Source organism: Anthonomus grandis, chromosome 5 (assembly GCF_022605725.1).
Source record: "Anthonomus grandis grandis chromosome 5, icAntGran1.3, whole genome shotgun sequence".
NCBI lineage: Eukaryota > Metazoa > Arthropoda > Insecta > Coleoptera > Curculionidae > Anthonomus > Anthonomus grandis.
The window spans coordinates 12,218,554-12,290,642 of record NC_065550.1 but is presented as its reverse complement, the minus strand read 5'-3'; the positions used below and the strand labels follow the sequence as shown (position 1 = coordinate 12,290,642).

The following is a 72,089-nucleotide window of genomic DNA, read 5'->3' as shown; positions in this document are numbered from 1 at the left end:
ATGTGTATTGAACTAGTGTTGCATTGTGTATTGAACTAGTGTAGGAAAACTTTCTTTTAATAATATTAGATGTTCAATTATGGTCAAATTAAAATGTTCTACTATACTGTTCGATTCGTAGTAATATGGAGTAGTGAAATGAATTTTAATTTTGTGCAGATTTAGGATTTCTGTTATCGTATCGTTTTTTAATTCTGATAAACAATTTATTGGAAAAGAATATTCAATTTGTGTATTACTTATTAGTAAATATTTACATGCTAATTCTCGTTAACATACACATAAGTATTTTGATAAAATCAGTGTGTTCATTTGATATGTTTTACATTGATTCCCTGTTAATAAAACAATTATGATAAAACACTTTTTTTTTGCCCCATGCAGTTTACTAAAGATAATATGTGTAATAAAACTATTAGACATACTTATAATAAATTGCCACATATAAATGGCCTCTTTATATCGCATTTAAACGGACAGTGACAGTTGTCACTAAAGTTAAAACTGATGTTGATTCGGTAGCAGGTGTCTAAATCTTTTTTGGGTTTTGGTCTGCACGGAACTATTTCATTTTTTATACATTTCCAAAGCTCTTTTGCTTATTAATTTGTCTCTAAATAATTTCAAGCTGTAACAATAAAAATACCACACACCTTGGAATGCACGGACAAAGGAGTCTGTTAGAGAGCACTGTTTATTCGATGTTCTTCGGATTTAGATCTCCACCCGTCACAATTCGAAGATCTAAAATGAAAAGTATAGGTAACCCCGTTAAAATTGGGCCCTAGAAAGATGTCTTGGTTCAGGACTAGGGAGTAGCGGATCACCATCTCCTTTTTTTAGTCTGCCCATTCTGGGACCCAATTCTTGAAGGCAATGCAATAGAACTATTAATACAGCATTCCTGGCGATCGATCCTTAACTCATTTCCTCGTGTCACATGGTACAGTCCGTATTGTCGACAAAAGCGGAGAGAGCGAATTTCAAAGGAAAGCGTAGCCGTGTTGCCAAACATTTTAGGTCGTGAGAGAGCTTTGTTTTTTAATACTGGAAATAATTGTATGCGCTGATTGGACTGCCGGCTATTTTCATTTAAAACTTTGTTTATTTGGTTTGGTTTTTTTTTTTTTTTGATTTTACATCTTTTGAACAAATGTGCAAAAAAGTAACCCCATTATAAGTAAACAGAAGGAAATTATGGTGGACTGCAATTCCAGATGGTCCCTGCAAGGAAGGGAAGCAGTGAAGAAAATAATAAATTAAGACAAAAATGTTATGAAATAACCAATAATATTAGGAACTATAGTTAATGTAAAAATTGGATTTGATTTAGATAGATTAAGCCCCAGCACTGAGTGTAAGCCCGGCATGCACTCATATGCCCTCATAATTACCATAATGTTTAACTTAGGACGAAACTGTAATGTTGCATTCATACAAAATTTGTTTAGTCGTAAGTGATAATCAAAATCATATACCAAGTTTATACGAGTTCTTTAAAATGTGTACGATCTTTTACCGTCTCACCGGCGCCGAATTTTTCTTGTTTAGCCGAATTGACAGAACGTGTTAATTTCGCGGAACGGAAAAGAACTGAACATTCTTTGTCGGTAACAGAATTGTATCAACATCAGCCTTTTTTAATGTAACCAACTTTTGTGTGTGCTGATGTAGGATCTTTTTTATATTTTATGACTCTCATAGTAGCGCTCATCGTCACAAGTTATGTAGATAACCGTCATAACATATACTTTAAATTTTTCCATTTCTTTTTTATTTATCTTTTAGTATAGTTGTGTTGTTTTAAAATATATTTACTTAAATTAAATCTTTTCGAGTTTTCTTTTCATAGCTTCTTTTTAAGAAGCTGTCGCGCACAAAATGGTCGTTTGAGCCGGATAATTTCCAAGAAAAAACACAACGTCTTATCGTATCGTCATCGAACTGTATCGCTACCATCAATGTGAATCGTCGCAAAATCCTAGTGCAAACACTGATTGATTTGGAAAAGTTTTACCGTTGAGCGTCATCGTTCCTGCAGTTAGCAGCTATCGTCGAGATTTCTGAGTCAGTTTGGTCTAGTTCATTATTTATTATTTGATTATCTGGTGGTTTTATCTGTATATCTGTACATCTGATAAAATTTTTATTTGTTTGCTTTCTGGGATTTGACGACTAGGGTTGGTTTCTGTTAACATTTTTATTTGTTGTGACTGGTAATTGATAAAGGGTAAAACTTTCTGCTATTTGTCGGAAGTACTCTAAGGTTTCTAATTTGTCTTCAAAATTCCTGGGTTGTTAATCATTAATTCATTTTCTGTTGTAATAATTTGTATCCTAGAAAAAGTGTATGCATTTTATTTAATTTACCTTACTTATATACAATATCGTATATCCAAAGGATTAATTTTGAATTTGGTTCCTTTAGTTTAGCTATCCATGCTAATGGTCGATGGTCAGTATATATTGTAAACTTTCTTCCGACTAAATACGGCCTAAAGTATTTACAAGCCCAAACTATCGCTAATAACTCTTTTTTAATCGTGCTGTATTTTGTCTCGCTTTCGTTCAGAGTTCTTGATGTGTAAACTATGTCTTTATCTGAGCCCACCTTGCGTTCCTTGCGATAAGATGGCGCCAATATCGACATTAGATGCGTCTGTTGTCAATATACATTTTTTCGTGAAATCAGGATATTAAGGAGAGAAAATGAAGATAGATATTAAAGGCAGAAATAAAAACTTTGATCGTGTATTACTTTGGATTCTTTCTTTAAGTAACGTGTTAAAGGTTTTGTTAAGTATGCGAAATTCTTTGATGAATTTGCGATAATAGCAAATTCGTAATTCTAGTACTAATACTATTTTGTAGAGTTCCGGTTACACCTCTATTGAAAGTTTTTAAAGTTTTATGCTGGCTTCCGTGATGTTTGTCTTCCACCAACGCTGATAATTGCAAACGCGTTCTCTGCTCTTCCCACAGCGATGCGTGTTCGCTTTGCCAAATTAACCGTAGAAACGGAAACTATTCGCCATTTTTGTCGAAGCGTTTTAGCAAATCCTACAGACTGCGCCAATTTTACGATCGAACGGGAAAAAAACGTTTTTAAGAACACAAACATTTACAAATTACCACTACTTTATTTCTACATGCACAAAGTAGTCAAGAGAAGTATAACTAATTGAAATCGGTTACAATAGTATTTGTTATCTTAATATGAATGCGCTTGCATATATTTTGTCTAATCGAGGGTTTCCACGGGAACTTATACATATGTAGGCGTAGTTCCCATAGTGGTAAGATTTGTGGGTGGTAGCATATAACTCGCTGGAGTCGCGTCGTAACGTGATGCCATCTTGTATACCTGGGATTATCTCATCTTATTTTACTTTCTCTATGTTCTAACCCTAATATATTTTGATGATTTTTTTAGGCATCAAGAAGAATTCTTCAGGAAAGCCAAAGAATATACAGAAAAGTATGCATCTTAAGCAATTTATTGGAAAAGAATATTCGATTTGTGTATTACTTATTTGTAAATATTTACATGGTAATTCTCATTAACATACACATAAGTATTTTGATAAAATCAGTGTATTAATTTTATATGTTTTACACCCTATTAATAAAAATTATGATAAACACTTTTTTTTTGCTTCAGTTTTTTTTTAGCGGTAATTGTATATGTACATACTGTATTTAGGTACCTGGAAATTTTAATCTAAGGTGACACGTACAGGCATTAAACAATGAACGACTATAATTATTGTCTGCATCCACTTCAAAGACGTTTTACTATGTAGTCCGGATCTGGTACTTAATACGCACAAGATTTTAAAGACGTAAAAAGGAACATGTGTGTGAAGCTAGCGTTCGATCGATATCCAGCAACCAAAGTCGAGAATGCAGCATATGCCGGCTGCCAGCGACCAATTTATAGTCCGCGCTTCCTGTTATTTAATCAATATAATGCCTGAAATGCTGTATGCTGTATCTCCTGAAATTCCCAAACGATTTTAATAATTTTTTGTCCAGATATTAACAATGAATACCTAAATCGACTGACGATGGTCTCAAGCCTCTACAAACTAAGGTTTTGTTGTGAAAATTAATTAAAAAGTCAAATGGTAAAAAAATGAAAAAGGCTCTAACTCCCAAAATTCCCCAAGGATTTGGGTAAAACTTTTTTCTATAAAAGATAATAAATATCTAAATTGATTTTAGATGGTTGCAAAGCTCTACAAACAAAAGCTTTTTGGTAAAAAATTATTGAATTTTTAGATGTACAAACAAAAATTAAAAACTGTAACTTCCAAAACTCTCAAAGGATTCGAATAAAACTTTTTTATGTAATTACTAATGAATATCTAAACCGATTTCAGATTGTTGCAAATCTCTACAAACGAAAGTTTTTTTGTAAAAAATTATTGAAATGTTAGATGTAATAAAATATAAACGACTATAACTCCCAAAGGATTCGAATGAAACTTTTTTGTGCAACTAATAATAAATAGCACAAAAAAGTTTCGTTCGGATCCTTTGGGAGTTTTGGAAGTTATAGTCGTTTATATTTTTCTACATCTAACATTTCAATAATTTTTTACCAAAAAACTTTCGTTTGTAGAGGTTTGCAACCATCTAAAATCGATTTAGATATTTATTATTAGTTGCACAAAAAAGTTTCATTCGAATCCTTTGGGAGTTTTGGGAGTTACAGCTTTTAATTTTTTTGTACATCTAAAAATTCAATAATTTTTTACAAAAAAATTTTCGTTTGTATAGGTTTGCAACCATCTAAAATCGATTTAGATATTTATTAGTAATTACATAAAAAAGTTTCATTCGAATCCTTTGGGAGTTTTGGAAGTTACAGCTTTTAATATTTTTTTTGTACATCTAAAAATTCAATAATTTTTTACCAAAAAGCTTTCGTTTGTAGAGGTTTGCAACCATCTAATATCAATTTAGATATTTATTATCTTTTATAGAAAAAAGTTTTAACCAAATCCTTTGGGAATTTTGGGAGTTAGAGCCTTTTTCATTTTTTTACCATTTGACTTTTTAATTAATTTTCACAACAAAACCTTAGTTTGTAGAGGCTTGAGACCATCGTCATTCGATTTAGGTATTCATTGTTAATATGTGGACAAAAAATTATTAACATCTATAGGGAATTTCAGGAGATACGGGCATTATATTGATTAAATAACAGGGAGTATAAATTGGTCGATGGCAACCGGCATATGCTGCGTTCTCGATTTTGGTTGCTGGATATCGATCGGACGCTAGCTTCACACACATAAAAGGAGCCACCTTGCACCGCAGCCATTTCACGGTCACTCATTCGGATTCTTAATACGCGTTAATTAACGCTTTAAGACGTTGTCTCTATCGGTAAAAAAATCCGATCATCGCCACCCGCACACGGGTTAGGGCGTTATAATTATTTGTACTATATCGCTTTTTGTGTTGTTCGTGATGGGAAAAAGAAAGAGATCCTCAGATCCCAGTACAAGTGATTAATTCGGAGGAATTGGATTTATTAACACCTTGCATGTAAGTTATTAAATCTTTATTTATTATTACAAAAAGGTACGGAACAATAGCAGCGATCTCGATTTCGTTAGGTAGGCATTTTTCCGTTTCCTATACGGCCAGCGCGATTGGTCGCGTAACCCAGCTAGGAAACGGAATCGATAATCTAGCACCGTTGATTGAATATTTGGGAAGATACGCAACCTTATGGGCTAAAGCGTGACCGCAAATATGCGTGAAAAATAGATGGCGATTCTCTCCAGTATGCGCGAAAATAATTTCGTCCGTCGCTGTCGCTTCTCATTAGTAATCGGCCGATCATCCCTGAGTCGTGAGAGTTTTTGCACAGGTTCGTGTTTGCCGTATTGCAATTTGGTAGTTGTTAAAAAATTTTCTTGGATATCATAATCACAAATAGATAGATATATGTAAATGTGTTTAGTTTGTGAGACAATGGCTCCTTTAGGCAAAATTAATCAGTGTGCGTATCGTGGGTGCAATAATATAAGAAAATGTAAAAACAATGTTCTCAGTTTTTTCAAATTTCCGATTTTAAAAGCAGTGTTGCTTAACCAGTGGACAGTAAATATAGGCAATGCGGAAACATATGTTATGGATGAAAATTTATTAATAAACAAAGTGGTTTGCGAGAAACATTTTGACAAAATATATATTGCAGTAAGTAATAAGCGAAAGAGACTTTTAAAATCAGCTGTACCAATTTCATGGAAAGGTATTATTTTTGATATTTTACTGTTTCCTTCCAAATTAGTGTTATAAATTTACTCTAAATTATAGAACCGGCCTCTAGAAACACAATTTCTTTGCCTGATACCTCATGTAACGCTCAAAGCCTTGAGAGTTTAGATGCAAAAGTTTCATCAATAAATTGGGAAAATGGTAAGTAAAGAATATTATAATATTACTTAAACTTGACACTTTATTTTTTATTGGCAGATTTTTTTAACTGTTGTATTAAAAGTACATGAGTGGGTATACTTTTAATGCTCATTCTCGTGCTCGCATTACTGAAAATATTTGCCCTTTTGCATATTTTTAAACCCTTTTGTTTGTGAGAAACCTTACCTATTACGACAATAAGTATTATAATATTATTATAACTATAATTATTATTAAATATTACTTACATATAGACAGGATAATTCTTTTAATGCACAAATGTAAATGGACGATAGATCTCATCATTTTAGGATAGAAAGTTTGTTTGTTTTTTAGCAAAATTTGGAAATGCCTATTTAAGAAAGCTTCGCTTTTCAAAAAAAGTTCTACAGCAAACAAATATTTTAAATTTAACAGGCCACTTAATTTGCTAACTAGAAGATGTTAAAGACGTATCACAAACATTTTTGGGCGGGATAAAGAAGCTTTTTATAGGATATTACCTTTTTATTTATAGGGTCCGCTAATTATTTTTTGGTTTGAAACTTTTTTAAAGATTTTAGATATTAGAGTAAATGTTTCAAAAAGCAAATTTTAGCAATGTAACGTTACAGGGAAACAATACAGCAATTGTACACAAATAAATATAAGCTATTTGCAATACTCTATCCTTGTAGCGGACACCATCAAAACTTATTCCAGAAAGAGAAATCCAGCAGTTGACGATGATAATGATGAGGCAGATATAACTTTATTTATTTATAGTGTTAAGCATTTATGTACCACCCCCGAAAACCCTGTAACTGAAAAAAAAAGAATTATGTAAAATAACAAGCCCAGAACGACAGGCAAATCAACTATGTCAAATATCAAGTCCCTCATCCACAAAACCCGATATAAAAAAACAGTTGGGTGCTGTACATTTTAAAATAGATGTTTTAAAAAACCAAATTAGGGCTAAAAGAATGCAACATATCCGTTTAAAAAGAAAAAGAAATGTAAATACAAATATTTTGGATATGTTTAAAAAAAAAAGCCCTAGTTTAAACACGTTTTTTGGCATGCAGTTAGCAACTCGGAAAATAAACGTTTGGAAGTTAGATGAGAAGCATTTAGCTCTTTCCATCTATTATAAATCTCCTGGCTGCTATAAATATTTAAGAAATAATTTATTTTTTTCTCTTCCATCAGTCCACACGATTCAGTCATGGTTAAAAATAAATAATTTAAAAACAGGTTTAAAAAATGAGTTGACAAAAAACTTTTTCTAAAAGTAAAAACAATGGATAAAACAGCGCGTTTGCGCTGTACTATTTGACGAAATTTCATGAAAACCCAAACTGGACTATAATAAAGTGTATGATTATATCGAAGGCTACGAAGATCTAGGTTTCCTTGGCTAGACGATGTTATGCTGTTAGAGTGGTTTTAAATGAACTGAGATTGATATCTCCAAAAACGGTCTATTTTTTTTGTTGAAAGTTGGAACTTACTTTCATACAAAAATACCTACAGTATGGAAAAACATTTTGGAGTTGCATTAGTAAACGGCTTTTTGACTCGATGTTTGTTTTTAAAAAACGAGCCATTAAATATATGTGTCATAAATCTCCACAGGACATGCAGACCCCTATTTAAAGATACTTTCCTTGCGTTGCTTGTTTATTGTTGAGTCTGCTTGCCTAATATACAAAAAATATAAATTGTATCTTCAAAATAATGGCTCCTTAAAACATTATAATATCAGAAAAAAATACAATATTCCAATGCCCATCCCGAAAAGTGAACTAAGAATTCTCTTATTTACTTGAGCATAAAAATTTTTAAGCATTTTCCAAATGTCATAAAAGTCTCTAGAAGTTCTCGCTTTAAAAAGTCCTTAACGAAACTTCTTAAAAGCAAGTATTTTTATAGCATTAGAATTTTTTGAAGATAGTTAGGAATAGGCCAATAGTATATAATTAGTTTTTAGTAAAGATGTAAAGGTTAGAATTTGTGATGTTACTCTAAAAAATGTTTAAGTCTTCTTGCTTTGAAATTGAAAATACATTTTGTGTTTATACTAGTATGTTGAACCCACTATTGTGTATTGTTTTTAAATTATGTGTTAGTAATATGTCGATTAATGTGCCTATTTTATATCATAGAAGTACCATGTCAACAAGTAGGTACCATATATTTATGAATAAAGTATGTTTTGAATTTTTTGAAATTCGAAATTGTATTTAAATGAGAGAGAGGTATATAATATTTAATAGGGATGATTCCAACTATCCAACTACTCACTAGAAATTACCTCGTTGAAAAAGTAATTAAAAGGGTTATTCAAAACTGCAAGTGGCCAACATGGCGTCAACAAGAAGAAACAAAGTTGATTATGACTCTCTAAAGAAGGAACGTCGTATTTAAAAGTTAAAGATGTTAACTTGTAAATGAGAGAAAGTGTTTACAACAATGTATAAATGATTTTATTCTATATTTTCAAATAACGCCAGAAAAAAATAAAAAACCATTTTGCCAAATTTCATCTTTTTCCTGAATATTGGGAAGTATTTGGCATTTATTCAATCATTGCATTTATATTGCGCAACTTTCGCCTAATTAAACCATTTACTGCTCATCCTTATTTTGGACATCCTGTATAATCGCGATGAGACCCTTCATACTGTTAAACAAAATATTTGTTTTCTTTTATTAACTTTTTCTAGTTTTAAGAATTAGTAATTAAGTGTTTGCCTGTATTGCAAATTAAAATGTGGCCTATTTTCTATATTTTATAGTGTTGTTAAACCCTTATTCAAAAACTTTTAAATTTTGCGATTTTATTTTTATATTAATTTCAGTTAAAGGTATCTATTTTTCAATATTTTTGTCCAAAAAAAGTGTACTTCACAGATCTCACTACCCTACACAGTTTTTGAGATATTGGCTGGTTTCACAAACCCGTATTGTCAAGAATCACATTACGAGCTACTTTTTGCAAAAAATTATTGACTCTAAAAAAACTATAGTACCGTATATAGATATTAAATCTTTAATTATTTAATTTACTCTTTATATTTACGTGAAACCTACCTATATCATCACTTTTATTTAATATTTTTGTTAATTTTCTAATTAATAAATAAAAGCTTATTGAATTTTTGTTTTGTTTTTATTTATTTATTTTTGTCTCAAAAAAGGATTTTGGTAAGTAATTTATTATTTGTTAATAAAATTTAAGTTGTAAGAGATAGCACCTTCCAATACATTACTTGACCACCACATTTATCTAGTTATTTATGCGAGATCACAGCGCATTTAAATATCGGCAATCACAAAATAAATAAAAGCGCTGTTATCATCATCGCCCTTGTCTTAAAAAAATAACAAAACGGCCGAGCGCCCAAAGATTCCCGCGTCGTTAATCTGCAAATGGTCAATATAGCGCCGACAAAGAAAAACAAAGTTGATGATGGCTCTTTAAAGACAGAACGTCGTATTTTAAATTTAAAGGTGTCATCGTATAGGCGAGAAAAAGTGGTCACAATAATTTATTCATTTAATAAATACTTTTGTCATATATTTTGAAATACCGCCAGAAAAAAAAATAAAATGATTTTGCAAAATTTAGGAAGTATTTAGATTTTATTATAAAAGGACACTATATTGCTCAACTTTCCTCTAATTATACCACCTGTATTGACGTCCTGTATAACCGTGATGCGGGGTCTTTAAACAATTTGTTTTTTTGTTACTAGGTATCTTTTTATAGTTTTAAGTATAGTTGTAACAACTGGTAATTGAGAATTTTCTTGTGTCGCTTAAAACTTAAAATGTGGCCTATTTTCTATTTCTATTAACATCCTCACTCACAACCCCTTACTTTACAAATCTCACTCCGCTGCACAATTTTTCAGATATTGAATCACATGACAAAATGGGTTACTTTTTACAAAAAATTATTGATCAAGAAGTTATATTACCATCGGTATTAAGTCTTATGAATTATTTCAATTATTCTTTATAATATTTACGTGAAACCTACTTATAACTTAAAATTTGTTCCACATATTTTTTGTATATTAGTTTTTAGTTAATTAAGTGCAACGGGCTTTTTATTTAAAAACTTGACCCTCTTAAACACAAAATGGAGGAAACATAATGTTTGTTGGAATTATAACTTGTATTAAACTTTGTTGGTAATTTTGTAAAAATAGCTTTTTATATATATTTTTGTATTATTTTTTGTCTCAAAAACATATTTTGGTAAGTAATTATTTGTTTATAAAATTTAACTTTTAAGAAATTTCAATATGCCTGCACCCTTAAGTATATCACTTATCACTTGACCACCACATAAATGACACCGTGTTGTATGTTCAAAAAAAATAATAAAAACAGTTGGCAGCATCATCCCATATCTTAAAAAATATCCAACACGGCCGCGTAACCGGAGATTCCAGCGTCGTTGAAAACCTGACTCAAAGAAGCCAAAAGCCAAGTCCACGCAGCTAAAATAAATCGTTCCTAGATTTGACGCTTCGCGGCAGCACCACACGGTGCACGAAACTGAATGGCAATCCGATAGTCGACCGGGTACACTTTTTAACACAGGATTGCGTATCTTCCCAAATATTCAATCAACGCTAGAACCTCGTTTCCTAGCTGGTTAGCGCGAGTATAAATATTTGCGCATATTTTGTTATTAAGTGTGTGTTATTAAGTTTTTAAAAGATGTTATTAAAAAATCTTGGACGGCGGACAGAGTTGGGTTAGGTTGGATTGACATCGCTTTTTTTTTGCGATTATTCTATTTCTTTGAAAATTAAACGGCTTACAATTTATATAATAAGAAAATCTCATCCATTTTTCAGAAAGAGACCGACGTATACAACAGAAGAAAAACAATGAAAAACACAAAGTCACGGTCTCACAACATTTAAAGCTACACGTGTTTCGCTCTATTCAGAGCATCATCAGGCCTAAAACAATAATAATTAGTATTGAAAGAAAAAAAGAGGACATTAAAAAGACTAAAACCTTAAAAAGCCACTAACGTTGGCAAAACAGTAAATAAACATACATTTAAGGTTAGGATGACTATACAGTTATTTAGAACCAAAAAATAAAAATAAAAAATTGCAAAATAATATCACACCTATTGGGAATCGAACCCGCGACAACAAGCTTACAAGCCAGAGACTATAACCTATGGGCTACCGGAACACTGAGAAGAAGTTCAAAACATTTGTTGTTAAGCCAAGGCATTTTAACACAATATTAAACTTATTTCAGTTGGAAGAGATTATGTAAATATAAAATTGATTAAATAAGATTATTAAAAATAAAGTTGGGTTCAAAATTAAATACGTCGTTAACACAGACAAGAACAGGACTCTTCTTGGCTTTAGTAATTTCCATCCTCTCCAGAAGGTCAAGCTTTTTCCCTTTAGGGCATTCATGAAGTATTTCAGCTCCGACCTCTGGAGAAAAGTGATGTGTGGAAGCTAACAGGTGATTCGCAAACGCTGACTTTGTATCACGGACGTCTGTATTTTTAAATTTCTCAAACAACGCTACATGTTCTTTAACGCGTGTAGAAATTTTTCTTCCAGATTGGCCAATATATACAGCGTCACAATCCCCACATTTCAAAGAGTAAACCCCTGATTTCGAAAAGACATTTGCCTTGTCTATCACGCTCACTAACTGTTTTTTTTAAATTATTTGCGGTTTTGAAAGCGATTTTGATATTAGAGGTCTTAAAAAATTTAGCTAAATTTAATGAAATTGAGCCGAAAAAGGACAAAGATCTAAAGGACTTTTTGTCGTCTTTCTCATGAAGAAGATTGTAAGTCAACCTGTATTTATTTAAGAACTTAAAGTATAATTTGTTAATTAAGTAAAGTGGGAATCCATTATTAAAAGCAATATGTTTTATAATATTAAGCTCTTTAGCAAACGCTTCCTTTGACAGGGCGATGTTAAAAAGTCTGTAAAAGAAAGAATTGAAGGAGGCAAATTTGTATGGATAGGGAGAAATAGACGCGTATTGAATGACATTATCAGTAGTTGTGGGTTTACGATATATTTCAAATATTAGTTTATTATTGAGTCTTTCTATAAGGAGGTCTAGGCTCTGAGCTGGAGGTTCTGGCCATTCCAGACAATGAAAATATCGTCAACGTACCTCTTATATTCAATGAGAAACTCCCCAAACCTACCCTTAACAATCCTTTCTTCTAGGTTGCTCATAACAATTTCACTTAACAGTGGGGAACACATCACTTTTCTCCAGAGGTCGGAGCTGAAATACTTCATGAATGCCCTAAAGGGAAAAAGCTTGACCTTCTGGAGAGGATGGAAATTACTAAAGCCAAGAAGAGTCCTGTTCTTGTCTATGTTAACGACTTATTTAATTTTGAACCTAACCTTATTTTTAATAATCTTATTTAATCAATTTTATATTTAAATAATCTCTTCCAACTGAAATAAGTTTAATATTGTGTTAAAATGCCTTGGCTTAATAGAGCGAAATGCGTGTAGCTTTAAGTAAATGTTGTGAGACCGTGACTTTGTGTTTTTCATTGTTTTTCGTCTTTTACAATTTATATGTTTTATTTAAATCATAAACTATGTGTGAAAAGGGGCAATAATATAATACATTTTTGAAGAATGACTTATTAATTTACATTTTATAGAAAGTTTGAAGGTACACGAAACATCGATTAATATAAAAAATGTATTTTGTAGCTTTTTGCATACAAAGAAATTATTATTTCTTATAACAACCTCTTTTATCCACCTTTGCTTTTTATTTATTTGTGTGATCTACCATGGTTTAGCGCGTTTGTAGTATTTTTTAAAATATTTTCCATTAAAGATCGCTTCTTGCGTGGTCTTTTCTTCGAAGTTATTTCGCTACTAGATGGCCGACCAGCTTGCATCGCTTTGGCGCCCCTATACGATGATCTTCTCCTAGCAATAGAGGTAGGTTGAACCTTGATTTTACGAGTCTGTTTTTGATAGGAAAATGAAGAACATAGAGTATAAAATGAAGCTTCGGTATCCATGTTTTTTATTTTTGCATTAAATTTTTGGGCAATAGACAGTAATGCTGGATGGGATTCCACAAAATTGCCAATTTTGTCCAAGTTGTTTTTAAATTCGTCTAGTGTAGCTAGGTAGCACGTCTCAATTTCATTTACTTCGGAGGAAATAATATCTTCCTCAGAAGACGCTGTCTTAGTGCGGTTATCTTTATTGATTGTAATCATAGGTTTACTAAAGTCTAGATCTGTAATTTGATCATCTTTCTTATCCATTTCTTTAAGAAAATCTGCACTCATATTAGAACTGCTTCCAAGCGCTAGGGTAGCAAGTTCTTATTTATCCTGGAAGAAAACCTTAGGAACGTTAAACATATGGAGGCCAGTATTATATACAGCACACAAGTGCTTACAAAATTTTCCTCCCGCTTCTTCTGGGCAATCACAAACCTCCAATACTGTATTTACTCGGTACAAAAATGTCTTATCTGATAATGAGGTAACTGTAAAATCACTGTCAGAGAGCTTTACAACACAAAGATTCACAGATTTCTTGCAAAATTTTGTGAAATAAATAAGTAATTTATTATCCCTGAAGCTTGAATAGCGCAACAGTTTTTCCTTGTAAAAATCATCAAGCGAAAAATAGATAAAATCTAGCAAGGATGCAGGGTTAAAAGCCCTACATCTTTGTAGCACTAGGTCCTTAAAAAGTCTAATTGACACCTCTACAATATTATTTGTATTATGTCCCCTATTACACAATGTTTTCCGAAAATAGTGGCACCATTCTTGTTTTCTCTGCCACATTTTGTCGAAATATTCAAGATAGTTTATATATTTTTTGGCAATTTCACTCTCGCATAGAGCCTGCTTGAATAACTCGCAATCAATTTCTTCCTTGGCATAAAGAATATCGCGAAAGTATAACATAAGCGTACGGCGATCTTCTTTTGCAATTTTGTGTTCCGAATTCCACAGCCATCTCCAAACGGTCTGCATTACATGAAATAAGCAAAGCAGCAGTGCTGAATTTGTAAAAGCTTTTTGTAGGGCATTTCGCTCTGCGGTACTGTCATCGGTCATGATCACTGATGGATATCCACTTCCATAAAAGCCCTTACTTCCAAGAAGCTCATTGAATTTTTTAAAGCAATGTTCATATACTTGTTCATTTTGTTCATAGTGAATTATGCAACCTAATGGTACTCCTCCTATTTTACTCGCTCCAAATAAAAATGTCACTATGGATCCGCTTTGGTCGCAAGAGCCACTTGAATCAACGAACATAATGTATATTGAAAATGAAAGCTCGTGGGCTCGCAACATTATTGGACTTAAAATGACGCAACAAAAAGGTTCATCCTGGACACAAAATTTAAAACCTTTTCCATCAAGTTGTGCTGTTTTTTGTTGTATTTTCTCCAAAATGCTTTTACTTGACCTATTCCCATAGTTGTGAGTTCTAAAATATAAAATGGCTATATAGTTCAATTTATAACAGTGGTGTAAAAAAGTGTAATTTATTGCCAAATTATATTAAAAATAAAACAAATTATAAAAAGTTCAAACTGAAAATAAAAAAATAAAAAATATAAAAAAGGGCGAGAAGCTACAATCTATATAAATTAATTGGACAAAATATCCCTCTGTAAACTCGTAATTTTTTTGGGACTAATAAAGGATTTAAAAAAAAATATAGGTAACACATTCAAAAACTTATAAGAAGGATCAATCAGCCAAAAAATATAATGATGATCAGTAAGAATTGCCAAATTACCTCCAAGTTTCATACATATTATATATGCTTCGTTCCATAGGGTTTATTTGCGCATTCGCAAGAACTTCTACTAATTTTTCGACTGGTGTAGCTGCCATTAAGGAAGCTCTGTGGAAGGACTTTGCTTCACTTGGAGACATGTTGTCTTCAAAATACTGTATAAAAAGGTCTCTGGTTTTGGGTGAAACTCTAAGAAAACTAAAAGCTTCAGCGACATTTGTTCTAAGGGAATGGTCCAAATTAATCTGAGAATCAAATTAAAATGGGTAAAAATTTTGGTAATTTTTAGAACAGTCTGTTTTTCTATAACATAGGAATTAACATGGTCAAATCTTTACCTTATGTTGTACTCTTATTGTTGTTTAGATAAGTTTTTTTAAACTAATTTTTAAGCTTCACATTTCACATTTCTAGTTAATTATGCTTTTTCTCTACATTGATGACAGTAAAAATTTGACAGGATATACATAGAATAGAACCTTATACTTACCACAATCACAGTGTCTAGTCCTTCCTTTAAGTACGCATCTCTGTATCTGCTGTCCTTGTTGTTCTTTTTTACTTTCACAACAATTTTTGCACTACAGTTTTTATTTCTATTTCTAGTAGTTACTTTTATACGCTTTTTATTTTTGCTACTGTGTTGGCAAACAAAATCTTTCCTAAATACCAGCCTTTGCAAATTATTGTATGTTTTACCTATAATCCAATCCGTGGATGTTAAGGTAGAAAATGTTTTAATCCACTTTGTGCAACAATCATCTAAAGTCTGATCACCACTTCAGACGAAACACGTTCTAATAGTGACTTCTGATTGTTTTGTCCCCTATTTTGTAGGTAGGAAATGCGTTTAACAATTTTCGATTTGTTCAAGATTCATTTTAATTACAAATAAATGTTTCATACATACATTTATGTATAAAATTAGGAACACACTTCACACGCTTCAATTTCCGGGAAATTACAAAAAATCACAGCTTCGCTTCGAGTAGGTATTGTTGCACGTATGACAAACAATCAACAAATAAACCGAAAACTAATAACTTAATCGTGCACGTGAAAATGCCGACTGACCAAAGCAACCTGCGCAACCAACATAACATCGCGCTAACGGAATCGATAATCGAGCACTCCGTTTCCTAGCTGATTAACGCGACCAATCGCGCTGGCCGTATAGGAAACGAAAAAATGCTTCCGGTAGACAATCAAAACACCGCAGTCGTTCAAGCTCCTCCGAAAATTGCTCTGAGACCAGGTGTAAAAATATTTCTGGTATTGGTAACCGAAGGCGTAGAATTATCTCATCTTTGTCCTCATATGAAGAAGACATATGTGCATCACATTATGTCAGAAGTGGCGACAGAGACCGAAACCTAGTGAGTTACAACTCCTTTATCTAACTTCTACTTCATAAATAACATGAACATTGATGAAAACACTTCTCATACCTTTAGATTTTTTTTTTAATATTTTTCGTAACAATCCACATCTCAAAGATTCTAAATCTTTCGACCTTTTTTTGAAATTTGCTTCACGGTGGCAATTTATAATCCGAAAAGGCCTGAAAAACAAACAATGTATCAAAATAAACTCCAAATACCCAGAACTTTCTAATGTGCAATTTAGCCCTCCGGATATAAATTCCGAGGTTGCCAATATTATATAGCAGTATATTAGTCTATAGCACATAAAAATAAACTTAGAACATTGAAAGGCTAGAATTAGTAAACAACAACTTTGTTTGAGTCCGACATGTGCACAGGGGCAAGAGGGGTGTTTTGTTTACATATTGACACAAATTTCCAACGGAGGAAACTTTTAGCTATTATAGGGTGTTTCAGAATTATGGAATCAAACTTTTAGGGATTATTCAGTGCAACAGTAGAAAACATTTGAGTATAGGGACCCATGTCCGGAAAAGTGTCACTACGGCCCTAAAACGCGTTAAAATTTAGAATATGATTTAATCCATTTAATTTTTGTCCTAAAAGTTTGATCCCATAGTTATGAAACACCCTGTATATTAACAACCATTATAACGTTAATTTAACTTATTTGTGTTGTATTTTACAGGAAAATTTAAAATAAAAAGTATAAGTACTACAATTAACCTATTTTAAGAATAAATATAATATCCTTAAGCAAAAAAAAAAACCAAATTTAACATTATTATTCCTAAAACTGCTTCTAAAAAATTTGAAGCGACAACACCGGAAGCTTAAGTACCTGAGCCATACGCGTAGTGTCATCTGTCAAACGGCTTTTGTTTATATTAGGAATTTGTGTTTTTTTTTTCATTTTTGTTTTAAAAAGGTCACATTTTAGTGTTTTTTTAAATTGTTAGAATGGAAAAAACTTGTGTCGTTTGTGCCGCATGATGATAAAAAGCGATTTATTTTTCACAAAAGAGTACTTTCATAACATCACATCATGGGGTAACCATCATCATAAACGTAGAATAGGGGATCTTATAGATATAAACCTAATAAAAACTTGAATGTGAGAGTGTGCGTAAAATACAAAAATATTTATATTTTTCAATCTAAATATTTTTTTAAAAATATTCATCTATTAATAGGCTATAAAATGTATAAAACTAGAGTTTTGTCCGTGGTTTTATTACAGGATTTTATGTTTTTTTTGTTGTTTTGGTAGAAAAAAGGCATAATGCCTATGTACTTATCTATATGTAATGTTTTTTTAGTATAGACATTAGATAGGTAGATTAAAATTACTAGTTTTTTATTGCCTTTAAAGAATTTTAAAATTTATTTAGATCACGTCAAATTAGATATACAGGGGGACGTTTAATTATGCATTTACTGAAGTTCTGTCAATCACCTCCTCACCTCCAGCTAACCTCACTTTAATATGTCAAATGGGAACCCCCATCGTGTGATACATCATAGTAAGCAGCGTAAAATTCTGTATTCAACAGTACCAAAAAAAAATGAAATCGGTAAATGTGTAAGCAAATAGTTAGCGAAAATGTCTAGAAATAATGAATATTTTATTTACGCCAAACTTTGGTATTTTAAATGAATGCTTTTGGTGTGGTACCTACATCATTTTAAAATTCTTACATTTTTTATAATAGATCATCAAAAAAAAAAAAATAAGCAATTTAGAAGTTAAAATGTGTGGTAACAAACAGCACATTTAGTTCAAGCAAATTATTTATTTTTTTAAGTAAAGAATGTGTACCGTTATTTGCGAGAAAAAAAAGTGTTTTCAAATTTTTTGCAAAAATTATTGCACTGTTTCTCGCACAATGCCTAAATGTGGGTTCCAGGGTTATGATTATTAGCCTTTATTAGGGCACGCAAAGAAAACGCAGCTTTATATCGTTAAACCCAGCTTTAGTATTGAAAGATAAATCAATGTCATAATTGACAACTAATTTAATCTATAATTCTATAACCTCAATTCAAAAAAAATAAATACAAAGACAGTAATGCTCTAATACTTAAGTTATAATTATGAAAGTTAAAATTATGAGAAAGAAAATAAAGTATAATTTAGCACTTAATACTTATTCAATTGTACCTCGCATATACGTATATACTCAGTTCCCAATTTCAAATCAAATCAGTGATGGTGGTTATATAAACAATTTTACTAAATTGAATTTAAAATCTGTGATTATTTCTACATATTAATTCAAAAAAAAAAATAATCTATAAATTGCAACGAGCCGATAAATCAATACTTGAAGAAACCAAGCCAAAAAAAGAAAAGGGGCTACCTGAAATTCTGAGTCTCTCCGACTGGTAGCAGGGCCCACCTGACTGAATGGGGCTGCTTTGTTGGCAGCTATACGTTTGGGTCAAAAGAGGCAGCAGCAGATCGACCAATTAGGATGCTTCTAGAATGTCTAGCAGGTAGTGGAAGGCAATCGGTATTAGGTGTAGCCGATTGGGAGGAATGCAGGTTCCGGAGGTGATGATCCAAGCGACTTGATGTGGTAACACGTGGAGTAGCAAGTGAGGTGGAAGCAGTAACAATAAAAATGCAGCAAAAGCAGAAGCAGAGGATAAGCAGAAAGGTACAGGAAGGCCTAAAAATGGGGACCACACATGAGGTTCGACATGGCTGTCAATTTTATGGCATTTTTGTGTGGGTAAGTAAGTTAAATTTTATAAAATTGCTCTCTGAAAAGTTGGATGCATTGATGTTCTTTTGAGTTAAACCGAAAAGCATGCAAATAAGAAATTAATTAGATGAAAAAAATAGGAAAATGACTTAGGCATGTAACATGTGCTAACTTACCGAAGATGGAATGTGGCCTTTTCTGGGGTTTATTTAACACAACAAAAACAAGGAGCCCTATAAACTCTTAGGCCTACTTAGAAAATCAGCAATTAAGCTATCCTAGCACATACTAGTAACTACAAAAAAAAATTAGGCCAAGATAGGGTCTACCTTTTCACATCCGCATTAAGCGAAACTATCTGTCATACTCTAGAACCAGATAAAGAATGAATCTATTAAAAATAGGATTGTCGGTTCCCTCCAAATTTTAAGGAATGCATTTATCTGTCAAGTACCTAGGTGTTGACATGCTGGGTTTAACTACTGGGTACTATCTGGTACCAACATTGGTTTAAGTAATTTGCAACTATGGAGCAATCTATAACTTGAGGCCATGGTTTAGCAACAATAATTTACAAAAAAAAAACTGACAGACCAGATTGACATTAACATTCTTATCACTATTGATCCTTATGATTTGAACAAAATAAACAATTAGTTAATATGTGCTCAGTATTCATTAAAATCTAAAATAGGCCAAATTGACCTGCAAGGTAAAATCAATGCAAAATCAATGACAGTTCTTAATTCTATTCAATCAACAAAACAATGAAACAATATCCCATATCATTATTTACTTTCCTCATCCAATAATGGTTTTCCTTGCGTTTCAGATCGGGTATGTTAGGAGGGACCATCTTAACGGTATCATATCTGTGTAGTATGTATATTTATGTATGATTTTTAAATAAATTATTTTATGAAACTATGGTTGCGATTTACTTTATCTTGGTAAAAAAAATTAATAAATCAATTAATATATCTGTTGGAGATTAAACCTGTAACACACCCCTCCTTCCTGAAAAGGAAGTTTACCTGAAACTTGCAATGGAAATTCAATCCCTAATAAAGAAAAACTAATCTAACTAAATAACTAATAAAAGAAATCCTAACTTGAAAATACTTAATATAATACAACATTATAAGAACCTTCAAAATAACTACAAAGAAACGAATCTATTATAATAATTAATTTACGCTGACTTATAACTTAGATACTAACATTAGATTTGATCTTGAACGTTATTATCAGGTGGATGTGCCTTTAAATCTTTAGCATGCCAAACTCCACGACAACGGCCTGTCAAGTCCGAAACTTCGTAGGACCATGGAGAGAGAATTTTGCTGATCTTGTAGGGCCCAAGATATTTAGGCGCGAACTTTGAAGTAAAGTTTTTAGCAGCATTAGAGATAACATAATTTCTCTGCCATACCTCCTGACCAAGTTGAAAACGCTCATCGCGATGCCGTAAGTTATAACGCCTACTACGTTGCTCGCAAGCCCTCTTCAGTCTTTTCTGAACATCGACAAATACCTTTTCCAATGTTTTCGATCGCAAAGTTGGATTGGAATCATTAGGGTTAGATGGAGAAATTAAAGTCGGGGTGGGACACAGAAATCGAAGTTCTCTACCAAAAATTACAAAGTTTGGGGTTAGACCCGTAACTTCGTGTCTTGCTGATCGGATTGCACAACCTGCCTTAGCCAAAATTAGATCCCACGTCCTATGATCCTCATCAACATAGCTTGAGATTATGGTTTTTAGAACACGGTGGACACGCTCTACAGGGTTAGCCTGCGGGTGGTAATTAGCAGTATAACGTATTTGGATACCATACTCTTGCATTTTATTTTGGAAAGCCCCACTACGAAACTGAGGTCCATTGTCGGCAATGATTCTATCAGGGATTCCGTAAACCAAAAGTACATGGTCCTCGAGCCATTTTAATATACTGCTGGCGGTAGCCACTCGTAAAGGAAAGAAGAGAGGATACTTACTGAACAAATCATATACTGACAATACGAAGGAATATCCAGAACGAGAACGAGGCAAGGGACCCACAAGGTCTACACTGAGGATTTGCCAAGGTCTAGTCAGGGTTGGTTGTGGACTAAGAAGGTGGCCAGAAGAGACTTTTTGAAGAGGTTTAGTCCTTAAGCAAGTGTGACATCGGGCAATATACCTAGCTACGTCACACTTCATATTTGGCCAGTAGTATTTCTGTGAAATACGGGAAAGAGTCTTAAACACTCCAAGATGACCACAGGTGGGAGGATCGTGATGTGCCTTTATGACATCAGATCGTTGATTTCGTGGTACAATCTGCAACCAAGCATCGTCAGGATTATCTAAAGCGGGGTATTTTGACTTAGTCCGCTTATAGAGCTTATTATTAGAAATCCACCATAGTGGGTACTTAGATGGTTGCTCTTTAACGCGTTTTAGCATGCGGGAATACCACTTGTCGATCAGGAAAGAAGAATCGTTCGTTGACATGTCATTCAGAGGTGCTACCTCATCTACCACTGGTACCGAACGAGATAATGCATCGGGGACGATGTTGTCTTTACCCTTACGATGAACTATGTCAAAATCGTACTGTTGTAGCCTTACAGCCCATCGAGCAATGCGACCAACAGGATCTTTGATTGAATTAAGCCACTTCAGACTATAGTGGTCAGTTACCACTGTAAAATGGCTACCTTCCACATATGGTCTGAGTTTTTCGATGGCGAAAATGACAGCCAAACATTCCTTTTCTGTTGTGCTATACCGACGCTCGTTTTTGGTAAGAGACCTACTTAGGAAACAAATAGCGTGCTCTTCGTCACCTTGAACCTGATAAAGGACAGCTCCAAGTCCAAAATCGGAAGCGTCACATTGGATAATAAAAGGAAGATCAAAATCTGGACATGATAAAACCGGTGCGCTGACCAGTTTCTCTTTAATAGTATTAAAAGCATTTTCACATTCAGGACTCCACACAAACTTTACGTTCTTCATGGTCAATGCGGTCAAGGGAGATACTATCGTGGAAAAATTAGGGACAAACCTCCGATACCAAGATGCGAGTCCAACAATTCTTCTAATATCAGTAACAGTCTTGGGGGTTGGTATACGCAGAATAGCCTCAATCTTATCGGGGTCCACTAGTAGACCGGAAGAATTAACAATGTACCCCAAATATTTTAACTCGGGTTTACAAAAGGTACACTTCTCTCTGTTAAGAGTTAGACCTGCCTTAACGATCCTCTGTATGACCTCACGTAAAACACGAATATGTTCCTCGAACGACGGGGTGGAAATGATTACGTCGTCAAGATAGACGAAGACGTATGGCTCCAAGTCAACACCAATAACAGAATCGATCAGTCTTTGCCACACTGCAGGGGCATTAGTCAACCCAAAGGGCATACGGGTAAATTGGAAAAGTCCTCTAGTAGGGACTGTAAATGCAGTAAGAGGGCGAGATTCTGGTGCAATAGGTATTTGCCAATACGCGGACTTAATATCCAACGTACTAAGGAACTTGGCATCTCTTAATTTATCTAAAGTGGCAGAAACAAAAGGTATGGGATAACTGTCTTTGATGGTCACACGATTTAAAGCGCGATAATCGACACAAAAACGCCATTCGCCAGTTTTTTTCTTAACCATTACTATTGGAGATGACCAGGGTGAAATAGATGGTTCTACAATACCATTGGCAATCATTTGTTCCAATTCAGTATTGACATCCTTTTGAAGGGCACGGGAAAGAGGATAATAGCGCTGTTTGATAGGTGCTGAATTTGTCCTGATTTCTAGCTTGACCAAATTAGTACAACCCAATGTTGAACTCATGTTGGAAAAGACATCCTCGATAAGTCGATCGAGAGTTTCTTTTTGTGTTGGAGTCAGAGTATCAACGGATTGAATTGCGGCAGTTTCGTGACAGTAGTATGGAGCAACATCTTTGAAATGCCATTCCCCAGTGTTAAGGTCAGGTATGATCCCCATACGAGTCCAAAAATCAATACCTAAGATCAAGGAATGGGGTAGGGAGGGAACAACCAAAACATCCATAAGGACTACGCGAGTGCGAAGCCTCATAGGTAAGGTCACAATTCCTTTTATTGAACATTGTTGTCCATTGGCTACAGTGCACTCAGTGGCCCCAGATTGTTTAAGGTTGCAATAAGTAGACAAAACAGACCATCCGGCAGAACCAATAATAGTTCGAGATGCTCCACTATCAAGTAAACCTAATAGTGATTTTCCAAAAATGTCTATGTGCAGATAAGGACGCTCATCACCTTTGGCATGTGCCAAGACGAAATCAAGGACGGCAGAAGTACGAACATGTTTGGATAGACTAATAGCCGATTGCGATTTAAAAGATAGGCAAGAGGGACGGCCTATGCTCTTGCCGATGCCTCGTTTTTTGAGCATGTTGGACAAGTCTTTGCACTAACGTCTCTCTTTCCGCATCGGAAACAAAAGAACGTTTTGGGCTTAGAACATTTACGAAAACGATGTCCGCTGTCACCGCAATTCCAGCAGGTTACAACAGAAGAAACTGCATCTATAGAAGTTGAATAAGCCGAATGATTATTAGGAATAATCGGCTTAACATCACTAGGCTCTGAATAAGACTCAATTGACGCTACGTGATGACTGGGTTTTCTGTAGGCAAGTTCAGGTTCTAATAGCTGTCTAATGTTTGTGGGGGGTGGGACAAATCTCTGCACTCTGGCTTCGGTCTCTTCAATTGCTCGACTTAACCTAGTCAACTCGTGAAGATCATGGATTTCATGGGTAGCAAGCCTACTTTGAATATAAGGAAGTAAATTTCGACGAATAAGATTAAGTTTGACTGATTCGGAGGGACTTTCTGAAAGTTTTCGAAATAGACTCTCCATTGCGACAATAAACGTAAGGACGCGTTCTTGTGATCCTTGGGTGCGTCTACGTATTTCATCCCACAAACCATATTCATAGTCATAAGGCCGAAAGGAATCTTTCAATTTAGTTACTAAATCATCCCAACTGGCAAATTTATTGGTACGATACCAAAGAAGGGCATCGCCAGTAAACAACTCTGGTGCAGACCGGAGTAACTGCTCCTTAAGTACACCTCGAGATAAACGTATTTCCTCAACTCTCTCTAGAAAGTCGTTAACACTAGTCTGTCCATTAAACTTAATATTCCATCGAAACACATCATGTGTATGGTATGAGGGATGCGATAGTTGTCTCGGCTCACGCCCGTAAGTTCGATTCGATGTGTCCGTCGGAGAAAAATTTACTTCTTCCAAATGACGAACTAAGTCGTTGATTGGTATGGACTGGGACAAGTTGTCTCCATGAGCAGTGGAGTTTGCTGGAGGAGATGCATGAACCACGGGGGGTCCAAAACGAACCTGTGATTGACGACTCATTGATTGAGACTCATTTGCTGAACTCACTGGATAACAGTTAATTTGACTTACAGGAGGTTGTGATATAAGATTCGAAGATATTGAGGACTTTGCATTAAGTTCATTTCCGGAAGACTGAAAGACTCTGGATCCGTCGCGCTGCATGAAACGACCATAGGAAGGTCTTGACTCAGATGTACTTGACGTTCTCTGCTGAGGATTAAAATAAGGACAACTGCTTTGAGCAAGCTCCAATAAATCCTGGAGTGGAAGTCTAGACTGTTGTGTCAAAGACGGATTGGAAGTAGTCCCATAGGGTACTGCATCGCTATGAGATTCAATCTGAGGCAACTCCCTATTAATAGCTGAATGTGCAAAGGACGTAGAAGTACCAGACTGGAAATTATTCAAATGGATCGACTGCTCTGCAACCTCGCATTGTGAAGTCGATGCGGCAGCAACATTGGAATTAACACGTTCCGCTTCAAGTTCTTCAACAGGTGTAGATTCCTCATCACTCAAAACAATTAAGTCATTTGAAACTACTAAGTTGTCTCCTGTATTTAAGGATTCATGGGATTCGTGAGATGGAGTGGCTCCTGTTACGGTAATAGCTGGTGGTTTGTTGGCATAAGAGCAAGAAGGCATGATACCTTGAGAGCAAGATTAAGATCACCAAAAAGTTTAGTGCATGAACTTACAATCTCATTTTTTAAAACCGACTCTACTTCTGACACAGCATGGACTCGATTGATACGCTGGTACAAATGCAACAAGAGGGTATTAATCCGTTTGGATTCTCCATCACAATAATCCTTTCCGAGAGTCTTAATATCCCGTTCAATAGATATTAATTTACTGCGACAAAGGCAAAGCTCACTATCTGTGTCGAAGGCAGTGGAACTAGGAGGATCAATGTGTTTTTCTCGTTCTAACCGCAAGGACTCACGAAGACTGGTCCGTTTTTGAGCGAAAGAACCGGTTAATGGGAGACCTCGAATGTGTAGCTCATATTTTAGTTCCTCACCACCTAGATAATTAACATCCATTTCAAATGTCAAAATAGAGGGACAAAAAAATATATATATTTATAGATATATTATATATAATTTAATAACGTTAATTAAATAAATAAGCTAAAAAAAAAAATTAAAAGGAAAATATGATTAAGTATCCAAAGGACACCCCCACCCTTTCCTAAGAAAAAAAAATTTAAAAGAAAGGAATCAAAGTCCAACAGCAAATACACTACGTATAAGAGCAGTTAAGAGTGTTAAGACTATAGTTATATTTATCATTCAGACCTACTAATAAGAAGTAAGAATAGTCAGGTACTTCAAAAAAAATAAATAAATAAATTTAAAAAAAAAACAAAAGAAGTCTTAAAAATCAATCAAAGGTAATACCAGTAAATAAGCTTATTATACACACTTACTACAGTAATGCGCATGAACAGATTTAAAAAAAAATCAAAGAAAAAAATATAAAAAAAAAACAAAATATTTAAAAACTTTTCGATTATGTTAATCACTCATAATTACTTCAACAAATAGATGTTCGCATTAAAAAAATTACATAATCAAAGTTCCAACAATTTATCCAAAGCAAATCAAACTATAATAAAAGAAAATGAAAAAGAAAATATATATCTCTATGATACTTTATAAAGTACTACTTCTTCTCGACAATACCTCTATTCAAGAATTTAAAAAAAAAATGTTTTTCCTTTTCTTCCCTTTTCTTTCTTTTTCCTTTTCCTTTCTTTTTTCACCTTCACACCACCCTGTAATCCTATAACACTTGAATCATTTATCCTTCCCTACAACACCTGAAGATATTTCCTTGGTTTTTGGTAATTGGTCACCAACCTAAATAAAATTTGATAATTCTCTTTTTTTTTAAAATGAGAAGAAACACTGAACTGATGAAAACGTCAAAAAAATAAGAATGGTAAAGTCAACCTTCTAAAACAACTAATCAAAATTAACTGCTAATGTTTAATATAATCAAAAGTTATTAGAAAAAAAAAAAATTGGTAAAGCATGAACTGACACGTTGGGCGCCAAATTTATTGCACTGTTTCTCGCACAATGCCTAAATGTGGGTTCCAGGGTTATGATTATTAGCCTTTATTAGGGCACGCAAAGAAAACGCAGCTTTATATCGTTAAACCCAGCTTTAGTATTGAAAGATAAATCAATGTCATAATTGACAACTAATTTAATCTATAATTCTATAACCTCAATTCAAAAAAAATAAATACAAAGACAGTAATGCTCTAATACTTAAGTTATAATTATGAAAGTTAAAATTATGAGAAAGAAAATAAAGTATAATTTAGCACTTAATACTTATTCAATTGTACCTCGCATATACGTATATACTCAGATCCCAATTTCAAATCAAATCAGTGATGGTGGTTATATAAACAATTTTACTAAATTGAATTTAAAATCTGTGATTATTTCTACATATTAATTCAAAAAAAAAAAAATAATCTATAAATTGCAACGAGCCGATAAATCAATACTTGAAGAAACCAAGCCAAAAAAAGAAAAGGGGCTACCTGAAATTCTGAGTCTCTCCGACTGGTAGCAGGGCCCACCTGACTGAATGGGGCTGCTTTGTTGGCAGCTATACGTTTGGGTCAAAAGAGGCAGCAGCAGATCGACCAATTAGGATGCTTCTAGAATGTCTGGCAGGTAGTGGAAGGCAATCGGTATTAGGTGTAGCCGATTGGGAGGAATGCAGGTTCCGGAGGTGATGATCCAAGCGACTTGATGTGGTAACACGTGGAGTAGCAAGTGAGGTGGAAGCAGTAACAATAAAAATGCAGCAAAAGCAGAAGCAGAGGATAAGCAGAAAGGTACAGGAAGGCCTAAAAATGGGGACCACACATGAGGTTCGACATGGCTGTCAATTTTATGGCATTTTTGTGTGGGTAAGTAAGTTAAATTTTATAAAATTGCTCTCTGAAAAGTTGGATGCATTGATGTTCTTTTGAGTTAAACCGAAAAGCATGCAAATAAGAAATTAATTAGATGAAAAAAATAGGAAAATGACTTAGGCATGTAACATGTGCTAACTTACCGAAGATGGAATGTGGCCTTTTCTGGGGTTTATTTAACACAACAAAAACAAGGAGCCCTATAAACTCTTAGGCCTACTTAGAAAATCAGCAATTAAGCTATCCTAGCACATACTAGTAACTACAAAAAAAAATTAGGCCAAGATAGGGTCTACCTTTTCACATCCGCATTAAGCGAAACTATCTGTCATACTCTAGAACCAGATAAAGAATGAATCTATTAAAAATAGGATTGTCGGTTCCCTCCAAATTTTAAGGAATGCATTTATCTGTCAAGTACCTAGGTGTTGACATGCTGGGTTTAACTACTGGGTACTATCTGGTACCAACATTGGTTTAAGTAATTTGCAACTATGGAGCAATCTATAACTTGAGGCCATGGTTTAGCAACAATAATTTACAAAAAAAAAAACTGACAGACCAGATTGACATTAACATTCTTATCACTATTGATCCTTATGATTTGAACAAAATAAACAATTAGTTAATATGTGCTCAGTATTCATTAAAATCTAAAATAGGCCAAATTGACCTGCAAGGTAAAATCAATGCAAAATCAATGACAGTTCTTAATTCTATTCAATCAACAAAACAATGAAACAATATCCCATATCATTATTTACTTTCCTCATCCAATAATGGTTTTCCTTGCGTTTCAGATCGGGTATGTTAGGAGGGACCATCTTAACGGTATCATATCTGTGTAGTATGTATATTTATGTATGATTTTTAAATAAATTATTTTATGAAACTATGGTTGCGATTTACTTTATCTTGGTAAAAAAAATTAATAAATCAATTAATATATCTGTTGGAGATTAAACCTGTAACAAAATCTTTGCAGTCTTATAACTTTGTATGTGTATTTATTTCACTTATATTTTTTGCGAAACCTACCTAATAGGTACAAAAAAACACTGCAATACCTTACATTTTTAAGGCGTTTAAAAAGCAGGCGATTTATTATTGTTAAAATTGTCAGTTTGACGCGTCCAATTTTTCAATTTTAGTTAAAACAGTGAGTTAATAAAATGGTGTATACGCTAGCCGAAAGAATAGAAATAATTTTCCTTTATGGAGCTCAAGATCGGTGTGCTCGCAGAACCGCGAAAGCATTTAATGAAAGGTATCAAGATAAAAACATGAGCCATGAATACGTATTAGAATTGATACGAAAATTTGAAGAGACGGGATCGATTTGCAATAAGAAAAAATATGAAAATAGAGTTGTCCATGAAGCATGCCAAGTTGAAGTACTAGGACAATTTGCTATGGATCCAACTTTGTCTATACCAAAGGCCGCAAAACTAACAAATATTTCCACTGGTTCCGTACATAAAGTTTAAAAAAAAAGTTCTTTCCTTATAAAATTCATATTCTTCATGAACTCGGAGAAGATGATTTTGATAGGAGAATTCAATTTTGTGAAGTGATGTGCCAGCGAATTGACGACGATTCCCATTTATTGAAGAACATTTGCTTCAGTGACGAATCGACCTTTTTTTTAAATAGCCTGGTAAACAGACATAACTGTAGATACTGGGATAATGAAAATCCGCATGTTTTTCGGGAAGGCCATACCCAATATCCCCAAAAAATTTATGTTTGGGCAGGAATTTATGGGAATGAAATTTATTTAAACCTTTTAAAAAATGCAATATACCCTTCCATCATCCAATCTATGGAAAATCAAGTAGATCAACATGGTGCTATATTATTGAATGAAAATAATATACATTTTCAGCAGGATGGAGCTCCCGCGCACTACACTTTGGTAGTTCGAGAGTGGCTTGATGAAAATTTTCGAGAAAAGTGGATTGGCAGACGTGGTTCAATCGAATGGCCTGCGCAGTCTCCGGACCTTACCCCAGTAGACTTTTTTCTTTGGGGCTACTTAATAAGCAAAGTTTATAAAACCCCACCTGAGAGTATTGAGAATTTAAAAAATAGAATATTTCAAGAATGCAGAGAAATGTTCGTAAGGAGTTTGAAAATAGGCTTTTTTATTGTCTTGCTAATAACAGCGCGCATTTTGAACATTTAATAAAATAAATTTTTTAAACTAATTAAATTTGATGTCAAATACTTATTATAGATTGCCTAATGACCATGTCCAAAGGGAACAATGGATTTCATTAATGGAAATCAAAACGATTAAAAAGAACATATTCGTTAGTTCAGATCACATCCTTAGAAGTTATTTCTTATATGAGGGAGATGATATTATCAGTAGCCAGATTTTATTTTAAAAAATCAGCTCTAGCGCCAAGGTAATTTTTTTTATATATTTTTTTAGTATATTTATAGAGTATTACTATATTTTACCTTAGAATTATTGATAAAGGTTTGAATGCTTTTATTTACTACATTAGGTAAGCTAAAAAACAACCTTTTAAAACTTTTGCTTGGGCTGTGTTGTAAAACATACAGCTTCGTCACAAAAAGTATTAGTTTTACTCATATAAGCTTTATTTATACCTAAAAATACTTTTTAAATTAGGTATGTGTGTAAAAGTACTTTTTACTAGGATTTCTGATGCACTGGTTAAAAATACAGCAGCCGATAATTCAGTTAATTTACCAGGTGATATACCCCTCAAAGCTGCAGGGGGTAGCTTTCCTGAAGAATGCAAAAACTTATTTAGCTTCCAACACGGTATATAGTACAAACAGCAGTGGCGGCTCGTGACATTTGACTATGGAGGGGCGCGCAAATCCAAATAAATATATACTTACTAATAAATAAAAAAATATAACTGGACGTACCTAAGTATATGTTATAATATCTGAGACATGACGGTTTGCAGTCATGATGGTACAATCACAAAAAGTTTGCACATAAATATCTTAATTTGGCAATCAAAAATAAAGAACATTGTTACAAAACAATCGCATTTACACATCACGGAACCTCGCACGAAAATATTTTTGCCACCTCTCTGCGGTTTTAAAAACAATAACAAGTAACTTTAAAATGTGAAGAAAAATTATACTTATTAATGAATGTTCAATAGGTACTTAAGCTTCTTCTTAAAAGTAAAATCTGCTCGACGGTCTTTCATATTTATAAATCTTTCCATTACTTTTTCATCAAAATTGTTTATTTCCATCACTAAATTTCTATTGATGGACATTATGGCGAAAGCATTAAGCCTTTCATTAAGTATAGTACTTCGCAGGAAGGTTTTTATATGCTTAAGGGTGGAAAAATTGCGCTCGGCCTCTGCAGTTGTCATTGGGGTTCATAGCTCCAATATTTTGTGAGAAATCTGGTCTTGAGTAAATGAGTTCCAGTTCAGTTCTTAATTTAATTTTACATAATATTGGATAAAAAGTAACTACATTATCTAAAATATCCACTGGAAAGGTCTTGTTATATTTTGGATAGTTTCTTTATTGAACAAGTTAGCTGCTTGAAGATGACCTCGATAGGAAAATCTGTCCTTCGCTTGAGTAACAACTGTGTCACATACCTCTTTTGCAATAATACTTCTCAAGTTATCGTCAGTTCTTCTTCTTTTGACACTTTCAAAGTTTAATTTTACATCAGCCTTAATATTATCGGTGTCATTTCTTATTTTGGCAATGCTTGATTCAAATATCGACAGATCTTAGAGAGTAATATTTAAATCCGACAGGTCTGCCTAAAGTCTTAATGTTTACTTTTTCTTCCAGTGAAAGATTTGAAAAATTACAGTTAATTAAAAAGCTTACACGATTCATTATTAAATTTAAATAATTATTGTATTGTTCACTCTCGAAATACTCATACACACACAAACCACCGATCACGGAACCGATTAAAAACAAAATTTTGCCGAATAAACAACAAAAAACGTCTTGCTGCCGCCTGCGGTCCGATTTACATGAAAACATGCAAACATGAGCTGTACTTTGCGCGAGACAGAAAGCGGTATACGTAGGATGCCAGAAGCACTTTGGTTGTTAATTTGAATATCGCATTATCTCCTATAGTACGGGCGCTTGTGTTATACGTTTAAACGCGGGTTGATAAAAAATATATCTAATATAATTAATAATTACTGCACACGACTCTTAAATTTAAAATAAGTAATTTTTAATGAAATTACTGGGGGGACGCGCGCCCTTGCGCCCCTATTAGCAAGTCGCCAATGACAAACAGTGAAGCTAATATAGACAAGTATGGATAATTAAAATAGCTTAATATTCTTGATACACCAAAGTTTGTATAATTACAGACCTGATCATTCATCATCAACAATAACTGCATCTGAGATTAATAGTTCTACTGTAACCGTGTGGTCTAGGTCAACAATTACTATTTCTCATACAAGCCGTTTTATTTTAAATGCTACAGATTCCCTGACTTCGCTAAGGAAAACGTAAAAATACACGCAAAATAGACACCAATATAGCACATTTAAAAATTATTGTTCAATTCTTTTTCTAAGTAAAAATAAGAGTTTTATGCCATGTATTTCATTTACTGATCATTGACAATATTCATTTTACTGGTGCCCGTTTGGTTTTACCTAAACCAAAAAATTTGCTAATTTTGCAATTACATTTAAATGAATAATTCAAGATTCGCTTATTACAATTTTTTGAAACTTTGCACGAGGGTTTGCCAGATTGGTCTCTTCAAAAAGTTATCTTACATTTTTTCCTTTTAAAATTTACAGGGGATTTCCTATGTTACGCTCGGCGACGCACCACCCGGTATATCTCATTTAAAAGTGATATAGTATTTTAATGTGTTATATTTGTTAAATTAAATGCAATGAATCATTAAAATGTATGACATTATAAGGATTCTTTATAATAACATACATTTCATTTGTTAATTGGAATATCATAATACACTTTTTTTATTTTTTTCTTTTCATTTTTGTTTTTAGACTTAGAGATGTAGAGGTATGCTTAGAGAAAGATATTAATTTAATAACATTCATATTACCACCACACAAAAACTAATTTTTTGTTGATATAATAAGTTCATATATAATTATTTAAAAAATTGACACATTTTCAATTATGGTAATACTATATTTTTATATACAATATTCTAAGGTAAAATCAAAATGATATCCTGGGGACCTAAACACTGATGATTCTACCGTTTCAAAAGCTGAAGTTATTTGCTAAATTATGGAAAAAAAATAAAAAACCAAAAATTAATTTTCGAACATTGAAACAAACAAATTTGCGCCAAAGAAATCGAATTAGATGTCTCAAGTCATTATTAAAATACTTAAGAAATAGTAACAACTAAAGCCCAACATAATACATATTTTATTTGACTTGTGAGCCCTGTTTATACGATGCCGTGAACAGTCTACATAAGGGAGGAGTCAATTCATCTGCACAACGTTTTAGTACTAGGGCTGGAATTCCATCGCGTCCAGAAGCTTTGTTGGTGTCTACGCTTTTAAGAATTTTATTTATAATTCGTTGGGGAAACGAAATTTCTCCCATCGATGAATTCACTTTTGGCAAATATGGCGGTGTTTTGCCTTGCGAGTGCAGAGTAGAATTGGACGCGAAGAGTTTATCCAGTAAGTTGGCTTTTTCCCTTGCTGTTACCGCGATAGAACCATCATCTGCTGCTAGGGGTGGCAAGGCCGACTTAGCAAATCCTTGACTAACGGCTTTCGATACCGACCAGAAAGATCTTGTTCCATTTGGGCAGTTTCGCAATTTTTTTTTGATCCTGTTGTTATGACTCTCTTTGCATTCATCAATAATTCGCTTGCAGCTATTTCTGGAGGTTAAAAAGTTCCTCCAATTTTCGGTGGAAGGATGTTGACGCCATTTGCGATATGCTGCGTTTTTAGTGTTTACTGCCTTTTTGCAATTCAGTTTGAACCATTGCTTGTTGTTTGATCTGCATTTAGTAGAAAAAGGGATATAAGCTTCCATTCCTGCCAAGATCGTCTCTGTAATTTGGATTGCACATTCTGAGATGTTATTGGTTCTAAAGCATACTTCTTTCCAAGGGAATGAGCGATAAAATTCCCGAAGATGGTTCCACTCTGCTGATTTATAGTGCCATACCTTCCGCGGCATCGGAGGATCCTGCGTTTTAACATCCAACTGGCAAGAGACTGTTTGTTATCAATTTGTGGTCCGATATTCCTAAGGGGGCCTGTACTGATACAGTATACGAGTCAGGGTCTGAAGCCAAGACCAGATCTAGGAGACTCGCGAACTCGCCGTCTCGATCGGGGATTCTGGTAGGTTCCTCCACAAGCTGCGTAAGCCCGCATATGGTGGCAAATAGCTCAGCTTCTCGTCCTTCATCGTCGTTCTTGTTGCAAAAGCGCAGCCAGTTGATATTGTGAACGTTAAAATACCCATGACGATGATTTCTGCGCTTGGGTAGTCAATTTGCAGTTGGTTAATGCAATCAACCAGGTTCAAAAAGAGCCGCCTATATTGGGTATCGCTTGGTGGTCTGTAGATACAGCAGATAAATTTCGTGGCTCCACTGGCTTTATTTTGTCTACTATTATTTTGAACCACATAACGTCGAAGTCCGCAGGTTCAAGCGTTTCCTCCCGCTGGCAACTCAAATCGCTCTTGACAAATACTGCCAATCCAAAGTTTAGTCGAAATTGGGTGTGTAGATCGTATCCAGGATAAATAAGGTGAACATTTGTTGTTGGAGGTTTCACCTTTGTTTCTGCCAATGCCAGAATGTGAGGCTTATTTGATTCCAGGTGTTGGTGTACTGCATTAATATTGGTGTTTAGGCCTCTGATGTTGCAGAAATTGATTTTTATTTTATTAGCTTTTAAATCCGCCTGATGGACCCCCCGATCAGCCTCCGCCCGGACATCCGAATGGAGGCTAGTTTACCTCCGGAAAGTTTTGGTCGTGAGGGCGCCATCATGCATTAATTTTACTACTCCGTTTCCCCTTTGGAAACCGGACACATCGACATGGCGGCGAAACGTGAGTTCCATGGAACCACTTTACGCCGCCACAAGTCCTATGTGGTGGTATTGAACCGGGCGATGCAAGTGGACAACATCTACCACCATAGAAGTAAAAAGTTTGAAAAAGTTAGCACCATAGAAGAATACAATGTGTCCCAGGATGAACAAATTTATACGTAAAAATGACAAAAAAAATGTAGTTGAAATTTTACCGTTTGGCATCCAGCCCTGCTTGATTAAAAAATTAAATTTAGCATATTTTTATTTTTTTTTAATTGAGCATTTATTAATACGAGCATTTTTTAAATTTTATGAGTAGGTAAAGTAGTATTTCTAGGCAAGATACAAAAAAAGTTTATAAGAAAAAGTTGTTTATAATGCAAAATTATGCCCGAATATAGAATTTCATAACCATAGGGCTACTTTGATTTTTACGTTTTGTGTACCAATTAATTTTTTAATTAGGCATAATTTATTTATCTAATAGTTGTTAAATATAGTACGTCTAATTTAACAAGAAATTTTATTTTATTTACCTATTTTAAATGTATTTAATGTGGCTACCTCCATTATTGTAACATTTTTTAATATCTTTCCTAAACATTTTATAATTTCTGCAATGGAAATTTATTTACAAGCATCTCTAATTCTTTGTTTTAGTAATTCCCTGTCATTTGGTAACAGCTCGGAATAAACAAACTGCCTGAGCCGTCCCCATAAATAGGAATTAGAAATGGTTAAAACCTTGACCTTGGCGGCCACTCAATTGGGCCGCGTCACAGTATAAAGAACAAGATCTAGTTTATATTCGGTGGCCGCGTCAAAGTTTCCTGAATAAAATACAAGTTGCTAGGGATGATACAAAATATTAGGAACAGTTCTTTTGGAACAGTTCCAAACGAGTAACGGCTGTAACAGGTATTAATTTAAAATTTAAGAAAATACTAGTTCCAAGATATCAACTGTTCCGGAGTAATAGAATATAACAGATTACAGACGGAACAGTGGGAATAGTAAAAGAGAGAGAACAGAATAGCGAAGGAAACTGCCTTTTGGCATTCCTTTTTTATTCGACCTATGATACGATAATGCGACGAAACACGAAACTCAAAACGGGGATTGGCCGGATTGGGGATTTATGTAGACGAGTAGACGAAAGATGGAACCGTTGGCGTTTGGCGTATTGGTCGATTTTAGCATCAGCATCATTCTTATACACCGCAAAATCCAAAACTTTATTAATTTTTCATAACCGTTCCGTTTCCCCTTAAAGTAGGTATTAAATTAAATTTTATATCGTGTCAAAGTTGTTTTAACGATCTCGGTTGGAACTGTTATTAAGTAACAGGTATTTGGAACTATACCCATGGATTTATTCACAACTTGGTCGACTTATAAATCTCAACTTGTGGAATTAAACAGACTTAAAATTCCTAGACTAACTCTATGTGGTAACCCTGTTCAACTACAGTTACATGGTTTCTCTGATGCTGCTGAGCCCGGTTATGGGGCTTGCATTTATTTACGTTCTAAGGACTCACTTGGTAACTGTTGTTCGAAGTTGCTTTGCGCCAAGACTAGGGTTTCGCCACTGAAACAAGTAACAATTCCACGCCTGAGCTCTGCGCTGCTTTATTGTTAGCAGAATTATCAAAAACTATACTGCCTTCAATTCCATCTATACTCAACTCTAGATTTTACTGGTGTGACTCTAAAATTGTTTTGGCTTGGATCAATTCATCTCCTCACTTATTAAAAACCTTTGCTGCCAATCGGGTGGCCCAAATTCAGTCCTTAACTACTCCTGCTGATTAGAGATACATCAGAACTTTCGATAATCCAGCCGATTTGTTAACTAGAGGTATACCACCAATAAATTTACTAAGCTCCAATTTTTGATTTGATGGACCTTCTTGGTTGCGACAAGATCAATGGCCAAACGAGCCAATAGATCTTAATCACATTGATACCCCTGAAGTGCGTACTACATCTGTTCATATATCCGTCAATAAACTGTCAGCCAATGGCTTATTGGTCGTAATTGACAAATGTTCTAAATTATCTCGACTTCTTCGCATCTTTGCCTATGTCCTACGGTTTAAGAATCGCTTGAAGTCTAATGATTTTGTTATCAGTAAGGAACTTTCTTCTCAGGAAATTACAAATTCTTTATACTTACTCGTCAGCTTAGTGCAAGCCGAAACATTTCCTGAAGAGTTCATTGCTTTACATGGAGGCAAGAAGATCTCAAACAAGTCAAAACTTTTAGCTCTTAATCCTCTTTTTGATCCCGAATTGAATTTTATTTGAGTTGGTGGACGTATCCAAAATTCAGATTATGACTATCAGAAGAAACATCCGATTATATGCTCATCGCGAGCATATTAAACTACTTCATGCTGGGCCACAACTGAAGCTTGCATCTTTACGCGAATCTTTTTGACCCATTAATGGTCGCAACTTGGTAAAGAAAGTTTACCATGATTGTATAAAATGTTTTCGCTTCACGGCAAAATCTACACAATACCTAATGGGTAATTTACCTAAATCGAGAATAACACCTTCTCGACCTTTTGCCGTAGTAGGAGTTGATTACGCCGGGCCCTTTGTGCTTAGAGATCGTAAGGGACGGAATTTTAAAACTACTAAAGCATATGTAGTGTTATTTGTCTGCTTTGCTACCAAGGCCTTACATTTAGAGTTGGTAAGCGACCTCACTAGTGACAACTTTTTAGCAGCTTTATACAGATTTATCTTGAGAAGAGGTAAATGCATACAGATATATTCCGATCAAGGTACGACATTTGTTGGTGCTCGTAATGAATTAGTTAACTTTCTTAAGCAACAGCACTCTATTAAGCTTAAGTAATCAAGGTTTATTTTTTTTTTTTTTTTTTTTTTTTTTTTTTTTTGAGGTTGGGGGAGAAATTTTTTATGAACCTTTGTTACGCGGCGCCGCCCCCAGTGGTGTGGGACTCAGTGTCGAGTCTGTTTCGTCCTGTACCCACTAAAACTCCACCGCTGGGTGGTACCTTGTGGCTCCCTACACTGCGGTCTGCTAAGAAGCAGTCCTATTGTGTCCCATATGTTTAGTCCCACAGGTTCAATTCTGTAGCTTCAAGGAAGTCCAGGATTGTGCCCAGTGGTAGATTTCTTATACCCTCTGGTGAGGGTTTCTCTTCCCCCAGGAATGTTGCCCTGGTTTGATTAAATGCTTCACAGAAGCACAGTATGTGAAGAGTTGTTTCGTCCTCCTCATTGCATCCCCTACATAGCGAGGTAACTGATTTCCCTAGCGTATGCAGGTGTTTCCTGCTGGGCGCATGGCCTGTAAATAGCCCCGCGACCCTTCGCAGTTGTTGTCTGGAGAGGCCCAGTATGTTCTCACCCTTCTTGAAGGGTGGGCTGCCTATAAGTTGTTTGGATTGTTCCATCTTTGGCAGCTGTTCCCAGTAGAATTTGTTCTGGTTTGTTAGCCAGTTGCCGATTTCCCTCTTCCAGGTCTTATCGTTGACACAACATGTTGGTTCAGGGCCTACCAGGCTGTTGCTGGCTCCCTGAGTTGCAAGTTGGATAGCCCTTCTTGCAGCCTTATTGTTGCCCATATTCTCTGCTAGGATTATCTCTGGCCTATTTTGCGCTTCGGCGAGGTTCCTGAGATCCTTCCAGCAGCTTTGCACAGTCCTTGACTTAGTCTCGAACTGTTGTAGTGCAAGTGTTGCAGCCTGGTCTCCTGTGAAAATTGCGAAGGTTTTGCCTCTTGGCAGCCCTTCTCTCATCAGTTGGACACAGGTTTGTATTCCTATTATGCTTGCCTGTAAATTTGTTGTTTCCAGGCCCAGGTTTAGCATGAGTTGTCTGCCCTGTTGTTCGTCCTCCACCATGCCCACAGCTACCCCGATCTTGGATGGTTTGGTTGCCGTGTGCCATACTGAGTAACCTCTTTGCCTGAGCCTGTCCGCTTCTGCGTCCAGTGCTCCCCTTTTCTGTTTGATGACAAAAGGTTTGTCTAGGTATGTGACCTTGGTTCTGTCTGTTATTAGGGCCAGACGCCCAAGGTCCTGTATCTTGTCAACTAAGGCATTGTGCCCATCTTTCGATAGGATTGTTGCGCCATTTGACAGCAGTCTTTTCGCCTCCGATATAGCTTCAGCCCGTACCACTAAGTGTAGCGGGCTTAGTCCTATCAGGTTCTCTAGGGCAGCAGTCGGCGTTGTTGACATCGCTCCTGTTATGCCCAGACATGCTATTCGTTGTATTTTGTTGAATATCTGTATTACAGTCCTCTTTTCTGCCGCATGCCACCATATAGGTGCTGCGTATGTAATGATGGGTCTAACCATTGTCGTGTACATCCAATGTACCATTTTTGGTGACAGTCCCCATGATCTACCGAACATTCTCTTACAGTACATAAGAGTTTTCGTGGCTGTATTTGTAGCCTAGATTACATGCTTCTTGAAGCTGAGTTTTTAATCCAGGGTTATACCTAGATATTTGACCTCGTCTTCAAGTCGCAGATTTTCTCCATAAAATTTTATGTTTCTAATGGGCTCTAGTTTCCTTCTTTTGGTAAAGGAAACCAGAGTAGTTTTTGTGGGATTTACCCTTAGTTGTTCTTCCTCACACAAGTGCTCGACAGTAGTCAGGGCTCTTTGCATTTTTTCGAATACATGAGCCTGACTACCTCCTCGTGTAAGGATGAATATATCGTCAGCATATCCTATAGCGAGGATAAGCTGCCTCTCCAGTCGTGTCAGCAAGCTGTCCGATACAAGGTTCCACAGCAGCGGTCACAGTACGCCCCCTTGCGGTGTTCCCCTGCACACTTTGGCCTTAACCGTTGTGCTGTTGAGATTTGCTGCTACTTTCCTATGATTTAGCATTTGGGTTATCCAACCGCCAATCATGGGATGTATTCCTTGTGCTGCTATCGCACGGTTGATTGAGTCATATGATGTATTGTCGAATGCTCCCTCAATGTCTAAGAAAGCTCCTAGGGCGATCTCTTTGTTGTTCAGAGATTGTTCGACCCTCTGAGTTATCTCGTGAATCGCTGATTCGCAAGATTTACCTGTTTGGTAGGCATACTGGTGTCGATGTAGAGGGTTGACCCGTAATACATTGTCCCTGATATGCCTTTCTATGAGCTTTTCCTCTGTTTTTAGGAGGAATGATGTAAGGCAGATTGGTCGGAAGGATTTAGGTTTCGCATAGGAGTCGCGTCCCGTCTTTGGTAGAAATACTACCTTTGCTTTCCTCCAACTCTCTGGTATATGCGCCGTGGTATGTACTTGCCCGCATTAATTTTACATAGTGCAGGCAGCAGCAGTTCGCTACGCCGCTGTAACATGACTGGCATTATGCCATCCATTCCGGGAGATTTAAATGGTTTGAAGGAATTTATCGCCCATTTAACCTTCTCGTAGTTTACTACCTTTTTTGCTAGTTCCCAGTGTTCCCTTTTGCCCCTGTTCGGAATGATAGGAGTTGGGTCCTGTTCTGGGTATGTTCTGGTTGATGGAGAATTTTCGATCCCGGAAAGTGCGTGTTCAGCATTAAGCCAAGCGTTTCTTTCTCGGTTGTCGTATATTCTCCATCGGGTTTTAGACAAGAGTCTAGGGTTTGTCGTGGCCCTTTGGATATTGCCTTGTGGAGTCTAGCATATGCTGGTGTCTCTGTTAGGTCCCGGCATAGCTTCCTCCACCCTTCTTTCTTTGCTCTTTTTATAGCATCATTGTACCTGGTTAAGTGTTGTCTGTATAGATTCCACTCGCCAGTTCTTTTGGCTCTGTTAAAAAGCTTTCTTACCGTCTTCCTTAGCTCGCCCAATTCTTGGTTCCACCATGAGGTGTTCCCTGCTTGACGTGGTTTGCTTAGTGGACATGAATTTTCAAAAGCAACTTTAATAGCCTCAGTGACTGACTCTGTCAGCACTTCGAGCTCTACATTGTCTTTTGCCTCCGTTGGACAGTTCTCCAGTTCGCGTCCTAGTATCTCATTGAAGAGGTCCCAGTCCGTTTTCCTGGCGTTCCTGTAGGTCTCCGGATTTGTATCCATAGATTCTAGATCGAATCTTATGTACCTGTGATCCGACAAACTTGGTTTTGGCTGCTTTGCAGTGGTGGAGGTTTATTTGTATCAGCCTCGCACCCATTGCGGAGAGCGATTTTAGGAAGAAGAGGTTCCCGGCAATCCCTCTGTTTCCATAGGGGTTGCCTGGTCCCTCTTCTCTTTCTCTTGGCTGCTGGCCGAGAGTCTGATCTTTATGCTGCCAAAGTTGAGGTATAGCGATTGATTCGCTTCCCTTACTTTGGCCCAGGATTTCTCATCCATGAGGAGCGTTACCAGGCAACCCTTGTCGTCCTGGTCCTTCCTCATATCGAGCACTTGACACAAGCTGGTGTTGATGTTGTTTTGAACATCCAGCTTGTGTAGGAGTGCTTTCGGTTCCTCAGTAGGTCCCGGCACCCAGGTTATTGCCTTCACCGGTCTGGGAAGTTTGCCGTCCTCCGTTATCTGGAGTTCAGCCCCTTCCCAGGGAGTTTCCTTCTGCACCAGTTCGACGAGCCAATTTTTAGTTGACTCGTCGACACAGGTGATGTGAAGGATTCCCCCACCGTGTCTTACGCCTGCAAACTTGGGCGCAATTTGCGATCCGCTCTGCAGAGCGAGCGTTTTGTTGAGCAGCCAGCCCTTTAGGGTGTTTGCCTGCTCCTCCGAGACGAATGCCTCGGGGTATTTTTTAGCTGTTATGGCCATTCTTAGAACCCCCGCCGCAGCATCCCGATAGGACAGCCCTGGTTTCCGTCTGGGCCCCTGGGCTTCTTCCTGGGTCTTTTTGACTCCGGCGGAGTTTCTCCCTCCGAGCGATGTCGTTTTTGCGTCTCGCTCGTATTGGCCTTGGTCTGGGTGGGTGTCAGCGCCTCTTTGGGCCCCGTCCCCTCCCTTCCCTTAGCCGCCAACAGTTTGGCTTTTCGTCTTTGAGCCCCCGACGGTCGTTTCCTCCCGGCAGGTCCCTCTTTGGCTTTCTCAGCGGCGGTTCCTTGGGGCTCCGCCGTTGACTTCTCAACAGCGGTTCCTTTAGGTCCCGCCATTGCTGGCAAAGGTTGCTCTTGGCCCCCTTCTTTGGTATTTTGGGTATCTTGGTCCATCATAGATGTTCCCACGAGTAGCTAGGGAAAGGGTGGTCCACCCCTGCAGAGCCCTGCATGCAGGGGTAAGGCTGTATACAATGGGGTGCGCCTTGTTCCCCAGGGTTGGCCGCTAGTGACTGGGCTTCCCCCAGTCTTGCATCCCTTGGCGCGCGCCATACAGGGTATACAATGGAGTTTCATTCCACCTCGTGCACCTCACTTCGGGGGACTCTAGGAATCAGCTGTTAAATAGGTAAAATACCATATGAAACGGGTAATCGGGGCTTCATCTTTAACATTTGAGGAATTTATGACAATTCTTTGTCAAATAGAAGCTTGTCTAAATTCCCGTCCTTTGTGTAGCCTTTCTGACAATCCTAATGACCCGAACTCCCTTACACCTGCGCACTTCCTTATTGGAGAGCCGCTTACATCTGTTCCGCAAGTTAACCTGTTGGGAACCGCAGAGAACAAACTGTCAAGATACCAGCATCAGCAGAAAATGCTCCAACATTTTTGGTCTTGTTGGACTAAAGAATATGTGACAGAACTTCAGACTCGATGCAAATGGAAGCAGCACCATCCACAACTCTTAAAACCTGGCATCCTCGTTATCATCAAGGAAGATGCACTACCGCCACTGAAATGGCGCACCGGAAGGGTGACAGAATTGTATCCTGGGGCTGACGGAATAAGCCGAGCAGCATCAGTGAAGACGGTAGCCGGAACCTACAGGTGCCCAGTGACTAAATTGGCTCCACTACCCTATATTTGTGTTCTGTGCCACTACCTATCCAAGACATTTAAATTTTAAAGCCTGAAGGCTTTCAAGGGGGGGAGTATGTTCCGTTTATGTTGTTACTTTCCTTTTCCTACTCACAGTGGCAATACCGCCGCCACGACAACGGAGGGGAGCAGCTCGATCAAAAGAAGACGATGACATTTTCACTTTTCACGTTCACGACTCGGCGGCAGAATGTAACGCCATCACCTTTACATTTTTTTACTGTATTTAAATTTTAACGTGTTTGGCAATAAATATTTGTTTATGTACGTAAAATTCTAATAATTTGCACGCCACATACTAAGGGGGTTTTAAGGTTTTAAGGCATTTATAAGGAAAATAATATTTATAATAATAGTAATATTAATCTACAGGGTGTTTTAAAGTTTAAGTGCATTAATAAGGAGAATATTATTTATAATAAAAGTAATATTAATCTTCGATGTGAATCAGCGATTCACGAGATAACCCAGAGGGTCGAACAATCTCTGAACAACAAAGAGATCGCCCTAGGAGCTTTCTTAGATATTGAGGGAGCATTCGACAATACATCATATGACTCAATCAACCGTGCGATAGCAGCACGAGGAATACATCCCATGATTGGCGGCTGGATAACCCAAATGCTAAATCATAGGAAAGTAGCAGCAAATCTCAACAGCACAACGGTTAAGGCCAAAGTGTGCAGGGGAACACCGCAAGGGGGCGTACTGTCACCGCTGCTGTGGAACCTTGTATCGGACAGCTTGCTGATACGACTGGAGAGGCAGCTTATCCTTGCTATATCCTTGCTATAGGATATTCTATATGCTATAGCTTATCCTTGCTATAGGATATGCTGACGATATAGTCATCCTTACACGAGGGGGTAGTCAGGCTTATGTATTCGAAAAAATGCAAAGAGCCCTGACTACTGTCGAGCACTGGTGTGAGGAAGAACAACTAAGGGTAAACCCCACAAAAACTACTCTGGTTTCCTTTACCAAAAGAAGGAAACTAGAGCCCATTAGAAACATAAAATTTTATGGAGAAAATCTGCGACTTGAAGACGAGGTCAAATATCTAGGTATAACCCTGGATAAAAAACTCAGCTTCAAGAAACATGTAATCCAAGCTACAAATAAAGCCACGAAAACTCTTATGTACTGCAAGAGAATGTTCGGTAAATCATGGGGACTGTCACCAAAAATGGTACATTGGATGTACACGACAATGGTTAGACCCATCATTACATACGCAGCACCTATATGGTGGCATGCGGCAGAAAAGAGGACTGTAATACAGATACTCAACAAAACACAACGAATAGCATGTCTGGGCATAACAGGAGCGATGTCAACAACGCCGACTGCTGCCCTAGAGAACCTGATAGGACTAAGCCCGCTACACTTAGTGGTACGGGCTGAAGCTATAACGGGGGCGAAAAGACTGCTGTCAAATGGCGCAACAATCCTATCGAAAGATGGGCACAATGCCCTATATGACAAGATACAGGACCTTGGGCGCCTGGCCCTAAGAACAGACAGAACCAAGGTCACATACCTAGACAAACCTTTTATCATCAAAGAAAAAAGGGGACCACTGGACGCAGAAGCGAACAGGCTCAGGCAAAGAGGTTACTCAGTATGACACACGGCAACCAAACGATCCAAAATCGGGGTAGCTGTGGGCATGGTGGAGGACGAACAACAGGGCAGACAACTTATGCTAAACCTGGGCCTCGAAACAACAAATTTACAGGCAAGCATAATAGGAATTCAAACCTGTGTCCAACTGATGAGAGAAGGGCTGCCAAGAGGCAAAACCTTCGCAATTTTCACAGGAGACCAGGCTGCGACACTTGCACTACAACAGTTCGAGACTAAGTCAAGGACTGTGCAAAGCTGCTGGGAGGATCTCAGGAACCTCGCCGAAGCGCAAAATAGGCCAGAGATAATCCTAGCAGAGAATATGGGCAACAATAAGGCTGCAAGAAGGGCTATCCAACTTGCAACCCAGGGAGCCAGCAACAGCCTGGTAGGCCCTGAACCAACATGTTATGTCAGCGATAAGACCTGGAAGAGGGAAATCGGCAACTGGCTAACAAACCAGAACAAATTCTACTGGGAGCAGCTGCCAAAGATGGAACAATCCAAACAACTTATAGGCAGCCCACCCTTCAAGAAGGGTGAGAACATACTGGGCCTCTCCAGACAACAACTGCGAAAGGTCGCAGGGCTACTTACAGGCCATGCACCCAGCAGGAAACACCTGCATACGCTAGGGAAATCAGTTACCTCGCTATGTAGGGGATGCAATGAGGAGGACGAAACAACTCTTCACATACTGTGCTTCTGTGAAGCATTTAATCAAACCAGGGCAACATTCCTGGGGGAAGAGAAACCCGCACCAGAGGGTATAAGAAATCTACCACTGGGCACAATCCTGGACTTCCTTGAAGCTACAGAATTGAACCTGTGAGACTAAGCATATGGGACACAATAGGACTGCTTCTTAGCAGACCGCAGTGTAGGGAGCCACAAGGCACCACCCAGCGGTGGAGTTTTAGTGGGTATAGGACGAGACAGACTCGACACTGAGTCCCACACTACTGGGGGCGGCGCCGCGTAACCAGTGTTCATAAAAAATTTCTCCACCGACCCAAAAAAAAAAAAAAAAAAAAAAAAAAAAAAAATAATAATCTTCAGCATTTTTTAAGGTTTTAGTACTTTCATAAGGAAAATATTATTTATAATTATAGTAATCGCATTATAAAGGGTGTTTTAAGGTTTAAGGACATTTACAAGAAAGATAATATTTATAATAATAGCGTTGATTGATAATATGGGATCAAATATTCAATCTAATAATAATATATAATTCAATCTAATAATCAATACCTATAATATTCAATCAACGATAATAGTAATAGCAGCATAAAGGTTAGGACAAGGTATAAATATCTGGAAAAAAAAATAGTAATAATAGTTTTATTTTAGTTAGGGTTCTTTTAGTGGGGGTTGCTAAATTGGTAATAAATTCATATTAATAGTTTATCAATTTAGAAAAAAGAGACATTGATGCGATGTCAAAAAAAAGGTGTATTTTTTGTATTATTTTACTATATTACTGATATCACGGCTTTTATAGCTTCAATTCAATAAGTTGATAAATTTTTTAATTCTTTTTTTTCCTTTAAATTTTTTTTAATTTTATTATAATTGCCTTTTAAAATAAAAATTAAAAAAAAAAAACAAGAAACAAACCACTTTTTCCTATCCTAATACATTGCTTCTTATGGGACCTGATCTTTCTCTTTAGATTGTGACACTCGTATGAATCGTGGAAAAATTTGTCATAAATCTTTTTTACTAGTTTTTGAATGGTCTTTAACCAGAAAAAAGAAATTTTGAATTCGGAGCATATTTTGAAAAAATTGTCATTTTGACCCCGGATTTTGTTCGAAAATCGAAAAAGGCAAAGAAATAGGGTTTCCGTTCGTTTTAGAGTCAAATCGGTAATAATCTTTTTTAAAGGTATTTTGAAGTAGTACAGGAGTGAAAAATAAAAAATTTAAATTTTTCCATAGGGCTCTTGATAATTCGATATTTATGTTTAATAGTTTTTTCCAATTTTCTCCGATTCTATAATAGCTAAAACCGATTCGTTTTGACAGGCGAATACCTCTTAATATACCGAAGAACTTTTATTTAATACAAAAAGTTGTCAGAGTTATAGTTTATTTATAAAAAAATAAAAACCATTTTTTTGAAATTTTTCGTGGTTATACACCCCTTTAGATTTTTGTCAAAAAAAAAAATTTTTTTCTTGTTTTTTTTTAGAGAAAATTGCCAGTTTAGGGCTAACTTTAAAATTTGTCAATAATTATTAAAAAAAAAAATGTACCGTGGGAAAAACCAGTTTTCTTTTGTTTTTCTCACATTTTTACTAATATCTCGGCTTCTATAGCTTCGATTCAATTTGCTAATAGTTTCTTTTATTACTAACTCTTTTTCTGTTAATTCTTTTCATATTTTATTACAATTGCTTTTCAAAATAAAAAAAATCGACATATAAACCCGGTTGTCTTATCCCAATACCCTAATAAATGGGACCCTCTTTTCCCTTTATCTTGTGGCACGTATAAATCGTGGAATATTTACTTATTAAAAAAGTTTTGAATGGCCTTTAAGGTAAAAAAATAAGTTTTGAATTTGAAGCATAATATAAAAACGCAAATGAAATTACTTTGAATTCAGCGATTATCTGCATACTTTGGTGAATACGCCATAACTTTCACCAGTACGACAGTGAATTAATTGATGAGTCTGATTCAGCATATCCACCCTAGATGTCGCTAAAGAATTAACATTAATATTTTTAGTATATTTTTTTTTATCTTGGATGGCCTTTTTAATAGAAAGGTTTACTTTACTTACACTCATGAGATCTAAACTTTTTTGCTCTTGGTTTAACCTGGCTTCTTAGGGCAGAGCCTATTCCCTTCACCAAAAATGTAGGAAATAGAGAAAATAATATTGTCATTTGCCAATAACGACCTTTATTCTCCTTAATGTTTTTAGGCTCTAATGCTACATAACATACAATCATAATTTTTAATAAAGATATTACGTGAGTGTCTATATTATGTGTTATGCTTTACTACATCTTGTCCTTATCTTAATAAAATTTTTTATATATGTACATATAATTTCTGCCTATTCTATGTGAACTATACAATTACTAATTTAAATAATGTATAAAACTAATTAACTTAATAAGGTTACAAACATATTTATTACATGTCAAACCTGTATACAACTGAACTTTGTTATGACTATTTTTTATATGCTCATATGAAAAACTTAATTTTAACTTCTGCATTTTTTTCTTTCACATCCTCCAACTTTTTGCAGCAAAATGAATTTCGGCTCTGCTGTTGGTGCAAAATTGAAATCATGTCCCTTACTGGAATTTGACACCGGCTCACCTTCTACCAAAGTGTTGACAGTTTCTCTGTTTGAAGTACCATGCTTCAAAGAAGTGGACGAACTTGTACTGGGTATAGATATGTTTGTACTAAGCAATTCTGTATTTACCTTGAAAAAAATCAAGCTTTGAAATAAATAAAGATAAGTTGGAAGTATAGACTTACCTAGGTTTTTGACAATTTCTTTAATTTCTCCTTGGTTAACCTCTTTGCATGTGGAAAAATAGTGAGGCCATTCATTGTATTTTTGTCAACAATTACATACCAGTGCATGGACTGAAGGTTTTTTATTCATTTGCCTACAAGGAACAAAATTTATAGAATACCTCACTTAGATATAAAAAAAATAAAGATTTATTCTGCAGTTTAGCGGCTTTTTTTAAAACTAACGAAAAATGGTCGGGTTTTTTGCAAAATGGGTGGATTTGGATGTATATTTTTCACTAAGAGTGGCGGAAAGCTAAATTTTATCACGAAAAGGGTGTTATCACGCACTATGGGACATGAATAGAATAACGTCATTAGAATAACATTTTTTGCTGTTTTTTTTTGCATAAATTAAATGACAGTCACTATCTGTCAAATGGGTTGTCGACTCTGGGAGAATGTGTGCAGTGTTTTGGTTTGTTCCGTTTCTCTATCACCGCGAGGGGAATATAAGGCGCTGCGCACAGACCATAGATATACCAACCCAACCCAGCTCAACGCAACCCAACCCAACCAAGTTCATTAACACCCAAGAGTTCATCAACACCGAATTGGATGTTGATGGAATGGGATGGGATGGGATGGGTTGGGTTATTTGGGTTGGGTTGGGTTGGGTTGGGTTGGGTTGGATTGAGTTGAGTTGAGTTGAGTTGAGTCGAGTTGGGTTGGGTTGGGTTAGTTCTTAAATTGCTCAAGCACCGCTCAAATTTTGCGTATTTTTACAATTTTTTTAAATGGCCTAATTTTACCCAAAAAAAATTAAAAGTGGCGGAATGATACGATATAATTCGCCGCGAATATGTGAATTTTGGTAGAACTTAAAAAAAGAAATTTTTAAAATGATGTACTTCTAAAAATAAATTTTCAATTCAAACAAATTTGTGTTTACTACATGTAATTGACATTTTAAGTGATATGTAATGAAACTAGTGTATAATGTTATGATTATACACTAGTTTCATTTATCATTTTTTATATGTTATGATAAGGAATGACTAAAAAAATATAGAGTGAATTCTCCACTTTAGAGAAAGCCAGACTGGAGACAAGGCTTCAGCTGTAGTAGTGACAAAACGCAACAAAACTGGAAACACCACACCTAACCTCAACTCATTTGTCACCTATTTGTTGACAAAACTAATAAGCCGCTCCCAGACGATGTGGCAAACGTTAGGTCCAACGTTCGACCCAACGTTTGATACAACGGTCGACACACGGCGTTTTGCCAGTGTACCTCCCACACGATGCTACGAACTTTTCAGTTGAAACATTGGACACATATTGGTTCCAACGTTTGCTCTGGCGCATCAAATTTATATTATTTGTTTTTAAATTTAAATTAGCCACCTAGGTTTAAAAATAAGTTTAAACCTAGGTGAAATAAAATGGAAGCTAAAACTTTAGCCGCCGGTATTGCTGCAGGCATTATTGTATTGACTTGTGCTCAAAATTTACGAAAGAAAAAAAATAAATTAAAACGTCAAAGGCGTTGGTGGATGTTATCAATAGATAAAAGTAGAGGACAGTAAGTATACTTATTTTAATAGGATTTTTGAAAATTATAAGGTTAAGTAGGCTTTTCAAAGTTTGTATGATCCGATATGCGCTATATCGAGCTATAAAAGCGCAATAAAAATTATACCAGTTTTAAGGCAGAAATGCATTTAAAACTTTATGCACGATTAATTTAAATTGTTACCTAGCTATTTGAATATTTCTTAAATTTTATTTTGAATTACAAATTATGAAATTTCATTATGACCTCAAATTTTTTGTGTTAATAATTCCAGTGTCTACTAACGAATAACGGGCGACTAGGAATTTTGGTTTTGTTTTGTAGAGTCGGAATATTATGAGAAAATGCCAGAGACATCAACAGGCGTCAACATTCGCGCATCCAAGTGTCGATTTATATGGCACGAAATGGATTTTGGCGCATATCAGGTTACTGGCATTTTCTCATAATATTCCGACTCTAAGATTGTCGCCTCATTCCCGTGATACATACATTTTTTTAACTATTAGGTATATTAAATTTTAGATCCAACGGCTTAACCTTGCTAGCTGATCTACAAAAGGAACCTTCTGGGAAATTTATGAATTTTTACCGCATGTCTGCCGAGGACTTTGAAATCATTTTAAATCAAATTGGGCCACATATCTCAAAACAAGATACCAATATGCGAAAGGCCATTTCCATACAAGATCTATTAGCAATAACGCTTCGATTTTTAGCGACTGGCGACAGTTTTACCAGTATTGGCTATTTGTTTAAGGTATCAAATCAGACCATCAGCGTTATTGTGCCAGAAGTGTGTAAGGCCATCAATGAAGCTTTAAAGGATCAAATAAAAGTAAGTTGTATATTATGTTCAGCTGTTATTTATTGAAATAAATGTAAGTCGTTCCGCATTGTTATATTAAAATTTTAGGAGCACAAAGTAGGTCTAATTTTAAAACTAAAAAACATTAAAGTAAAAGTCCATCTTTATTTATTACAAGCCTATGAAAATAGTAGTCTACTTTATGCCCCTACAATTTGAACATAACGATACGTATCACTTGGTAATAATATGTTTAGCCGTCAAAACTTGAATAATATAGTCGTATCGAGGACTCATTATTATTTTGGGTAGTTGTATTATTAGGGGGTTGACAACTAGAGTTTTGGAAAGGGGAGGATAAAGGATTATTATTTGATACATTGGTTGAGCTAGAGGTGGAGGGTAAGGAAAACCGATGATCGGAGTAGGGTAGATTTGGAGATGGAGGTTGGGTGAATGCTGGACTAGAAGAAGAACTTGGTGTATTGGAAATAGTATATGAGTTGATGGGGTTTACAATCTCATTCAACTCGGCTTCAAACACCAAATTATCAATTTTGTTTTGAAGCACTAATCTTGTCCGAAGCGACAGTCTTCTTAGCTTCTCTGCGAGGAGTTGGCCAAATAAAGCGGGAGCATCCGATGCAGAAGGTTGCGGAGCCATTGAAGCTAAATTCTCTAGTGCTGTTCCTGCTGCGCGCAGCTGCCTTGCTACGTCTTCCTGGTCACCAGTGTTTATAACTCGCTTTCTTTTTGCCACTTGCGGTTTTTGAAATTGGGGATTTGGGCTTTTGGAGGATGAAGGGATATCCTTTTGAGCATCTGGGGTAGGAAGCTGGGACTCATCGACCTGGGACTCATTTTGGGATTGATCAGTATTGACAAAATCTTCGCTCACTTGATCCTAGAAAAATTATAATACTAAATTAAAAATGGCTTAAGTTCCATTTTCATTTGTTTTCGACTTAAACACTCTATAGCTAAACGAATGTAAATGGACTACAACTTTAAGGCTTATTTAACATGGAATTTTACGAAGATAGATCTTGCAAAAAGAAGAAAAAATGTTTTTATGAACGTAGGTCCAGAAATGGTTCATTTCGAACACACATGGTATTAAAAATGAAAAGTTCCATATTTTAATTAGACTAAAAAAACGATTTACGCCACTGCTTTTTTCTAAAGTAAAAAATATTTTTGTACTCTCTAGTTAGTTTCCAATAAAAATGACATCTTGACCTATTTCTGCCTGACGAACGGTTTTGTAGTAGAAAAATAAAATAATTTTCCTACATTTTCCGTGCACTTTTAGAATTTAAGTAAATGCAGATAAATGTATTAAATTTTTTAATTCAAAATCGTTCGTCGAGGAAAAAAGAGTCAAAAGCTCATTCTTATCAGAAACTAACTAAAAGTAAAAAATAATTTTTATTTTGGAAAAAAGCTGTGGCGTATCGTTTTTTTAGGCCAATAATTGTATTATATAATTATTTACCTTCATTATCCTGTATTTCCGAAACGAACCATTTCTGCTTAAAAAACTTTTTTTCTTCTTTTTAAAGTAACTAGCTGCTGTTAAAGTTTGGCAATAACTTTTTGGAACACTCTGTATTTTTGTTATTTGTAGATATATTTTAAAAATAATATTTATTTATAATTTAGGTATATTTTATTATTAAAAATTATTTCTTTTCAGATTCCAAAAACACAACAAGAATGGATAAAAATTGCGAACGGGTTTCAATACTACTGGAATTTTACACACTGCTTGGGCACAATAGATGGAAAACATATAGTGTTGCAGGCTCCATTTAATAGTGGATCGGAATATTTTAATTATAAAAAATCCTTTAGTCTAGTGCTAATGGCTTTAGTTGACTATGATTATAACTTTACATTTGTTGATATTGGTGCCCAGGGCCGAATGAATGATGCTGGAGTTTTTGTAAGTACAGCATTATATAAGAAAATGATTAAAAATGAACTATCACTACCATCTATGGAGCCATTAATAGGTCGTGAGAAACAGTCCCGTATGTATTCATCGGAGACGATGCATTTCCAATGAGCAGATCATTATTAAAACCATATTCTGGAACTCACTTAAAAAATAGCATGGAAAGAATTTATAATTACCGACTTTGTAGGGCACGTAGGGTTGTTGAGAACGTTTTTGGAATTATAGCTTCCGTTTTTCGAGTTCTTAGGGCTCCTATGTTATTGCAGCCCAAAAAAGCAGCTTTAGTCTGTATGACATGCACACAACTGCATAACTTTCTAAGAAAAAGTAAAACATCTAGGACTAGCTAGCTATACCCCAAATGGTTCATTTGATATTGAGGTAAATGGGTAAATAATGGATGGGACCTGGCGTAAAGACAGTTCAATGACTTCGTTATTCCCTTACCGAATAAACCTAGAAAACCTTCTCGCGTTGTGTGGCAAAACAACATTAATTAGTTTTTATTTCTTTTTTTGATACTATACTGTAATAAACTGATAAACTGAAAATAAATAAACTGAAAAAAGTTAAGGATATTTTGTTATCACTCTTTAATAACAATATCATTTTTTTTATAGAAAAATGATATTAAAAAGCGATAACACAATATCCTTAACTTTTTTCGATCAGTTTATAATATTATTATTATATACTTATATAATATTATTATTATATATGTTTATAATATTATTATTATATTATAGATAATTTTTCATGTCAATTAACTTTTATAATAAATACCTCCGAGCTTAAAGATGCTGATTTTTTTGCGGATTTCTTGCGGATCTAATAAACCCGTCGATGGCGTGGTAGACAAACCATGAGGGTTTATATATATCATTGGTGCCTGAGCCCGTTGTGGTAGAATCAACGACCTTTTTTCTTAAAGTTCTGTATGTAGACATTCTTTTTTTTAAATTCTTCCACTGATACCTCAGTCGACATTTCATTTGCAATCTTGTAATGCGTTTGAGTCCATGCATCATGTAATGCGTTTCTGTTCTTGTGTCCTGGATGCTTGTAATTCCATAATATGGGATGTTTTTCATACCCTTGTATAAACTCCATAATGAGTTCATTGGTCCAATCCATGTTCTTCCTAAAAGAGAAAAAATAAAGTTAAAAATTTGAAAAAATTGACACTTCAAGTAAAAAATTTACTTGACTTTTTTTGATATTTTGAATATGTATTTGTACTTAATAATTATTTATTTCAATTAAATACATTTTATTTCGTACCAATACATTAAATATTTAACCGGATATTTGGAATAAATGGAATTTGCTTTATTTTTAATACAATCACCTATCCACCATCTTAATTTTATCTCTAATAACAATGATACTCAAAGTAAGTATCAATATTTATGTTTACCAGAATCAAAAAAAAATTATTTCCTTTTTCTATAGTTTTTAAAGACCATCACAAATTTTAGGAAACACAATAATATAATTATACGTTTACAGTTATTATTTAAAATACTTACCCTTTTACTATAGGTACTAACTCCTCAGAAAACACCACAACAAACTCCCTCAAATAACACACCAAAACAAACTCAAACAAACTAAATAAAATTAAAAATTAAATGCCACCGCGCCACGCCACAGAAAGGCGAGATTTTACCGGTCGACACAACAAATCGTGTGGGAGGGTCACGAATGTTGCTTCAAACGTTGGAAGCATCCTTTGACGCGGGGCAAATTTACCGACTGTGTCCGGAACGTATCGAGTGACGAACGTTGGACACATGGGATCGCCTGGTGCGAGGATCGAAATCTACCCACTTTGGAAAAAACCCGACCATTTTTCGTTAGTTTTGACAAAAGCCGCTAAACTGCAGAATTACCAAAATACCTTAGTATTCCATAGCAGAGATATTCATTTCACTATTTCCAGGGGCTCTTTTGAAAATTTAAAGAAATTACAGGTCCGTTTTTCGCTATGATGCTTTCAATCTGGTGCAAAACACATAACCTTTGTTTTTGTTGGTGTATTGCACTAAAATCAGAAAAACAAAATGAAATATAACAATCAAAACATTATGGCATAACCTTAAAATGTATGTATATTCATAAATTTTAGGTTTATTCACTAAAAATTGGTAATTATGAAACTGAATTTAAAAAAAAAAACTTTTATATGTGTGTAATTGTGATACTTACATTTTATTTTCATATAGAAAAGTAAGAAAGATGTGGAAACTTAAACATACCTTCCAACATTTGTTTGGATTTTGGGAACTCCCCTTGCCGGTGGCGTTTATGCTTGTGGGCCGGAAAGTGACATTAAAATGACAAGTGAAAGTGGGCGTCTTCTTCTTTTTTTCTTCGATTTTTATGGCTTAAGCCCGATAGCAACCAACGTGAGTCAGAATTTTGCAACAAACATGTTAAGGTGGCTTTACATAAAGGAATTAAGCTGTTTACCTTCCAAACAATACCAAAGTTGTCAATTCGTTTTTTAGGCATAATTAACAATTAAATTGTAAATAATGGCTGAGAGTTAAACGGTACACTTTATATTATTAAAATTAATAATAGACAGAATTTATATTTATAACTTAATTGCAACCGAATAGATTTAACTATTTGGTAGTATAGTACTTTTTTAAATCGAACCAAAGCAAATTTTTTTTTATATTTCCAATGTTGATCTGGTTTACGATTTTATTACCGATACATTTTAGAACACTGACATAATTTTGATATATGCAAATTTTGAGAATATTTTTTACTAAACCAAAATTAAAGAGCGGAGCGTATTGTAACATCATGGTTCTCTGAAGCATGATACCCAGAAATAAGTATGTAATATTTCAATGAAATGTATTTATGATTTTAATATATAATAAGACCTTCCCTTTTCTCTCTGTATTTACTAGAGATGTTTATTTTTTCGAAGTACTAAAAAAATAAAAAGTTGGGTTTAGGGCACCTCTTGGATTTTTGTGGAGATTTTTTTTGTGATACTAACAAAAATTTTAAAAATTTCTACTGGTCCCCACGGATTAAAGTAGACGCGAAATGTCTACTTGCTAAAGGAAGTACCAATGAAATAGTTTCTGCTATAGAGATATACATATATCCGAGATATTAACGAGTTTGTAATAGCACCTCATTTAAATCGAAAGATATTAGAACTGTATTAAGATTAATTTTGAAACCACAATCCTGTACTAAAAACTTAATATAAGCTATAGAAACGTATCATCCATTTTTCTCTAAGAGGCCAAACGAAAACAAAAAAAAAGGTAAGAACACAAAGTCACGGTCTCATCAAACTGATTGTGTTCATCACTTTGTGTTCTTACCTTTGTTTTGTTAATATAAGCTGCTTACCCACGATATGAATAATTTTTGTTAGACTTTTTTAAATAATATAAAGTCCTTTCTTGTCTGTGCATGGGTTATATATTACGATATTTATTCATGAGTAACATTTTATCTATCTCTAAGTTATAATTTTATGTATGAAATGTTACAGTTTCGAAGGTTTAAGATAGCATTATTAAAAAATATATATATAATTAAAGTAATATGGTTAATGGATTACAACATACAATTTGTTCTACTTAAAAATAAAAACCTTGAAACATCTACATAGTAACATATCTTTGAAGTGGATGCAGAGAATAATTAATAGATCAAACGAACTTACCTGTGAAGTTCGATCTAAATTATTCTCTGCATCCACTTCAAAGACAGCAAACCCTACCAACCCGATAAGCCCCAATTATTTTTAAATAAAACAAAATGATACTTTAAACTAAATGAGTGACCGTGAAATGGCTGCACCATTCGGTGCAAGATGGCTCCTTTTTACGTCTTTAAAATCTTGTGCGTATTAAGTACCAGATCCGGACTACATAGTAAAATGTCTTTGAAGTGGACGCAGAGAATAATTTAGATCGAACTTCACAGGTAAGTTCGTTAATCTATTAATTATACTTCCCTTTTCTGATCTCTGATGCTTCCAAATACAAATAACAATTAATTTCCCTCTATATACAATATATTTCCCCCATGCAGTTCAGTCAGTACAAATAACATGTGTAATAAAAATATTAGTCATACTGATCATAAACTGCCACATATAGAGGGCCTCTTTATATCGCAATTAAATGGAAAGTGACAGTTTTCATCAAAGTAAAAACTGCTTTTGATTCGGTAGCAGGTATTGTAACTCTTTTTTGGGATTTGGTCTGCAGGAAGCTATTTCATTTTTTATACATTTCCAAAGCTCTTTTGTTTATTAATTTGATGCTAGATAATGTCAAGCTGTACCAATAAAAATATCACATACCTTTGATTGCAAAGGAGTTTGCTAGAGAGCACCCGTCACAATTCGAAGATCTAAAATGAAAAGTATAGGTAACTCCGTTAAAATTGGGCCCTAGAAAGATGTCTTGGAACCAAAACTTAGACGCAAGTGGTACGTTTGCCTGTAAGATGGGATACAGAACTAGGGGGTAGCGGATCACCACCTCCTTTTTTTAGTCTGGCCATCCTGGGGCTCAATTCTTGGCGGCAATACAATAGAACTATTAATACAGCATCCCTTGCGTCACATGGTACAGTCCGTATTATCGACAGAAGTGGAAAGAGCAAATTTCAAGGGATAGCCTAGCCGTGTTGCCAAATATTCCTACAAATCATTTAGAGTTGTCAAACATTTTAGGTCGTGAGAGAGCTTTGTTTTTAGTAGTATGGATAATTGTATGCACTGATTGGACTGCCAGCTGTTTTCATTTAAATTTGTTTATGTGTTTTTGAAGGTGGTAGACAATGGTACAGTGAAAACATCTTGTCGAACTTGCATTGTCTTATTTATTTAATGTAACACGACGTTTCGGTTGGTAAGTATCTCCAACAGTTGTCAAGTGTAAACTGACTTTTTTAAATTTGTTTATTTGGTTTAGTTTTTTTTTTGTTTTTACATATTTTTATTGGACTTAAACATGGAAAAAATGTGCAAAAAAGTAACTCCATTATAAGTAAACAGAAGGAAATTATGGTGGACTTTATATCCGCACACAAAAAGTGCAAGAATATTTGCTGGAATTAACTAATACCTTAAATGCAATTTCAGATGGTCCATGCAAGGAATGAAAGCAGTGGAGAAAATAATAAATTAAGAAAAAAATGTCATCAAATAACCATAGTTAATATAAAGTTATATAGTTAATATAAAAACTGGATTTGATTTTAATAGATTAAGCCCCAGTACATCCATGATTATAAGCCCTCATAGTTCCTATAATGTTTAACTAACTTTAACGACGAAACGGACGAAACTGTAATGTTGGAACCATACAAAATTTGTTTAGTCGTAAGTGATAATCAGAATCATATACCAAGTTTATACGAGCACTTTAAAGTGTGTACGATCTTTAACCGCCTCACCGGTGCAAATTTGTTGTTTAGCCGAATTAAAAAAACGTGTTAATTTCGCGGAACGGAAAAGAACCGAACATTCTTTGTCGGTAACAGAATTGTATCAGCATCAGCCTTTTTTAATGTAACCAACTTTTGTGTGTGCTGATATAGGATTGTTTGTATATTTTATCACTCACGTAGTAGCGCTCATCGTCACAAGTCATGTAGATAACCGTCATAACATATACCTTAGACTTTTCCATTTATCTTTTAGTATAGTTGTGTTTTTAAAAATAAAAGTTAATACTTAAATTAAATCTTGGCGAGTTTTCTTTCTGAAAAGAAGCTGTTTCGAACAAAATGGTCCTTTGAGCCGTCGAAGCGTCGAGCGTCATCGTTCCTGCAGTTGTTAGCACCTATTATCGCCGAGGCTTATTTACGATCGGGTAAGTGGGGTAATACTTTTTATCAAATCCTATGGCTTAACCTTACTATGCTAATCATTTATTTTATAACTAAATCTTGATTTATAAATATTTTATCGAATCAATTGTTTTTCTATTATATTATTTTAATATTTTTTACATTAGTTTTCTTATTATATATTGTTTATCTTTTTATTAAAATGACATCGTTATCCGATTTAAAAAAAATAGTTCTAAAGAAAGAACAAATTAAAGTTGGCAGATATAGAAGACTTTTCAAAGCATTTCGTGGTTAGTACACACAGATTCAGGGAGATAAAAAATAGCATTTCTGAATTGCACAATATTCGGGAAGAATTTGAAAAGACTAATATTGATATAATTTATTACTTGGATGAAAGTGGGAGCGAAGTATCAAATGTGTTCCAAACCGATCTTTCTGAAATAACGCGTTTCAGTAAACATCTGTAAACATACCAAATGGTTGCTATTTTTTTATGCTTTTCAAAGTTTAATACATAACAATCAATTATTGAATTATTGGATGATTGTCAGAAATTCTTAAATTAAAAGAGGAAGGAATTTGAGCAGTTGAGGCTTTACCAATATCTAGCGAAAGTTACCAAACGACTTGGTCAGTATTGCAAAAACGATATAAAAACACGCGGCTAATTCAATCCAAGCTTACGTACAGGCAATACTAAACTCTCTAGAAATAATTAAATCCTCACCCGAGTCATTACAAAAACTCCTTGGCGATATTACTAACAATTTAGAAGCGCTTAAAGTCTTAAAAATCCCAGTCGAAAGTTGGGATGCAATTTTAACCACGGTAATTATAGTTAAATTAGACTATCAAACTAGGCGTGAATTTGAAACTATTATAGGTTTAGACCCACTCGAGTTAGTGCAAGTGACGTCTTTTTAGAAAAAAAAACGTTTTGTTTTGGAGTCATTTAACCAAAACGTAAAACCAAAATTACCCGAAAAACAAGCTTATTCCTATCAAACAAATTCTATTTCACGGAGAGCGCCTCCTAATAATTATATATCTCAGTTACGACAAAGTTTTCATGCTACTTTTGCTAAGGTCACAATTTTATAAATGATTGTGAAAATTTCCTTCGTCTACACGTAAACGAAAGAAAAAGTTAAATCGATAACAGGAAACTTTGCACAAACTGCTTAAGAGGTAACTATCGGAATGTAGGGCCTCGGGATGTCAGGTATATGCCATTCTATGAATAAACTGGAATGCTTCCTCAATTTTAGCAAGGAACCAATTTCAAAATTACGTAAACTAAAGGAAAGTGCATTTATAATGTTAAATGAATATAAATGCTTAGCTACTTGTTCGGTTGATTTTAATAATACATGGATTTCTTTGCTAAAAAGAGAGGCAGAACAGGGTATTCTCAAAATTAATAAATGATTGAAAATATTTGATATTCATATATTTTTCTATCATTAATTTACATTAAGATCATAGCAACCTTTGAATTTTTGTTATCTTTCAAAATAGTTTGTCAAACTATTAATAAACCGTGAAATCATATAAAAAAAGTATATAAAGTATTTTCGAATTAGGAAGGAGTGTTGATGGTATTATATAGCTGAAGATTTGCAAGATAAATATATTTTGTTTATATTTTTAATTTAATTTTACTTTAATTACCTTGATAACGATAGTAGATATAACTACCGAAACGTTGGTTCAAATTAGGTATTTTTTAAAAAAGTTGGTCTCGTTGTTTTTATCGTTTTTTAATTGTAATATTCATAACAAAGTTATGTAGGATATTAAAAAGAAGAAGCTCAGAGATTAATAGATTAAACCTCAGCTCCTAGGTATATAAAAAAAATCTATCATGCCTTAAATAAATTATTGTATTTGAAACTTATTGAACTTAAATTAAATTAGGTATATCGAACAGTATCATTACAGATTTGAGTTCATATTTCTTTTAAATACTAGTAAATAAGTCTATTTTCTTCATCTTTAAAATTTTTTGAGCGTGTGAGATAGTAATTTCTAAATTGATTTTTGCTATAAGTGACGTAATACCCAATAAAATAAATGATACGAATAAGTTATTACCTATTTTCACAAAGTATTTGTTGGAAATGTTGCCACCACCGCCAGAGGATCATTAAAAGGCTGGTCTTGTTCATCCGTAATAATAAATGTATTGTTTATTGGCCCTTGTCTCCATCGGTTATATGTCATTAATTTTTCTTTTGGTATATTCATCTTGTTTATTTGTTAAAAAAGAATTTTAAGTGTTATGTTGCGATATATTGACCATAATTGGATAGTGATCTATGACACAAGTATGTAATATGTAAGAATTTATTTATTTTGTTGTTGTGCTGGTGTTGATAAAAGAAATGTATATAAGCAGGATTTCAGTCATATCTAGTTGTTAGTTTAATATAGGGCAAATAACCATAATTTGACATGAGACAGAGATATTCATCTACTGTACTGCTATTTACGTCATTCAAGTCAATATTTATATCTCCTGTAAAGATTTTTATATTATTTTGCAATTTGTCATCAAAAAACATTATCAGCGCATCATTACTATTAAAACCCTGTCCATTATAGTATGTGCTATAACCTTTAATATTAAAGCATCCAGAAGATGTTAATTGAAAACAATCAGTAAAAATAAACACATCACAATAATTCAATTTTGCTTGTTGAAATAAAACTAATAATTTATAAGAATTTTCTTGCTGAATCCTCACTAGTTCTTACTTAAAGACCATAAAATTAATAAATTGATTTAAGAAAGAAAAACAGAAAGTGGCTCTCATAGAAAATTGGAAAACAATTTTTGTAAGACCTCGGCTTAGTCCTTGTAGATATTAAAATGAATAATTTTTGGTAAGGCTTATAATTATATTTTTTTTTGAGATTTGCTAATAAGGATTTGAGTTTCCAATTTTCGGTTATTATAAATCAGAATCTTAAAATAATAAGAAAAATATTTATCAATTTGCCATGGACATAGGTTTAGTATATTTATTTTTATTTTATCTAAATATATTTTATAAATTATATTATAAATATTAGAAATTAATTATGAATTCATTAAATGATTTTATTGTTTTGACATAAATTTAAAAAATGGTTTAATGATCTTATTAGAGAAAATACATTATTTGATTTAGTAATTTTTATGGATTTAAAATATTTCTTTCTAATCGCTTAGTTCTGATTTATCCTTTTTCAAAAAATATTCATAATTGTTTTCACATTTCACGTTTTCTCTATTAAGATTTTTGCGAAATATCCAAAAACATTACCTTAGAACACGTTGCCAAACTTACGGTTTAATTTGAATTATTCAATATTTTTCGATTGGAAGAAGTGAAACTACTTATATTGCTTATAGATGCAATTACGGAATAATAATAAGTTAATTTTTTATTGGCTTCAATATCTGAAATTAAAGCTTCACTGGTCTGACTGTTATCCAATTGTGAAAAGTTTTTGATATCTCATTCTTATTACAGAAAATAAATTCTCTAATAGATTTTGATTAAGGTGCCTAGTTAAACATATTAACAATGAAAGGTGTTTATCAAATATTCAAGTAAATAATGACTGAATTAAAGATTTAAATAAATCCTTAAATGCAGTGAATATTTTTTTTACTATTTTTGAATACTTCAGGTGAGCTAAAATAATTAAGACCAAATTTACAAAAAATAAGAACTTAAATCTTAATTACTATAAACAATCCATGCACGATCAATAAGTATAATTCAGTATTTATAGAACTACGTCTGAGGTACTGATCTAATACTCTATTACATATGTAGTTTTAAATTTGCTTTTGTAAACCTATATTTTTTATTTTTTTAAAATTAAATTAGATCAGAGATAAGCTACCTAAAAAAATTATACTTAATTGATATTATTACGATTTTCGAAAATCCTTTTTTTAAAAGTAATTAAGCGAACGGCACTGCTCTGTAAAGGCTAAAGTATCTAAAAGAAAAATTGAAACAGAAGCAGCTTTTAACTACGCTACTAAAGAAAATAAATGAATCGTTATCACCCAAAATGTCCACAAAAAAATTAAATATTCTTTCGAAGTAGACCTGTCGAAAACATTAACAGATATCAGCTTAAAGCGCGTTTTCAGAGCCGATGATGCAAAGTAGGCAGACAGTGACTGTCGGCACACCATTTTGGCAACATTCTCGGGATCACTTCGACCGTCCCATTCTCGGGTACCTTTAGAGGTAAACTTACTGGCAAGGAAAAGGAGTGGAATGGCACTTGCATGGTGATTTTTTATGCCGTCACGTGTGTTGATGACGGGGCCTTGGTTTACCCTTATGGCTTTGAGGGCAGCAGATACCTCCTCGTATCTCTGCTTCTCTCGGATGACGATCTCGGATGACGATCTTAGTCTTCATTGGTGGCGGAGCGGGCTCGGTTTTGGGCCTGCTGGAGTCACAGGGTAGAAGCTAGGCTCCTGTGCTGGAAGTTAGGTCATCTCGATGGACTCAGCAGGCGTTTCCAGGGCGGCAGGGGGAGGGGGGGCTTCAACTGCGGTACTGGCTTGTACCGCAGTATTAGCAGACTTAGGGCGGACTCAAGAGCCTTTATCCGGTCCTTAAGTGCCCTGGTCGTCCGGTGGAAAGACTCGGTGGAGATCGTTTATTTCCTTCTCGGGCCTACTCTTGGCACTACGCATTAGGACAAGGTAGTAATAAGTTAGCTCTTCTTGGCTTGAAGAGGTGGATTGAAGGATGGCTTGAAGGTCCGCTTTTAATTCGGCCTCATCTTGAGGTGTTTCCTCATCCTCGTCCGTGTTACAGAACTCCGAGAAGTCCTCGTCAACCTCCAACAGGAAGGAAGAGTTTTCGTCGAGTTTGTGAGCCATGGTTGACTCGATGGTCGGGCAGAAAGACGCTGGGTCGGTCGCACTGGTACACTCGGTACACTGGTACAGCGAAACTGGTTCAGAGAACACTTCGACGTTAGTGCAGGTGATCTGCACTCAACGGAGAACGAACTCTGTATTGAATATTGGAGAAGATGCGCAACATTATGAACAAAAATGTACCCGACAATGGGATAGCGACACCGCCACCGTCGCGTCATAAACATTAATTTATTTTCTTTAGTACCGTAGGTGAATGCTGCTTCGCTTGCATAATATACACAATTAAGTTTTGTTTATAAAGGACTTCATAATAAAAATAAACAAAAACAATAATGTAAGTTACTAAAAATCTTAGATTCTAAATCAAATACCGTTTAAGTAGCATTTAAATACGGTTTAAAAATGTATATATAATTAATTTTTTTCTCACTATATAGAGAGGTTCATTTATTATAAAAGAGAGGTCATTTATTATAAAATTTTCACCAAATATGTTGTTATAAATATTGAATTCAATTTAACCAATTACAAGCTATTTTGTTTCAATTTTTCTTCAAGATACCTTACAGAGCAGTGCCGTTCGTTTAATTAGTTTATGAAGAAAGATTTTCGAAAATCCTAATAATATCTTAAAAAAATATAGGTTTATAGAAACAAATTTAAAACTATGTAATTGAGTACTAGATCAGTACCTTAGACGTAATTTTATCAACAATGAATTATACTTGTTTGGAAAACACATTCCAAACAAGTTAAACCCCAAATAAAATTGTGCCGCCACTGTGTTTTAGACAAAGAAATCTTTTACGTATGTTCGTCCCTCTTTAACACAATCAGACCGCCAAATTCCCGAAATCGGGGTGTATTAGATGCGGCGCGGACATGTACGTAACGATTTCCTACAGCCCCCTTCCCCCGTCGCGACAGTCACATTCGCTCGAAGAAATATATCTTGATACCAAATTCATGTAAAAAAATGTATCAAATTTTGCTCGTATTTTTGATAATTTGTTTTGTTGTATGTTAATAATGTTACTGTTGTTATTTTAGTTAAGAAAAGTATGAATGGATGAGCGCATGACTTAAATTTAAGATTATTTGTTTTCGTTCTAATACACTCCAGTTTTCTTATTTTAACACTGGTTGGGTAACTACTGTTGTAAAATAAATATTCTCACAAATGTAATTATTTGGTGTTTTATTTACTAGTTGCAGTCTAGCCTAAATAAAGGTAAAGTAGCTCAGTGTTTTGCTTAAAGTATACCCAAATAAAATTAGACTTGATCCGGTTGCCTCTAGTAAAAAAGTTCTTCTATTTGTACATCAAAATATTAAATATATTTTAGCTCAATTAAAGTATTGAAAAATAGTAAAAAAAATATTCACGGCATTTAAGGATTTATTTAAATCCTTAATTTAGTCATTGTTTTACTTGAATATTTGATAAACTTCTTTCATTCTTAATATGTTTTAATTAGATAACTTAATCAAGATCTTCTAGAGAATTTATTTTCTGTAATAAGAGTGAGATGTCCAAAACTTTTCACAATTGCATAACAGTCAGACCAGTGAAGCTTTAATTTCAGATATTGAAGCCAATAAAAATTTAACTTATTGTTATATCATAATTGCATCTACAAGCAATACAAGTAATTTCACTTCTTCTAATCTAAAAATATCGAATCAAATAAAACAGTAGGCTTGGCAACGTGTTCTAATGTAATGTTTCTGGATATTTCGCAAAACTTAATAGAGAAAACGAAATGTGAAAACAATTGAGTGAACATTTTTTGAAAAAGGATAAATCAAAAATAAGCGATAAGAAAGAAATATTTCCAATCCATAAAAATTACTAAATCAAATAATGTATTTTCTCTAATAAGATCATCAAACCATTTTTCAAATTAATGTCAAAATAATAAAATCATTTAATGAATTCATAATTAATTTGTATTAATAACAATACAATTTATGAAATCTAATTATACTCTTTTATTATGTTCAATAAATTTGTGAAAAAAATATATTATTCCATTTAAACAAAAGTAACTTTCTAAAATAAAATAGCATTTAAGTACATTAATTATAAGGTAAAAAACAAGTCCCAGTTGCACGCCTTTGGCGAACCGTTTTCAATGTTTATCAGTGGGTAACAATGGGCAAAACTCATAAATTGACCCAAAACCGGGTGGCACTACCTGCAATCAACGAAAAGAAAGAATTTTACATTGAAACTAATACCCAACTAAGGTAGTGGCATAAAATATTGGTGGATCACCAGGTACCACTCTTGCATACCTAATGAGGTTTTATTGCTCTACACACTTCTGAAATAGAGTATAGTATTAAAACTACTTTTATCAATATTTAACTGTATTCAAGAGTAAAGATATAAATTACAAAACGTATAGAAATAGTCTGCGACACAACACGAACGCTCGCTTCTTTATTCGAGCACATCTAGAATTTCACTGACTTCAATTTGTTTATTTGGGTTCCTACAAGGGTCCGCTTTATTGCCAGTGCCGTAAATAACTTGAATTTCGCCGGGTTGTGCGAAATTCCTAATATTAGATAGAATAAAAATAAATATACTGAACCCATGTCCATGGCAAATTGATAAATATTTACACTTATTAATTAAGATTCTGATTTATATTTACCATAAATGGGAAACTCAAAAACTTATTAGCAAATTTAAAAAAAAATCTAATTATAAATATCACCAAAAAATATTTATTTTATTATCTACAAGAACTAAATCGAGGTCTGACTAATCTAAATTTATTTTTCAATTTGCTATGAGAGCTACTTTCTGCTTCTCTTTGTTTTACCTATTTAAGGAAATCTTAAATGAATTTATTAATTTTATGGTCTTTAAGTAATAACTAGTCCGGATTCACCAAGAAAATTTTGATAAATTTTACTTTTATTTCAACAAGCAAAATTTAATTATTGTGATGTGTTTATTTTTACTGAGTGTTTTCAATTAACATCTTCTGAAGATTTTAATATAAAAGCACAACTGGAAAGGACTTACATCCATTTTTTTATCAATACCAGTACAACAAAACAAATAAATTCTTACATATTACATACTTGTGTCAAAGATCACTATGCAATTATGGTCCATATATCGCAACATAACACTCAAAATTCTCTTTTCACAAATAAACAAGATAAATATCCAAAAGAAAAATTAATGACTTGGAATTATTAAAAATAGCAGAAAAACCTAAAAAAACATTACGATCATGAGTTACATACCACTTACAAAGCTTATAGAAATCGATCAATCAATGATATATCGATTAATAATATATATCGGTTAATAATCTAGCCAACGTATTTAAAACAGCATGAAAGGATATACTGATACATTTTTTCAGGCAATCTTAAATCTTATCGTCGAGACAAGAACATTATGGAGAAGAAAGCAATACACTAAAGTAAATAATAACTTAAGTTCTCCAGAAATATATAAAATCGGCTTTTCTTAAGGGAATATAATAGGACCTATTCTTTTCATTGCCTATATAAAACTTCGACCATGTTTGTCCAGAATATCGGCAATATTGGGAAGGGGGTATTTATCTCCTACAGTGCGCTCGTTTAACCGCCTGAAATCTATAACGACTCTCCATTTGCGTTTACCAGAAGAATCAAGCTTTTTTGGAACGATCCATATCGGACTGGACCAGAGAGAAACTGAATTTCGAATAATTCCTTGATCTAGCATTTTAGAAAGTTCCTTGACTTCTTTTTTGTGAATCTCGGGGTAGCGGTAAGTTTTAGTGAAAACGGGGCTTTCATCTGTTAAGTTTATTTTGTGTTGAATTTTTTTGTAAAAGTTAATGGGATTTTGTCACAATAAAAAATGTCCCTAAACTTAAGGCATAATTTTCGAGATTTTCTTTTTCTTCTTTATTTTCTTTATTTTCTTCAGATTTTCTTTTAATAAATTGTCATGTTCGATAGTAAGATTTTGTTCACTTTCCATTTTTTGAAAAAAATTTACGTCTAAAGAATTTATTGGTTCAAAGTTAAATGATTTATTTATGTTGATTTCGACGGGGTTCTCGTTAGAATTAGTGACCATAGTATAAGCGTAAAAGTCAGAAATGTTTACTAATGCTTTTGGAATTTCTACTCCATTTTCGAAATTTATGTAATCAAAAATTCCTAAACCAGATTCAATAGTCACAGGTAGTTTAATAACTTCTTGCGATCTTGGTGAAATGATATAGAAAAGTTTTGGAAAAAATTGTTGGAATTATTATTGGTTATTTCTTTTGAGTTTTCGAAAATTATTGGAATGTCAGAGTTTTGTGTAGAAAGTTTACTATTTTTTAGGTCAATTTTAGCGTTTAGTTGTTTTAAAAGATCAGTACCAATCAATCCATCATATTTTTGAGAGAAGCTAAATAGATAAAATTTGTGTGAGCCACGGGTGTTAAATATTTTAAAAATAGGGATGTTAGCAACTTCATCGTGAAAGGAATTGGCGTGTGCCGTCTGTATATTAAATATCTCATTTGAAATGTGATTTCTGAAACATTTGTATGCTAGTTGCGGACTCATCAAACTTCTCGAGCAGCCAGTCAATTAAAAAAATATGCTTGTATTTCTGGGATGTAAACGTACGGTAAATTTGATCTGATATTGTTAAGGTATATTATGTTACGGGTTCGTTGTTTGTGGTTTAGTGAAAATTTTGCTGTTCAGATTTATTGTAGGGTTCATCAGAACTATGAGGTAGATGACTTTGATGGTGTGATGAACTATCATGAGGTTCATCGTATTGAATTTCTGGGAATGCACCAGTTATTTGTGCATGTGGCGACAAAATTTCACTGTCATAATCGGAATAATTGTGATATAAATTAATATAGGGGTCATTGGAATAATTATCAGGATTGTAGTAATTATTTTCTGAATATTTGGGGTAAGCGGATTCCAAATAATTATGGGTAATAGAGTGTTGCCAGAACTTGTATCCATAGGCTCAGGTTGAGTTCTTCGAATAATAGAGCTTGCTCGGGGATTAAAATTATTTGGTCTACTTGGGGGTAGAAAGGGTTGTCTAAAAGTAGAGCTTATTTATTGCCTAGATGTATTGCCTAGATGAACAGGGCCTTGAGGAAAATTTGAACGAATCAAATTTTGGGGAATTGATCCAATACCTACGTGGTACATTAGATCTGAAAATATTTTGAGATAATGGGGTCGGTTGAGGAGCATTTCTATATGGAAAATTAGAGGTTGGAATATTCGTATATGGTCGTTGTTGGGGTGGATGCCTGGAAGAATGTGGGAAATTTCGAGGTGGTAAGGGTGGTAAAGTAAGCGGTCTTGAATAGTTTTGTTGAAAATTCTTGCCTTGAGAAAAATAAAGAAAGTTCTCTTCTCCTACGACTAAAGAAATTGCTTTTTTCCAAAGTGTCAGGGTTTCTTAGGATAACAATAAGTTGTATTTGGTAAGGTAATCCATTTAAAAATGGTTTAAGGGCAAAATGTTCGTAGTGTGCTAACTTAATTCTACGTTCACTTCCATCTGCAAGTATTGAGTTTTGAAAATAAGAGTGAACGACCATCTTGCACTCTCATACCAAATTGAACAGGATTTTCATTTCTACGTATTTTTAATAAAATTAAATCTTATATCATTCAATACTACGCTGACCTGAAAAACTATTTAAAGTGCGTCTTTAATTAATAACCATGAATTTAAATCTGAGTTAGAGCAAATGAGATCGGCTGCACGACCTCTCAGTTTCATTAAAATTGTATCAATTAAAGCTAAATTTATCGGATTATTTAAATTAGTGGCATCTTGAAAGTTTTGAAGTACATGCTCACAAGCAGTGATAAATCTATTGAGTTGTCTTGGATTGCCATCAAAAGTAGGGATATTTTCAGCCTGATATCTTAACATACCAATATCTGTTTGACTCATTTTCTTTTTTTCGATAGTAATTGAAGGTAAAGGTCTTAGTTCTTCGAGAGAAACGGTTTGCAAAAAATTTATGAACTCGTTGAGTTCTCTTATTTCATGCTCAGACATAAAAAAAATTCAAAAATCTAGTAAAATTTACAATTATTAACTGTAAAAATTGTAAAAATAAAGGTTATAAAAAGGAAATATATAAAAGGTGGGAAATATATAAAGATGGTAAAAACTTCAATTAAAATTGCACTAAAATAAAATAAAATACACCTTGGTAAATATTAAAATGTACCAAAATACTCGAAAATAAATGCAAAAATATCACAAAAAGGATTTAAAAATAATGGTAAGGGAAAATGTTCACTTACAGTAAGGTTCTTGCCAACATTTCCATTTGTCTCTTAGCCTAATTTCCTAAAAGAATCGATTTTTGTATTCCTAGGACCTAAACTATAGCTGTTCTCAATCCGGTGCTTAACGGGTGGTTGCTTCAATTGAATCGCTGCAGGTACTTGTTCTTTGAAGGTTTCTGCAGGTCTTCTTTCAGCTTCCAGGGATTGTAGCGGTCTTCGAACCGTAGAAACGCACCCAAATATGGCGATTTTTATCCAATATTGGAAAGAACAAAATACCGACTGCTCTCTTAATCCCAGTTATAGGACAACAACCAGCATTTGCTTTTTTAAAAAAACTTATTTATTGAGAACAGGGACTAACTAACTTACAACTAATTTGATTGATAGATAATGACTACATCGATTACTATAATAATTATTCTTGCTCTTGTCTATTACATTATATTTATAGGTTGACAAAATGATGACAATATAAACTAAGCTATTTCTAAATAAAGTATGCAGGGTCGGCTTAAGGTGGCGGGTTGGTACCCGTAACTCGGGTGATGCTACAAGTGTATTTAGGACAGATAAAGTTTATGCGGTGTTCTTTTGTTGTCGTGTTTTATTGAAGTGTAAAAATGGGAAGAGTATTAATAGCAAAGCGATCTACAAGTAGATCTAATAATATGCTTAAAAAAATTAAACGATTAGAAACTTTATTAAAATCAAGTTAACCAGTGCATCGTTTTCGTCGTCTCAGTGCCGATCATAGAGTAATTAAAAGTATGTAATTAGAGTAATTAAAAATAATAGAGTAATTAAAAATAAAGTAATTAAAAGTATTTAATATTCATTTCTCTATGGTGCCGATAATGATTTGTTTAGACGGGGTTCGAGTGTGGACAGTCGCCCAGGTACTTCGTCAACGCGATCGTTGGAAAGTATACCAGTGCAGTCAGGAATGCAAGTTGATATTTAAAAGGTATTGTTTGTGTTATGAGTTATGAGTACCTTTATGAAACCTAAGCTTACACTTGAGGTAAGACATGGTAAAAATAACCTAGTTTTTGGTGTTTCTTTTCTATTATATGGTGGATTAAAAAAGCTAAAATATTTAACAAATATCACAAGAAAAAACAAATTCCTAATTAGATTCATGAAATTGTTTTTTTTTTGCAGATTCAGACCCTGAAGATCTACTTCCATTGGCAACTTTCGCCACAGATGTTCCGCCTCAGAATAATGAAGAGGTTTTACAATGCCTAGGTGATGATCCAACTAAACCAGTTTCTGATCAATTACAGTTTCATCCAGAGTTAGCATCTAGATGGAATATTTGCTTAGCTTAAGGCATGTCACCAGAATTAGGAAGTAACTTAATAGAAAAATACCCATTGCAGGGCATTTGCAACTTAGAACCACCCAAATTAAATCTATAAATTAGTTCATCTTTAAGCGATTTGGCTAAAAAACGAGATTTAACGTTTTTAGATAAACGATTTTTAAGCGATTGAGCTAAAAAACGAACGAAACTCCAATATAATTGGAACTTACTTATTTGGTGAAAATTTTACACAAAAGATTGATGAAGCGAAGGCAATTCAAAAAGCAAGCCTTGCCCTAAAACCGAGTTTTTCTCACAAAAACTACAAATTAGAACTCCAAAAAACAAAAGAGTCAAAATAACAGGAAGTTAAACTGGCGGAGCCCATCTGCTCGGTATACAAATTACCAACAGGTGGGCCCCAAATCACAATCTTGAACTCAGCACTCAGCAGCCGAGAGCAGTAAGAAGCATCAGACCATCGACATACCCAAGAAGTCATCACGGCCGATTCCAGCAACAGCAGAGCAGAAGACAGTAATAGAAGGGATTCAGGTAACTACTAAAGCAGGAAGCTTAAAGAACTTTTTTATTAATTGGTGTCACATAACCAATGAACCTTTGTTTGGTCCTGTATTCAAGGTTACGATATACCTTTCGCTAGAAAGATAAACCAACATTCTATTCCAAAAGAAAAAAAAATGGTCAAAACAAGAGTATCAAGATTTATGAATTGCATTGAATAAATTATTAGATATGGGGGCCATCGAGGCTTGTACCTCTGAGAAAGGCCAATTTATATCATCTTATTTTTTAGTTCCCAAACCGGATGGTACAAAACGGTTTATATTAAACTTAAACTTAACTAAATAAATTTATTGATACTGACCATTTTAAAATGGAAGATATACGAACAGTTTCTAAATTATTATCCCAAGGTGATTTTTTAGGGTCTGTTGATCTTCAAGATGCATATTATTTGAGACCTATTACTAATAAGAGTAAAAAATTTTTAAGATTTAGTTTTAGAGGTACATTATTTCAATTTTGCTGTTTACCATTTGGTTTATGCACTAGTCCTTATGTGTTTACAAAGGTTTTAGGACCGGTGATAAACCAACTAAGAAGTGATGGCTACGTTTCAACTGTATATCTTGATGACATTCTTTGTTTTGGCAATTCATATGAAAACTGTTTAGCTAACATTCAAGCAACAGTATCATTACTTGATAATTTAGGTTTTTTTATAAACTACAAAAAGAGTTCTCTAATTTCTCAAACAGCCTGTACCTTTTTGGGATTCATTATAGACTCCGTAAATTTTTCATTAAAATTACATCCAGAAAAAATTTGTAGATTATTGACTTTATTAAAAAAAAAATTCTTAAATTAATTTATAGTAAACGTTTTGAAAGAGAAAAGTTTTTAGCGCTTATTCTTAGTAATGGAAATGATGACCACCAAATGGTTTTTTAAAAGAAGACTTTTTTTGGTGAATATCTCATTTGCCACATTCATATAACCCAATCAGGAGATTTCAATTCAAATTGGAGATCTTTTCAGATGCATCTTTAACTGGTTGGGGACTTGCATGTAATAA

General features: G+C 34.5%; 1 protein-coding gene and 1 long non-coding RNA gene across 10 annotated transcripts; one reads left to right on the top strand and one right to left on the bottom strand.

Moving 5' to 3' along the window:
• Positions 1-13,148: 13,148 nt before the first annotated feature.
• On the bottom strand, positions 13,149-69,825 carry LOC126735849 (uncharacterized). 9 transcript variants are annotated; one of them, XR_007660521.1, is made up of 5 exons: positions 69,196-69,657; positions 54,386-56,817; positions 54,028-54,171; positions 47,802-47,935; positions 47,260-47,745 (listed from the first exon to the last, which is right to left on the bottom strand). XR_007660521.1 is itself a non-coding variant. In XM_050439936.1 (3 exons), exons 2-3 carry the CDS (start codon positions 15,384-15,386, stop codon positions 13,803-13,805), a joined length of 1,269 nt encoding a protein of 422 aa, XP_050295893.1. In that variant the 5' UTR covers positions 15,387-16,807; positions 69,196-69,815; the 3' UTR covers positions 13,149-13,802. The 9 variants fall into 9 exon arrangements, 2 of the variants coding, with proteins under 2 accessions (XP_050295893.1, XP_050295894.1); XR_007660523.1 differs by having other exon boundaries at positions 47,260-47,735; positions 54,028-56,817; XR_007660524.1 differs by having other exon boundaries at positions 47,260-47,679; positions 54,028-56,817.
• LOC126735852 (uncharacterized) lies at positions 19,059-20,266 on the top strand. Its single transcript, XR_007660528.1, has 2 exons — positions 19,059-19,366; positions 20,172-20,266. It is a non-coding gene; the product is annotated as an uncharacterized LOC126735852 (long non-coding RNA).
• Positions 69,826-72,089: the final 2,264 nt, after the last annotated feature.

Coding starts and splice junctions, on each gene's coding strand:
- LOC126735849 (XM_050439936.1), bottom strand. CDS start 15,386: ATGTCTCCAAGTGAAGCAAAGTCCTTCCACAGAGCTTCCTTAATGGCA. Junction 14,932..15,246: donor AATATGTATGAAACTTGGAG/GTAATTTGGCAA, acceptor TTTATATTTTAG/AACTCACAACTATGGGAATA.